At 31.4% G+C, this 68,936-nt stretch overlaps 8 protein-coding genes across 9 annotated transcripts in view; 4 read left to right on the top strand and 4 right to left on the bottom strand.

Annotated features, from left to right (window-relative positions):
- Positions 1 to 261: 261 nt before the first annotated feature.
- On the bottom strand, positions 262 to 2,267 carry LOC130820900 (plasmodesmata-located protein 7). Its single transcript, XM_057686445.1, has 3 exons — positions 1,477 to 2,267; positions 606 to 719; positions 262 to 434 (listed from the first exon to the last, which is right to left on the bottom strand). Exons 1-3 carry the CDS (start codon positions 2,198 to 2,200, stop codon positions 427 to 429), a joined length of 846 nt encoding a protein of 281 aa, XP_057542428.1. The 5' UTR covers positions 2,201 to 2,267; the 3' UTR covers positions 262 to 426.
- A 5,994-nt stretch (positions 2,268 to 8,261) lies between these two features.
- LOC130820924 (uncharacterized) lies at positions 8,262 to 10,656 on the top strand. The gene is made up of 2 exons (XM_057686478.1): positions 8,262 to 8,664; positions 8,998 to 10,656. Exons 1-2 carry the CDS (start codon positions 8,527 to 8,529, stop codon positions 9,142 to 9,144), a joined length of 285 nt encoding a protein of 94 aa, XP_057542461.1. The 5' UTR covers positions 8,262 to 8,526; the 3' UTR covers positions 9,145 to 10,656.
- A 353-nt stretch (positions 10,657 to 11,009) lies between these two features.
- Positions 11,010 to 18,394, bottom strand: LOC130816372 (uncharacterized). Its single transcript, XM_057682851.1, has 5 exons — positions 17,829 to 18,394; positions 16,159 to 16,671; positions 14,235 to 14,705; positions 12,005 to 12,601; positions 11,010 to 11,150 (listed from the first exon to the last, which is right to left on the bottom strand). Exons 1-4 carry the CDS (start codon positions 18,387 to 18,389, stop codon positions 12,083 to 12,085), a joined length of 2,064 nt encoding a protein of 687 aa, XP_057538834.1. The 5' UTR covers positions 18,390 to 18,394; the 3' UTR covers positions 11,010 to 11,150; positions 12,005 to 12,082.
- Positions 18,395 to 19,691: 1,297 nt separating this feature from the next.
- Positions 19,692 to 22,439, top strand: LOC130820882 (rop guanine nucleotide exchange factor 12-like). Its single transcript, XM_057686429.1, has 7 exons — positions 19,692 to 20,225; positions 20,301 to 20,417; positions 20,497 to 20,651; positions 20,753 to 20,827; positions 20,926 to 21,192; positions 21,284 to 21,604; positions 21,762 to 22,439. The coding sequence occupies exons 1-7, from the start codon at positions 19,919 to 19,921 to the stop codon at positions 22,173 to 22,175; spliced, it is 1,656 nt and encodes a 551-aa protein (XP_057542412.1). The 5' UTR covers positions 19,692 to 19,918; the 3' UTR covers positions 22,176 to 22,439.
- A 180-nt stretch (positions 22,440 to 22,619) lies between these two features.
- On the bottom strand, positions 22,620 to 24,517 carry LOC130820917 (photosystem I reaction center subunit VI, chloroplastic). The gene is made up of 3 exons (XM_057686468.1): positions 24,129 to 24,517; positions 23,372 to 23,498; positions 22,620 to 22,904 (listed from the first exon to the last, which is right to left on the bottom strand). The coding sequence occupies exons 1-3, from the start codon at positions 24,254 to 24,256 to the stop codon at positions 22,725 to 22,727; spliced, it is 435 nt and encodes a 144-aa protein (XP_057542451.1). The 5' UTR covers positions 24,257 to 24,517; the 3' UTR covers positions 22,620 to 22,724.
- A 2,967-nt stretch (positions 24,518 to 27,484) lies between these two features.
- LOC130820907 (30S ribosomal protein S17, chloroplastic-like) lies at positions 27,485 to 28,205 on the top strand. The gene has a single exon (XM_057686458.1). The coding sequence runs from the start codon at positions 27,517 to 27,519 to the stop codon at positions 27,994 to 27,996; it is 480 nt and encodes a 159-aa protein (XP_057542441.1). The 5' UTR covers positions 27,485 to 27,516; the 3' UTR covers positions 27,997 to 28,205.
- A 978-nt stretch (positions 28,206 to 29,183) lies between these two features.
- LOC130820873 (homeobox-leucine zipper protein GLABRA 2) lies at positions 29,184 to 45,442 on the bottom strand. Of its 2 annotated transcripts, XM_057686417.1 has the most exons (11): positions 45,105 to 45,442; positions 44,202 to 44,467; positions 35,071 to 35,188; positions 34,471 to 34,671; positions 32,895 to 33,278; positions 32,076 to 32,177; positions 31,029 to 31,238; positions 30,655 to 30,829; positions 30,305 to 30,576; positions 30,135 to 30,221; positions 29,184 to 29,845 (listed from the first exon to the last, which is right to left on the bottom strand). In XM_057686417.1, the coding sequence occupies exons 1-11, from the start codon at positions 45,186 to 45,188 to the stop codon at positions 29,465 to 29,467; spliced, it is 2,280 nt and encodes a 759-aa protein (XP_057542400.1). In that variant the 5' UTR covers positions 45,189 to 45,442; the 3' UTR covers positions 29,184 to 29,464. The 2 variants fall into 2 exon arrangements, with proteins under 2 accessions (XP_057542400.1, XP_057542405.1); XM_057686422.1 differs by lacking the exon at positions 34,471 to 34,671 and having other exon boundaries at positions 45,105 to 45,440.
- A 22,704-nt stretch (positions 45,443 to 68,146) lies between these two features.
- LOC130824102 (protein CURVATURE THYLAKOID 1C, chloroplastic) overlaps positions 68,147 to 68,936 on the top strand; it is a 4,237-nt gene continuing 3,447 nt past the window's right edge. Inside the window, exons 1-2 of the mRNA XM_057688994.1 lie at positions 68,147 to 68,305; positions 68,395 to 68,504. Of these exons, the coding sequence (XP_057544977.1) occupies positions 68,405 to 68,504 (100 nt within the window). The 5' untranslated portion in view covers positions 68,147 to 68,305; positions 68,395 to 68,404. The remainder of the gene's footprint in view (positions 68,306 to 68,394; positions 68,505 to 68,936) is intronic.

Raw genomic sequence — 68,936 nt, 5'->3', positions numbered from 1 at the left:
ACTTTAAGGAAAAGCATGTGGCATATCTTAAGATGTGGAATATCAGACATTACAACAACGTAACTTTAATGCAAAGAGCGTAACTTTCATAAAAGCTAAGTGCATGTATAAATTTGTGGATTCCTCTTCCTTTTCTTTGCATGAATATGCAGAGCCCCCTTTTGCTTTCTTAGCTGCCTTTTCAAAAGCTTAATTTGTTTCATTAAAGAATGTAAATATACTATGCATATTATATTATATACTTATTCATACAAAGTATTAACAATAATATAAATAATCTCATATTTTAATTTAAGTTATAAATACATGAATATTGGATGGAAAGTTACCATTACGAAGAGAAAAAAAAAATAAGACTAACCCTGCAGGTAGTTGGTGTGAAAAGCAATAATTTTTAGGACGAACAATCTGAAATATTTTAATCATTTATTTACCTGAAAAAAAATGAAATATAATTATTATGAATAAAGAATGTTAAATATTTACTTTGTCCGATAAAAATTGCTCTACTAAATATAGAAGCTTATGTTATGAGACAAAAGGGAGTAATATATAATATTTTATTAATAAAAAAAAAAATTAAAAATGATAATAAAAGTACTTACTACTTCTAGCAAAGACTCGGCAAATGAAAGTGAGAAATATGATGGCGATGACAATAGCAGCTAATAATCCAATTATGAGAGCAAATGTTTTCACACCTCTGTTTTTGTCGGATCCTACAAGGAAATTAACAAGTTACTATGCAAGTTATTGCACTACAATGAATCCTACTCTCTAATCACCTCTTACAACCCTAAATACTTTAATTAACATAATATTTAAATTCTTACGTTTTTATTAGCAAATTTTAAGACATGAAAGGAGTAATACTCAAATAACTAGACATGAATTCTACCAATACAAATATTAATAGGAGTATACATAGGGGAAGAATTTATAGAAGAAATAGGTTTCTATTTTAGGAAATAATATGATGTACTGATTAATATATTTTATTTTTTTTTGAATTTGCACCACAAACTCAAATGGAGTTAGAATTTTTTTAATTTTATGGTACAAACTCAAAATAAAAAGAGAATAATTAATAGTTAAAATAACACTTCATTATAATTTAGAGGTCAAACCAAATATATAATTTTACTTAAAATATTCAACATTTTTTTACTCTTTTTCTAAGAAATAGTACTTCTATAATTTATGCATGGTGGGGCAAGAGCATTGGGATAACACCTAAATACATCTACATTCATCATTGTTTTTTTGGATTATGGCTTGTGCGAAGTGATTAGGTAAGAATCGAACTTAAAATCTAATTTACCTGAAAATACTGTACTTGATTCAAATCAGATAAAAACTGTATGACATTGATTCTATTTTTCATTCGTTCATAGAATATAGAATTACTAAAAAATTAAAACCATTATATTTGAGTGATTAATGAATAATACGTATAATTAATATAATTAAACTTACCATTAGTATAGGAATTAAAATATCCACGACCACCTCCAATAGTATACCTAACATAACATTTGCCCAAAAACATGTCTCCATACGCACTCATTGGACAAACCATCTTCACTTGTGTAACTGCTTCTTGCAAACAATCTTGACATTGTCCTCCACCCAAATCTCCTACACATTGCGCAATCACCGCCACATCTTTCGAACCACCGGCCCGATAAATTCCTCCAGCACCACCAACCACCCCATCCAACACCGCATCTCGACCCGCTACCTTATCTTGATACCCCGTAGGAGGCCCACATTTCTTAAACACCTCCGTCTTATCCTCGGCTCCGATGAACGTATCATTATCAAATTTGACGTAGCACCCTTGGAGTTGGATTGCGCCGCCGCATGTTCCCGGGCAGAGGGCTCCGAGTCGACTGACGGAGTATGCTACGCAGGTGGCGCAGTCCGGCATGGAGAGGTCGCCGCGGCATTGGTAAAGGCCGTAAACGACGTCGTTGGGTGAGGTACCAGCGACGGCGAAGTGGTTGTAGGACATGTAAGTGGCGGAGTTGACTAAGGAAGTGAGGAGGGAGTTGAGGTTGGAAGTGTAGGCGGTGTCGTCGGGGGAGTAGTGAAGTTGGGAGCAGCCGCCGTAGAAGAAGGAGTGGAGTGGAGAGGAGTGAGTGACGGTGGAGAGAGAAAGGATGAATGAGAGAAAAAATGTTGGAAGTGAAGGTGCCATATGTGAAAAATGTGAGTTTGGAATACTAAGGCAAGGAAAGTGATTGAGCAAATTAGGTTGTGTTGGAAGCTTATTGCATGAGCATATATGTACGTTTTTACTTTAATATAGATATAGACTTTGCTAGTTGGAATATTAATTACAATTGAATATTCTTTATTTATTTTAATTTTTTATTGGATAAGACTCGAAAATTTTCTACAGATAAGTGGAAGAGAAATTAATTCTTTCAGTAATAGTTAGTAAGATCAATTGAACACTTATAACAAGCTAATATATGGTGATTGAAAAATCTCCAAGCTTCGACCACTAGGTTAATCAATATTGAATTCATAATATTACGATACTTCTTGATCTAATATATTAGTTGCTATATTTTATTATAAATAATCCATCTCTTTTTATTTTTTGTTACTTATAACTTTTATTAAAATACATTTGACAAGACACTTTTTAGGCTACTTATATTTCTAATTATGCATGATAATATTTTTTTTTTTGTTAAAAAAATCACTATAGAAGATTAAAGCAATTAATACTTGTAAATACGGAATGATGTAAAAGTCAAAGTGTTACAACTAAAAAGAAACTGAAAAAATACTTATCTTTTGTCCTTATGAATTTAAAACATTGTGGTAAAATAAGAGTCATATTGATAACATTTTAGAAAATTCTAAGTGAAATTCGTGAGTTAAATCAATTTATATATTTATAATATTAGTTTTTAAAGATTTTAATTATACACAACTAAAATTAATAAGAGTCAGAATAATGTATTAGGTAATGTGAAACTAAAAGGTACTCCTATATCAACTAATTTAAACCAAAAGAAATATATTTAAAAACTTATATACAATGTTTAAAATTTTTTTTATTTATGTTTGTTTATGTAGTGGTGAAACATAATATCATACTCCCTCCTATTCACCTTGGGTGCTATTTACTTTTGAGACACTATTCATCTATCACTCTTAAATTGCATTTTATTATTAATCTATAAGTTAAAACATAGTCATGTGAGATCTTATTTGATTCGTTTCGATGTAAAGATTATTAATATCAACTTTTTATAATTTTTTATTATACATAACTTGATATATTAAGGATTAAATAAGTGCATTGGATAGAGTGCATAAAGTAAATGAGACACTTATGATGAATAGGAGGGAGTAATATATATTGGAAAAGTTTAACTGTCAAATAAATTTAATAAATTAATGCCATATTATTTTGAAATTTTATTTTATTATTTTAATCGCATAGTGTATATGTAGGAAACACATCAAACATAAAAATGTAGGAAAATAATTGGTTCTAAATTAAATATAAGAAAGTCGTGATATTTAAACTATTAAACAACGAAAATAATTAGTTGTAAATTATGAAGTATAATTAAAGGTGGAGGGCACTGAAAAGGTATAATAGTTGATGAGTAGATATTGAACATTTAATTACTAACAGTATTACATCAAAAATAATTTTCTACTAATAATTCCATTGATCCTATATAACTGAACCATGTGTATTTTAATGCATTTAGTTATTTATGTTTTTGACAATTATTTTTAGAAAAAATTACCTAGAATAATTCAATATTTTTATGATTTTTTTTTACAATAAATCTAAATATAAAATTGCTAAATAATAAAAATGGTCTAAATAATAATCATTGCGAAAGTAATAAAATTATAAGAATGTATTGGGTTTAGGTGAAAGAGATTCCTTTTGTCTAAAAGCTCTTAAAACTTATACATCTCCACAAAAGAATTAAAGGCTCTTTAAAATATATTTGAATTTGGAAAAGCATAGATATTCTGTATATTCTCAAATCTCAATGGTGGAAAGTGGTAGCTGAGCAAAAAGATGCCTAAAGGGTAAAGGCTAAAGTATCATTTAAAGCCTCTTTTTATGAATTAAGTAAACTATTTATGTTCTTTAAATTCTAATAATACTCCATTTGACATGGTAATATAGAAAATCTCATGAGATTTTAACTTCACATACAAAATATAGAGTTTTAAATTAATTTAAAATTATATTAAATTTTATTAATTTAAATTTAATTTAATTGCTTATTTTTAGACTATAAAAATAAATTTTAAAAAAGATACTCTATATAATAATAAAGATAATATAAATCCACTCAAAAAAAATAAAGATAATATAAATTATTCTGTATTTTTTTTTTGTATTTTTGAGTTTATAGGATAAAAGAAACGTCATTATAATAGGTTCAAAATTAAAATTTGAGACATTCAAAAAAAAAATATTTAACTGTTCGTTTAAATGTTGGTACTAAATGGTATTAATGTGTAAATTTTTAATAAATGTACTTTGTCATTCTGATGGTGATGAAACTTTGATTAAATTATTCACAAATTCTGTTCACTACCTAATACCACATTTCTAAATGATTATACATTAAAATTATTTTTGTGAAGAAAATTAAATGACATGATTGATGTATAACAAACATAACCATTAAACTTGCTAAGATATTTTGCAATCAAGATCGCGCTAAATTTCCATTACTATCTCTATAATTTATTGCTGCAACTAAACGCACTGTTAGTATAATAGAATTTTTTGGTATTAAGTGAGAAAGAAATTAAATTGCGTGGATTATATTAAAAGATACTTAAAATGTACCAATGAAATGAAGAGAAAGTGAAAGTTTATCTTTTCAAATAAAGAAATGAGTCAAATTGAAAAGAAGGTGAATAGATGAAATTGAAAGAAAATAATAAAATTTTTTTCAAATTAAAAAGTAAGACAAAATAAGTAAAATGAAAAATTTTTAAACGAGATGGTCTCATAGTGAGATTATTTTTATTGGTTTGACCCTATATTACTTACGGTTTTAAAATGAACACATATAATCTTAAAAGTGATCACTATAGTTTGAAAGTTAAAACTTTTTATAGTTTTAGAGTGATAACTTAAAACCTTAAAGTGATCAATCAAAGATATAAACTAATTATATGAGATCGTCTTATGATGACATGGTTTCATACAAGACATGATATCATGAGCAATCTTCTCCACAATGTTGGAGAGCTGGACTAAAAGGCCCAGACTCGTATGAATATACTCCATCAATTCTTGAATCTAATTCCACATATAAAACAAAAACTAGTCCGTTGTTTTCCTTCTCCCCACAAGGTAAGAAATGGACAACCGTATGGAATAAATTAATAATATATTAATCACAAATTATTGTGAGATAGGGTTTCAATATGAGACGTGGTTTATATATAAACTGAATTAAATGGCTCAATCAATTGAATATATATGCTTATTGTTTTGATATCATCTCACAGAAAGACGATTAAGAGTACTTGTAAATTAATCGATGCTAATTTTTTGATATCATCTCAAAGAAAAACAATTAAGAGTACTAGTAAATTAATCAATGTTAAATTTTGCTCAAGAGCTTCCAAGGAAAGTGAAGTTAGCAATATGGTTGTAATAAGAGGTCTTTAAAATAGACTCGATGATTTAATATTAACTCAACCTTCTAACTAAATTCGATGCGATCTGACTTTAAAAATGGCAATAAGTCTTGTATGAGATCGCCTCACCGTGAGACGAGCCCATACAAGCAGCCCAAAGTTAAACTTACACAACAATTAACTAAATAAAAGTAGTTCTTTTCATTAAAGTTTAATAATAAAAAAATTGGATTTTTAACAATGAGACGGTCTTAATCAAGAATTTGTCTAAAAATGGATCAACAATCATGTAAAAACCTATATAGATACAAGATTTGATTTTTAACCGACTCGAAACAACCAACTCTAAATCAATCTGATAACCAAATGAGCACCTCTAGTTACAATTTTATCTTAATTAGATCATGTATTACTTTTCCATATAAGATCATTAATTTGATTATTGCGGCTACTTCCCTTCTCTCAACCTAGTATGTACTTAAAAAAATATATGGTTGTATAGATTTCCAATAAACTGAATTATTAGGAATGCATATAGCATTTGCATCTCACCATAACATCTACTCCTAATAAGTGTGGCTTTGACGAAATTGTGTAAAGCCAAAATTTCTCACTCTTCGATAATTGAGGTGGATGCTACAAGGGCAATAAATTGTAATAGTATGTTGTTTTTTTGTTAATTTTTCAGATATATACTTCTAAATACATTCTAGGAATACAAAGATATAATAGAGATTTTATTGAGAAATTTTTTAGACACAAATTAAAAATAAAATTTTAACTTGATAAGAATTTTCATTAAACACTTTAATTATGTTTTTCCTTTATTGTAAGACAATTAATATGTGGATAACAACAGACACTTCAATATGATATCAAAGCTTACGTGCCTATATATCATTGTCCATGTAGGATGCTTGACAATGATAACCTTAACAATTGATTATTGTATTTTTATTAATACTCAACTTAATTTATTCAACTTATATCTATAAATATATGCAAAAGCAGATAAAGACATTTATTCAAACATAAGATCGATATTATATTCTATTGCTATAAAGTTTAGATGTGGTTGAATAAATTGGCATGGCTAAGCGTAAGTCCTAAACTTTGCGCGTAAAAGGGATGCTTTATAATCCAACACATATACACCTCATTATACAACTACTTTTGATTGGAAAGTAAGCTTACTAACTCACTAACACCTCGAATATTTAAAATTCCATCCTCCCAACACATACAAACGCCATACATCCATTCATAGATATCCTCATAACCATAATACTTAAATAGTACTAGTAGTCCATCACTTTTAATGATTGTGGTATTTTTTATTTTAGTTAACTTTTTTTTACTTTAAATGTGAATTTTCTATTACAGTGGTTTATTTAATATTTTTAAATTTTTTTAATATCATCTACACAACAATTTAAATGATCTAATACACTCGATGCATTTTCAAAGGAACCTTGAAAGTTTTGCTCAAGAAAGGTATAAAAAAATTCCAATGAGTTCAAGGAGCATCTAATACTACTATATCCCTTTGAATTTACATTATTTGTAAATCATAAATTGCTGTATTAGACAATTTATTATCAATGATGTTCTATATATGAATTAAATAACACAATTAATACTGTAACACCCCGGCCCCTCGGATCGCTAGTGACTACTTATGGAAACTGTAGACTGGCCTCACAAACCAACACAAGTCTTTCCAGCGCACTTTGGCCTCACTCGTGCGCACCCGGAAACACTTCCCAAGAGGTCACCCATCCTAAGATTGCTCCCCACCAAGCACGCTTAACTGTGGAGTTCTTAGCAAATGGGCTCCCTAGAAAAAAAGATGCACCTTGTTGATATGTATAGTCTATCAATCCTTTTTCAAGCTAAATCTGGGATATTACAAATACAGACTACGAGAATATAAACTTTTTATTTTACAATCGTTCCTCGAGAGAAATCAATCATAAAAGTACTTGTTTGCAAATAAAAGTGTTTTTTTTTTTTTAAAGTTGAAATATGGTGACAAATGAGAAGATAAATTATATTGTATGAATTATGTAAAAAAAAAATTAAAAGAAAATATTTTTTCAAATAAGTAAAAAGAAAAATATAAAAGTCAGAAAATTAAGAAGCGGAGCCGAATTGTCTCGAATACTCAGATTGACATTAGCGGAGCAACAATCAGAAGGACCCATGATTACATCACCAATTACCATAATAATTTAGACTCACGAGTGAAACCAATTTTTTAGGAAGGCCAAACTTTGGAGGATTAAAATATAATTAGTATTAATGAAATATTAATAATTTATCTACCAAGCTTTATCTCTAAACAACATTATCCTCTACACAAGTCTCGGATTATTATTTGTTAAACAGGACAGTGTTACAAGAGAGAGAGTGAGGGTACCGAAATTATGGGAGAAAAAGACGAAAATTGAAGGAAAAGTTGGAGTATGTGCCCAGCTTTAATAATGTAACCTTACGCCAGCATATGCCAAATGGCTTCATTCTATTTGATGATTAGAGTTTATTTGGATCATCGTATTTTAGATTACATAAAATCAAATTTTATTTAAATAATTTAAAATTCATTTTTAAAATAGAATCAAATTAAATTTAAATATAAAATCAAATAAATATCAAATCATACGTGTTGGAGACTTCGAGGCTTCTAAATTTGTGCCATTTCTGTGCTTAATACTATAAATAAATGTCCTGCCTCTGCAGACTGCAAGTTTTGCCTTCTACTAAAACTAAGTAGTAGTTATTGAGAATTGAGATAATCCTTTCTGGGTTTTGAAGATAAGAACTACAACTCCTTGTGTTCAGTGTTATTTAGAGAGAGAAAAAAAGGGAGAGATAATGTTGGAAGGAAAGGCATTGATAGAAGATAGTGATATGCCAATGAAGATGCAGATCCAAGCTATGGCTTCTGCTTCGCAAGCTCTTGATCTCTTTGATGTCTTTGACTATACTTCCATTGCTGCTCACATCAAAAAGGTAACCCTCTCTTTTTCCTAAATTCTTCTTTCTCAACCTTCACTAACAAAACTAAATTTGAAAATTACAAAGTTTGAAATGTCATTCTCAAATCTTCATCTTTAATTACTTTTATAAGTAGGATGAATTTCACTCAAATCTAAATTTAAACTTTTGTTATTTATCAAATACTAAATTTAAATCAAATTTATATTTGTAAATAAAATTATCATTTACACATACAGCGTACGCAGAATTATAATCTTATCAAGTAGATAAAAACATACTAGCATGGTCATGTTGGATCCAAGTAACAAAATCAACTATTGAAGTTAAAATGATTCGATGTTGCAGGATTTTGACAAAAGATATGGAGGAGGATGGCAGTGTGTGGTTGGATACAATTTTGGTTGTTTCTTCACTCATTCTAAAGGAACTTTCATCTACTTCAGTCTTGAGACTCTCAAATTCCTCATTTTCAAAGGAGCTGTTTCTCCTTAACATCTGGAAAATACTCTTGTGTCCATTTGAATTTGTAATATTAAAAAACTAGTAAATTCAAATGGATATAAGAATAAACAAAACCTAGAAAAAAGAAAGTCTAGATGATGGAAAAAAGGGGGGAAACTGCAAATACTCCTTTTATCAAGTCATTTTCTTTGGTAGGGCTCTATTGATTGTAACCTCACTTTCATTTTCAAACATGAGTAGATGCATTGTTTTGAGTTTTTTTTGTATCTATTAAGACAATTTATCTTCCCATGTAGTACAATACTCTCATTTTAATTAAATGTCTCGTTTGACTTTATACACTTATAGATATACTCCCTCCACACCAATATAAATGTTCCATTTGCTTGGGCACGGATATTAAGAGTGGTGTGGGGTCCATTAAAAAGGTGATAGTTGGGTAAGTAGTGAAGGGTAATTAGTGAAGGGTAAGTAGTGAAGGGTAGTTGGGTAAGTAAGGTATATGGGGATATATTCGTAATTACTTGTGTGAACTAAGGATATTTAGGTAAAAAAATTGACAAAAATAGAAATGTGACAATTGATATGGTTTTGCCAAAATAAAAAAATGTGACAATTATATTGGGGTGGAGGGAGTATTATTTTATTCTAAATTGTGATCTTATAATTATGTTTTAATTTATGAATGGAGAATATGATACAAAATATTTTATTAGAATTGAAAAAATTATACTGAAAGATTTAGAATTTAGTCTCTCTATCTTATGAATCTTCGTCACAACATGTTAAATGTTTATTTCTCTGTCTCATGATCATTGCCGTCAATGTTCCAATCATGATAAGATTGACATTTTTAATTAGTTGAAAGAAAGCTAAGCGTACAGGAGTCTCCTATCGTTCATTTAAAAATTGAATCCTACCAAGTCATTTGGGATGTTGTTTTTGAGACTTTTTTGGTTTAAGTTTCTTGCTTGTTTGGAAAGATATATTTCACAATATTCATCATATTTATCTCATTTCTTTAATGGATTATGACCGTCCCACTGTCAATTGATTTTAGATGGGTCAAGTTCAACCCAGCTTCTAAACGATCGATTGGATCGACTTAGATTAGTTGGATTTGACCTAATAAATTGATGAGTTTATTATGACTTTTTTTTATGACCATAGGCCCATAAAATATCATCAAAATACTAATAATTTTAAGACTTAATATGGAATATTATTCCAAATCAATCCTAACTTGAAAATATGGATAGAAAAATAATAGGTATATTCTCTACAATTTACACCTGTTTCTGTAAAAAATCGGAGGGTTCCAACAACACCAAAAGGGCATAGTATAAAAACCACGATGAATTCATTCATTTTAAAGTCGGGTCAAGTTCGTTTGGTTTCAAGAACGAGTAAATATTGAGCCATTAGATGTATTTTGAATACCTCTAATCAACATCAACCCATAATTTTTCGTCCATATGTTATGACTTACTCTCATGTCTTAGGAAACTTGTCATACATTTTTTAATCTGTCTTATTAAATTTATCTCATTTTTATTGTTGTGACTTGTGGCCCAAAATTCTTTATTTTTATCCACTTATTCAAGGTTTTTTTCATCTTATTCACATATTTATCCCACTTTTCCATTATCTCATATATAATAATTTACTCAGTATAAAACTTATTGACATGGACATGCCCATGACTATCATGAATTTATGATATCTTATCGAATCACTGTGCCTACAGAAATGATTAAACTACGCACCAGCAAAGCAATCTACAACTTTCGGATGCAGAAGCAGATATGGCTCTATTATTTCTCATTAATAGTTTAACAAGATAAATGGATAATGTGATGAGCCACCTAATAGTTTAACAAGACTTACTGGATCAGATTAGAAACCTACCTAAAGCATACAGATTCAGTGACGCGCAAGCTGATAAGCCGGCAGGTTGCAGACGATGAGGTGCGGGGAATAGCCTTCAACTCATTACAGCACGCCGTCTTGTTACAACATTCAAAAGCAATTGCACCCTATACGTGAACATAATATATGCATTAAGACGAATCAAATAATATCGATTGATAATTAGTAGTTACATCAAAGTTGTTACAATCGGGATTCTACTTGAAATCGTTTAGACCTGTAGAATCGAATCGGTAAAATCGAATCGTAGAATTGATAGTGAATCCTAGAATCGTATGATTCTACAGTAAACTTAAATTTGCTATCTAGTCATAATTATTCACCTCAAAAGTTTAAGTTTATTAATTGAAGTTTCGTTCACTTCATTTTTAAGAATGAAATAGAAAAATATATAAATATTAGTTTAAATCTGCATACCGACGAAGAAATTTATTTTTTAAAAATTATGATGATGGATCGTTAAATTGTAAGAAAAATTAATGAAAGATAGTACATAAGAAAATTTTTTAAAAATTAAGAATAAATTTGTAGAATTGAATCGTTAAATCGTAAGATCGTAGAATCGTATTATGATTCTACCTCTACAAATTTTGTTTTAATTATTATCGTAAGATTCTACCAACTTATGATTCTACCTACAATTCGAATCGTCCGCTTAGATAGTAAAATCGTAAATCAAAATCGCAATTTTAAAAATCATGAGTTACACTGCAAGTATATCAGCTAATTCCGATCAGAGGTAGTATTTAATAATTGAAAGAACAGGCATTATCATGGTTATTAGAATCCGATTCTAATGTGCAATTCTATGATCCAAAAATAGACGAGCGATCCGAATCGTCGGTAGAATCTTATTGTTAGTAGAATTGCAATGCAAATATCAGCTAATTCCGATCAGAGGTAGTGGAAAGAACATTTGAGTAGTGATACAAAGCATATGAGTAAAAGTTAAGAGAAGTACCAATGATCTGAGGAGGTTGTGGAAGTTAATGTTGATGCGAGACGGGTTTCATGGACTCAATGATGCAAAATAATTCATTTATATAACCGGAGTCAACAATGCTTTTTTCAAGAAGTGTGCCTCTAGATTCCCGATCACAAGATCAGCCATAGCCTTGCAAGTTTCGACTGTATCACTTCCTACATGAGACATTACCACCACATTATTAAGCTCAAAAAGTTCTTCGGGGACTTGTGGCTCATCCTCAAAAACATCAAGCCCCGCACCACCTAATCTACCTTCAACTAGAGCAGACACTAGCTCAAACTCAACAACATGAGCACCTCTTCCAATGTTTATAAGAATACCGGTTGGACCAAGCGCATCAATAACCTCACGGTTGATAATATGACGGGTTTCTTCTGTCAGCGAGCACGAAACGACGAGGATTTCACAGTTAGCTGCCAAGTCAATGACATCGTCGAAGTATTTGTATGGCACATCAGGCTTCTTAGATCTGGAGCAATAACTAACATGGCACCCAAATGCTTCCACTCTCCTTGCGACAGCACAACCGATTCTCCCTAATCCAAGAATTCCCACTGACTTACCAGTGAACTGTAAAGGCAAATCAAATGACAGTCGAATCTGAGAAACATTCTAGGTATGACTTGATGAGTAAATTATAATCGTAATTATTTTCCACATCAACATCCAAGTTCACCTAGTTCATATATAACATATACTAACATGCAAATTTGAATAAGATAGGGGCACACAAAATAATTAGCAACTCATTTAGAAATTGACACTGTACTTTCTGTAGAAAATCCAAGTAACCTTCACTTGGGAAATATTATTTACAAACTAAAATTATGACCCAACAAATTCCAATTTTCACATGACCCATCAGGTTATCAGTTTGAAATACTTGCACAACAAACTCATGTATCAGAAATGCTAAAATTCATTATTGAAGATATTATGCACACTAGATATGAGCGATTGATAATGATACATTTGCAATAGGACTAATGATTCATTTATAAGATTTCGAGGTATAAGCATATACTATCCAAAGGGAAAGTGTAAAAATTAAAAACAGAGCATAGTATTATTCAACCTAACAATTTTTGGGGTTTCTGGCAGACGAAATTTAGATGATCACTGAGTCGAGTTTTTAGGTACATCACTTATGCCATGAATCTGGTCAAAAATCGGCTCAAAAGGGGCCTTTGGTAGTGCACATACTGGAAATTTGTAAGAAATGGCAACAAAATATCACGAGCGACAATGTTAGGTCTCTTTTAATCCTTTCGCACATGCCTTCAAGAGGGCGGATGGAATTGAGTTTAGGTTGGGTGTTGGAGGAAGCACTTTCGGTCAGGGGCGATTAGCAGCCACTCATCAGCATAAAACAACCATATTCTAACTTCCAATTATGCTCCAAAATCATGCTCTACAATATTTAACAGGTTAATAGACTGGTTTTGCTGTGTTTCAGTAACAAAGGAAGGACCTACACCACAACAACATTTTAAGACCCCAATGCCATTAAGTGGTTCCTATTTACGGTAGAGTTTGAGGGGTCAGATGTACGCAACCTTACCCTTGTTATACAAATTTTGAGACCCCAATGCCAATAAGTGGTTCCTATTTGAGTAGAGTTTGAGGGGTCAGATATACACAACCATACCGTTGTTATACACATTTTAAGACCCCAATGCCTTTAAGTGGCTCCTATCTAGGGTGGAGTTTTAAGGGGTCAGATGTACGCAACCTTACCTTGTTATACACTTGTTAGTAAATAGTGATAGTAAAGAGGTTGTTTCCAAATTTTGATTAACCCTTATCTAAACAAAGCCAATCAAACACTGGAACTTCCAACTCTCAATGAATAGAACCATTAGTAATCTAATAGTGAATAACATGAACAAAGCAATGCCACCAAACCACAAGCGTTTCCTATGATCATATGGCAACATGCCAACATCCATTAATTATGCTAAAAAATCAGATACTAGTGTGACAAAGAGTCATTAATAGTAATTGGTATAGTACTATAGTTGTAGCATTATCATACAAGAATAAATTCCAAAATAACCGACTAATTTCGATCATCATGACAAAATCAGAGAAAGATTAAATCTTTTCAAGTAACATTCTTCAACAGTATGCACTTCTACAAAATATCAAAATTTTTAGAAATTAAATTAAATAAAATCAATAAAAAAGCAACAAATATGAGAACCTTATTCGACAATGGGAAATTAGAATTCTTCCAAGACCCATTTCTGACAAAAGAATCAGCCGCACAAACCCTTCTAAGGGTAGCCAAAATCAGGGCAACACCCAGATCAGCAACATCATCCGTAAGAACATCAGGAGTATTAGTAACTCTAATCCCCCTTTCTTTGCACTTACCCAGATCAATTTTATCAACCCCCACACTGTAAGTGGAAACTATTTCCAAATTGGGGAGGGAATCAATCAATTGAGCATTTGCACCATGTGACGCATTGCCCACAATTGCGTGGATTGAATTGGCGTTTAGATTGAGGAATTCATGCAGTGAGGAGAAATCGCATAATTTGAAAAGGGTGAATCGAGAATTGAGTTGGTGTTCTAAGTAGGTTGACATTGGGTAAGTCATTAGTATGCCTTTCTTCTCCATTTGTGAAGATGTGAGGGGAGAAGAAGAGGGCTGCTTCATATAAATGGTTTATGGCTTATGGGAGACAATGGATGAATTCTTAGTTTCTTACTATATACTTTGTTGGGTAATGAGTTATGGTTGTTCGTCATAAATCATAAACAAAAATGAATTCATAGGTAAAGGTTAGAAGGCATTAATTCACACAGGTCAAAATGTTAGGTCTTTAATCATCAGGCTAATTTAATTCATAATTTGCTAATTTATTAGAGGCTTAGAGGCGCACCTTTAATAAAGTTTTGTATTGGACATATTGGTTGGATTTTCTTAATCATACTCCATCCTATGTTAAACAAATGTCTTATTTAATTTTTATCAATATTTACTAATTACTCTTTGTTTGACCAATTAATAAAATAAAAATTCAAATTCAACCAATAAATTGACCAAAATGTCATCTAGCAAGTAAGCCAAGATAACAAAAAGTCAATAAAAGATGTATATTGGTGAGATTATAGAATAGTACTATTAATTTTATGGAGTTAAAGAATAATTTGACAAAATTGGAGAAATTCAAAGATAAATGTGAAATTTTGAGATTTTAGAAATATGAATTTTCTTTAGCTTATAGGTTTTTTTTGGTAAATGGCTATTGCCTAAAGCTATTTGTTGATTTGACTATATGAAAGTATTAACTGACTTATTAGTTGTTTATTATGGATATATTTAGTAAAAAATATTAAGTGTTTACTAGTAATTATTTTTTAGAGAAAAAAATAAGTCAAAAAAACAAAAATATTAATGAAAAAGCTAATATGAATAACTTTTTTATTTTCAACTTGGTTTTGAGCTATTTAGTGTACATCTTTTTTGTGGGTCAAAAGATAAGAAAATGTAGAGAAAGAAAATATGACTTTTTTGGTTTATTCCATTTAGTAGCACCTTACTTTACTTAAGCATCAATGGTAACACAAAATTTTTCAAAATTCACAAATTAACATCAAAATTGAAATTTATTCAGGCTATTGAAAAAAACAACATAAAGACCATTACTTTTTTCATTTTTCAAAATCATGGTGTGAATAAAAGTAAGAGTATTTTAGTCATTTCTTACAATTATGTGAATTATATCAATTTTGATGCTATTTTGTATTTTTATTTTATAAAAAGTTATACTAGTAGTAGCGTTTCAACAAAGTTGAGTGCTGACTATCAATAATATTTTTTTTTTTTTTGGGGAAACGGGCAACCAATATTCCTCCCATTGCTGGTGTTCTAATGTGCCATTGGCTTTCAAGTGCACGTGTAAAAGTAGGAGCTCCCAAAGCAAGATCGGACATTCACTCCAACCATGCTTTGTGTTTTCCAACGTTACTTAATGGAACTGTTTTGTTGACCTTCGCATATTATAAGAACCCAAGAATGTCACTGGAACTACGAAGATGGTAATGGAGTAGTGTATTCAGTTTTCAACATTACATCTCCAAACAAATTTTCAATGGCTATCATACAATAATCAAACTACTTGAGTCAACAATGGCTTGCCATTAAAGTGAGCCTCCAAGTTCCCCAGAACAAGGTTAGCCATGTCGGTGCGGGTTTCCACGGTCCCACTAGCTACATGAGGCAAGAGTACTACATTATCAAGTTTAAACATCTCTTCAGGAACATGAGGTTCCTTTTCGAAGACATCAAGTCCAGCCCCACCTAGGCGGCCTTCAACCAGCGCTTTCACCATCTCTGGTTCATCAACATGAGGCCCTCTTCCGATGTTGATCAGGACACCTTTGGGACCCAAAGCATCCATGACTTCACGGTTGACAATATGCCGTGTTTCTTCAGTCAGGGCACAGGCAACTACCAGAATGTCACAATTGGAGGCAAGTTCAATGACACTTGGATAGTAAGTGTAATTTGTATCTAGCTTTTTTGTTCTAGAATAGTAAGAAATCGGACAGTCAAATCCTTCAGCCCTCTTTGCAATTGCAGCACCAATTCTCCCCAAACCGATAATTCCAACCTTTTTGCCGGTGAACTGGAATGACAAAGCAAAAAGAACAGTAGACGATGAGCTTAGCTCTTACTGAGGCAACATTAATAGTTGATGCATGACCGTTTAGCAGATTCGCCATTTGCATTCAAAAGCAGCACCCAACAAAGAACATGGATGATTTTAATGCATGTAATTTCAATTTGCATATTTGCTAAGAAATGCAAGTAGGTTAATGGTGAAATGCAGTTCATAGATCGAAAGTACATATGCAGTTGAAACTTAAAATGCTAGTAGATCAATGGCAAGTTGCAGACACAATCTTGGAATGAGTAACTAGGTGACTGCATCATTGTTAATTCATTGCTGGTTAATAATATAATTGCTTATTTGTGATTGACATCATTGATAATTTGATATTCAATGCTGGTAAATAACATCATAGCTTATTTGTGATTGACATCATTGATATTCATTGCTTATTAATAGGCTATGAACAGTTTCTTTTCACAAGAAAACATAGGTGCTAGATGACTTATGATTGACAATGGTGATCAGGACTTGAATTGCGTTTCGATAATAAAAATGACTAAAATGACTAAAATTCTTAACTTCCAATTGTGAGCCCTACTGAAAATCAACAGGGCGATGATACCAAACGACCCAACAAAATAAAAACCCAATCCAAATGAACCAATCTAATAGTGTTGATCATTGATCAAACATTATCAACCTTGCAATCTTACGTTTTGAGCTTCTGACAAGTAAATAACATCGAAGTTCCATGCTAGTAATCAGAGGTGGATATTTTGGACTTCACAAATCACATTCAATTGCAAGATTATTAAGTTGCAAACTAAAGCTGAAATGGAAAAAGTTCTAAACATAACAATGAAAAAGATTAGGGTCGGTTACATGAATCAATAAAACAGTCTCACTTGTATTCCGCATGAATTCCTTCTTCATTCAATCATTCATCATAACAATCACAAAAATAGCAAAATAACTTATCATGCTCAAACTACACCATAAACAATTAACACTAAAATTGACACTGGTGAACAACAATATGCAAATCAAATGACAACCCAAAATAGATAATGTTAGTAATAATTTCTACTAATCTCAAAAAAATCATTATTAATTTAACCTTCAATCAATCAAATTCAAAAAAGCAATGAAGTGTATGATTAGAAGCATACCCTAGTAGTCAATTGAAAATCCCCTTTCTTCCACAACCCATTTCTAACATAACGATCACACTGAGGAATTCTTCTCAAAACAGCAAGCATAAGCCCAATTGCTAAATCAGCAACATCATCAGTCAGAACATCTGGAGTATTTGTAACCTTAATCCCTCTCTCTTTACACTTTCCCAAATCAATCTTATCAAGTCCCACGCTAAAACTAGAGACGATCTCAAGTTTCGGAAGAGCATCAATAAGGTAAGCATCGGCGCCGGCAGAAGCGTTACCGACGACAGCACGGATTGAATTGGCGTTCTGAGAAAGGAATTGAGAACGGTCTGGAAAGTTCCAGAAACGGAAGAGATTGTAGCGTTTGTTGAGTTCTTCCTCCAAGTATGCGTTCATTGGGCATGCTAATAGCACTCCAATTGACTCCATTACAGGATTTGTTGGAGTTAATTCGGAGTTTTTGAGATGGTTTTTTCGTTTTCCTTGGTGTTTTTCTGGAGTTTGGAAGCGATGGTCTAAGTGGGATTGAATCAGTGGTTGAAAAGAAAGAAATGGTTGTTTAGTCATCTAGTGACGCCAAAAACTGCCAAGTGTTGGATTGTAATTTGTAGCTATAAAATCTACTATAGAAAATTGTAAATTGACAAATTTATTTTTAAAAACATAAAAATATAACTTTAAAGATTAATATTTGATCTAATTTAACTTTAATTAAAAAATCAAATTCTAAATTAGGTAAATATTATCATGTAATTAAAAATCATTCAATAAAATAATATCATTTTGTTAAGGCATTCTAAGGATGACATTTGTCATTTTCCAACATTTTTATTAGTATCTATATGATAATTTGTCAAGGCTTTTTAAGGATTACGTTTGTCATTTTTCAACATTTTTATTTGTATGTATGATGGTGTCGGATTAGACTGATCATGTGTCGTATCTATCATGCATTGTGTCAAGTCTTGTGATAAATTATGTTGTATATAGTGTAGCGCAGGACATGGTGCCAAAAATAAGGTGCTCAATCCCATGGCCAATCGTGTCTGCTTAATCTTGCTAGTTTGCCAAATAACAATTTACAGTTGAAAATTTTTCTTTTCACTCAGGGTATAAAATTACACCAGAAATAATTAATTTTCTTTTTCTATAGCTATAAGGATTTTCTAGCCTACCATTGAATTGAAAAAAAAAATGTTAATGAGATCATTGTATTGAATTTGGTTTGTTCCTCTTTATCAATTCGAGTGATCAAATCTTGACCCGTTATTGGCTCTTCATGCCAAGACCTTCCAAACTTGTTAAATGTTTTTTTAATTAATTTATTGTTGTTTCTATTTAGAAGTCACTAAATTTTACTGATATGACAAATTTTTTATTTTATCGGGCATTTGATTATTAGAACTAAATGGTGCTAATTGGAATAAATTTAGTATTAAGTTTTCATATTATGTCATCCCATGGTAATTAAATTCTCATCCTTAATTCATAGTTTTTAAGTGGTAATAAATGAAAATAAAATTTATGAAGAATGAAAATGAAATAATACATTTATCTATTTATAAATAAATAAATTTTACGAAGAATGAAAATGAAAATAAAGCAAAAATATCATTTTATAAGGAGGTGAAAATAATTTCAAAGATTCTCTTTATCTTTTAATGACATTAAAATTTCCTCTACTTTTTCCATTTATTCAACCCAAATATAATCAAATCATAGTTGTAAATTCCCCTTTTCATGACAACATGTGAGCCTTGTTCTTCAAACATGCACCCCACGTTCTTACCATCCCTTCTATTTCAAAAATAGTAAACAATCCCCAAACACAATCATCTTTGGACTAAACTTGAATTTTGCCTTCTCAAAACAACTCCCCCAACAATTATTTTCCTTTAGGAGAAAAGTCAACTAAGGATCTTTCTTAACAAACCTTTTCTTCCTCTCTTCCTCCTCCTATCTTGTTATGACACAAAAACCTTCCTAAAACTCATTTCCCAATCTTTTCTATTTTGTTTGTGTCATGCACAATTCTTGTTTCACATTCAAAAATTTGATTCCTAACACCCGAAAATCATAGCTAGCACAAACGTAGTATGGTACGTGCAATAGACCAAGATCACGAAACCTACAAGGCAATGCTACACCAACTTCGTGCAATGAATAAAGAAGATAGCGGAAGTTGTGTCGTCAACAATAGGCGTTCTCTATCACAAAGCATGGTTCTTGAGCGCACAAGCGATGATGAATTGGTCGAGGATCCTAGGAGCACACGAAGTTTCGTGTCCAAGTCCGAGCCACCTTTGCCTAAACAAAGGATTGGTGCGGCCTTGGACAAAGATCAACCAGCTCCGCGCTCTAGATTGGCTACTAATTATGGTGATAAAGATTCTATGCAAAGAGGTATCAAGACTAATACAAACATAAACTTATTTCATCTTACATAAATTTTCATGGTTATTAATATTATGCAATTAGATATGGACATGATGAAGGAAAAGTTCGCGAAATTGCTTCTAGGAGAAGATATGTCAGGCGGAGGAAAGGGTGTTTCATCGGCTTTGGCCTTGTCGAATGCTATTACTAATTTAGCAGGTAAAGGAGATATCGAGCTCATAACTTTTCTTAATCTTGTTTATAAATAGAAATCTCATCATGGTATTACTTTGTGCAGCATCTGTCTTTGGAGAACAGCGAAAATTAGAGCCAATGGCACCCGAAAACAGGGCAAGATGGAAGCGAGAAATCGATTGGTTGCTGTCTGTTACTGATCATATTGTCGAATTTGCTCCTTCTCAACAGAAATCTGCGAATGGTACGAGTATGGAGGCAAGTGTTTCATTTCGATCACCTCAATTTGTTGAGTTTTTTCGTGCTATTGTCGAATTAGTTCATGGTTTGTACATTCATTTCGTATTCTTATATGATAGATCATGACAACAAAACAAAGAACGGATCTTCAAATGAACATCCCCGCCCTTAAAAAACTTGATGCCATGCTATTAGTAAGTATCACATAAGATTATCGACACTTTTTCGATTCATAATCGTATACAATAAGGTTTAGAGAACAGAAATTTGACTGTTTATATGATCAATATAGGACTGCCTAGACAATTTCAAGGATCAGAACGAATTCTATTACGTAGCTAAAGATGCTGATGAATCCGAAAAGGGTTCAAAGAGAGAAGATAAATGGTGGTTACCTACAGTTAAAGTTCCTGTTAATGGTCTATCTGATGTTACAAAGAAATGGCTGCAATTTCAGAAGGATTCGGTGAACCAAGTGCTTAAGGCTGCGATGGCTATAAACGCACAAGTCTTGTCAGAAATGGAAATACCCGAAAACTATATTGAATCCTTGCCAAAGGTTAAATCCAATACTGAATCAGGGAATTGTATAAGTTGCCATAGTACATGTTTATGCTGTTTTGCTGATGCATTCGCTTATTTCTTGGTAGAACGGACGAGCTAGCCTAGGAGATGTAATCTACAAAAACATAACAGTCGAATATTTCGATCCTGAACAGTTTCTTAATGGAATGGACTTGTCATCCGAGCACAAGATATTGGATCTGAAAAACAGGATTGAAGCTTCGGTTGTGATTTGGAGGCGGAAGATGACTAACAAAGATACTAAATCTCCTTGGGGTTCGGCAGTGAGTATAGAGAAGAGGGAGCTTTTTGAAGAGAGGGCCGAGACCATTTTGCTGATTATCAAGCAACGGTTTCCTGGGATTTCTCAATCCCAACTCGATATTAGCAAGATCCAATTCAACAAGGTAATCTTACACTAAAGCAAACAGTTGTTGGCTGATTTGACAAGTTGAAAGTATTTGTTGATTCAGCTGACTTAGGTTGTTTGAATCAGTTGTTATGGAAATATTTGAACGAAATTAGTTGTTGGTTGTCGGGTGTAATGAGATGTTTAATTTGCAGGATGTGGGTCATGCAATTCTTGAAAGCTACTCGAGAATCCTAGAGAGTTTAGCTCACACAGTCTTGTCGCAGATAGAAGATGTTCTATATGCGGATTCTCTTGTGCAAAACCCGTCTCTTGCACAAAAGAAGAGGAATCCGCTAACAGATATCAAGATCACATCAACAAAGTTCCCGAATGCTGATGAAGAAATAGAGAAGCTAAACGCAGTAGGAACACCTCCATCAATGACACTTTCGGACTTCATGGGATGGACTATGGAAAATGAAGCTAAGGAGGTAGCGGAAAATGAGGACTCGAATGAAACACCTGAAATGAAGTTTGTTGAAAAGCTCGCGAATCTAGCACTTCCTAAGAAGATATCATATCTAGAGAATTTGGGCGGATTAAGAAGCCCCACAGCTCGCCATTGACAAGAAAACCGATAACACTTCCAAAATGATTGTAACTCTGAAACGAAGCTCAGTGTAGCGAGATTCATTCTCAAACCCACTTCTATATTTCTCTTAAAGATTTTCCATCCCCCTTTTTTCGTGTTCGGGGAGCTAACAATGAGTCGGGTTTGAAGCATAATTTATCTTGCTTTCATTCTAGGTTATCAGCTATTTCACAACTTAAGTTGTTGATCATTACTCCAAAATGAAACAAAGAAATATCAGCAAATTAAACATGTGGTTGAACAATATTGTTCTCTATTTTGATAGAAAATATAACAATTTCTCGGGGTTGCAAGCTTGCAACCATCAGCTTGAGTTTTTGGTTGTAGTCCCGAGATATCTTACAGTCTATGTATTTGTAAAGTTTAGTTGATTTAGAAGTTAGTTGTTGATCTTAATCCAAACATGAACAAAAAGCAATTACAAGAAAACCAAGCATATGCTCTTAAAATTGTATATTGAATTTAAGATGATATCCAATTTTACAATGAGTAATAGTACATGAGATTCGAGCATACGAGATTCTTAGATCTTGCCACGAGGGCCAAGTTTGGGAGGCAGTTGAGGACCTTTTTTGATCGGAAGAACATCCGGTGGAGCTGTGGCACTAACGTATGTGAGCAAGGAACCTCCCCCCAATATCAAAAATTTGAGCAGCAATCCTCTCTTAGTGAATGGGGCTGCAAATGTCTCAAAGAATTTGCTCTGTAACAACGTGCACAAATCATTAGAAACAGTCAAATGCAACCTGACTCTTGTTAGTGATAAATAAAGAGGCTATTTCTGATTGACCTTCAATAACTAAACAAAAACATTGCCACCGATTATAACAAAATAACTCTTAACATCATATAAACTTCTTATTTACGTAAAGTTACAAATGATATTTGCTATCGACGGTAATTAAAAACAATCGCTTTGTTATCAAACTACATAATCAAACCTTCAAGCTAGCTACAACCAGGTGGGAACCTCTTAATGACATTTCAACCGACATTCTATGAAATCTTACTCTTATTCTTAGTTAATGAAATAATTTTTATGATTCAAGATATTGCTACACAAACACCTTAACAAGGTAAGTAATCAACCTAGCTATGATAGGATTTGTATCTAATCAGCCATTAATGAGTAATAACAAATTGATGAAAATTATTGAAGAGAAAATGAACCTGGAGGCCATTGTATGGTGAAGGTGCATCTGATCCATAGATATCCCATTGACCAGTGGTGTTTGCTATGTCATCCAAGTCAAAGTAAATACTTTTGTCACCATACTTAGCAACTACTGCACCACTCCTGTTAACATAATCACCACATTACAAAGCTATAACAAATAATTTAAATCCTATATTGTTACAAGTACTTAAATTACTATCGAACAACTAATTTTTACTGCACATCTCCATAACAGCTAGCTTAAACAAATTGTGATAATATGAGTTAAATCTTCATGTACTAACACATCATTAGTGAACCACGTTAAATCTTTTTGTATTGTCAATATGTTTATTTCTTTCTTTTATATATGTTTTCGTTATAACACAAACAAACTTAGCAGCCAACAAATCATTCAATATTTTCAACCAGTCAACCAACCAAAAACTTCGGCCAAACAAACCCTTATCTCAAACACCTCTATTATCCCTATGTAATACAAACATCACACACCATACATTAGTGATGGCCATAGGCCGGATTACTGTTAGAGTATATAACATATCATAGACCTCAACCAATAACTTAAGCTTTTGGTTGACACCCATGATACATTATATTCTCTAAGAGTTACCCTCTATAGACTAAACTCTAAAGACATAAAAATAGATGGATTTATAAATTAGCCGACTCTCATACTTGGACATATACGAATTTGAGACATGATTATTACACTCGAATTTACAAACAAGAGGTGGATTTATTGGGTACCTAGCGTTGTTGAGCTTGAAGGTTTGACGGGAAGGCTTGATGTGGAGCTTAGTCCCGGAGATGGAGCTTCCAGCAAGGCCCTTAATGGTGGTGGGCTGCACAGCAGCCAAGGTTGCTAGAGATGCCATGGATAATGTATACTTTTTTTATTGTGAAAATTTCAATCTTAGAATTCTTGTCACTCAATTGGATGGGCAAAGTATATAGGCAAAATGTATATATTTTTGTGGAACAAAATGAATCTAAGTTTGCCTATGTGGGATCATTGGCTTCTTGGGATAGATTTGAACACCTACCAGGATGTGCCACTTGGATTTTCAGCTGGATAAGCCTATCTCTTCTGATTCTGTTGGTTTTGGTTGTTTTTCTTCTATTTTTTCTCTCTAAATCTTGAGATTTTATTTTTATATAAAGTCCCTACAAAAAAAAGTTGGTATATAGGGAGTGTAAACTAGAGGTTGAAAATGTGAGCAATATTATTATCCATTTCTTTTTAAATATATTTCTTAATATACGTATATAAATGCACATTTTTTACTTTTAATACATCTTTAGTGTAACAAAAATTAAAAGAATATAAATGAATTTAACAAGATTTTATATGACTATATTTATTGTTCAAGATAATTCATCAAAGAAGATCTCACAAATTATAAAAGTTCTCTTTAACTTCAAAGTATGAAAATAATATTATATTTTATTAGCCCAAACATAAAAACTTAAGAAAATTAAATTAAATGAATGTAAAATTATCCAAACAATAGTCTATTTGAAATTCAAACTACAACAACGAATATCTAATCCAAAATACATAAAGACAAATCTTGTGGCAACATTATGGATTATATATTTTTACACACCCGTTATTGTATCCCAGGTTAAAAAGATAGAGAATCAATCATTTTTTGCACACCCCTTATAGTTTGTGGATATCAAATTTCTATCATAAGAATAAAAGAAAAAAATTTCAATCATTAAAAAGCAACCCTTCTATAAGACTATCTCATGGTAAATAACTCTTTCAAACAACTAACATTGATGTTTTAATATCAAAAATATCAATTTTACATATAAAATAACATATCAACATAAACAATGACAAGCAATAATTTACATAATAAATATTCTAATTAATATAATTAAACTGTTTAATCCAATTCAAAATTATCTAACGGTGAAATCGTACTAAATGATGATTTGTAAAAGGTTTACCACTTACCCCAGAGGCCCAAACATGCTTAATCAAAGGTGTGAAATAAACTAAAAATTAAGCTTTTTAAACAAATATTTTTTGTCCCTTCTAACATTATGACATTATTCCTCTTTGTTCATTGTTAACAATAATGAACAAAATAATTGTTTTCTCTTGTTTGTTGTTAACAATGAACAAACCATAACCTTTGGCTTAGACACAAAGACGCTTATTATGGGAATTAAAATTTACGAAACTTAATATGGAGATTATTTTGAAAAAAAAAAAAAAAAAAAAAAAAAAAAAAACCAATTTTTGTATGAGACGGTCTCATTGTGAGACGTGCCTCATACTTGAGTTAAATAGCTCAATAACAGAAACTTTTAGCATAATTGGCTTTTTGTATGGACTCGTCTCATGGTGAGACGGTCTCATACAAGATTCGCTTTAAAAAAAAAAAAAAAAACACTTTATTTTTAGTTTATTCCTCAAAGGTGTTGTATTTGCTTTTGGGCTAACTAGACTCAATAGGCCAATACTAGGCCTATATGGATACATAAATTCTTCGAGAATTTGAATAAAATAAGATTATTTAACAACTTAATTTCAAAAATAAGCTTCGTGAAAACTTATTTTCCAAAATAAGCGTCCGTACATCCAAGTCTAGCCTCGGGTAAAATCGCTGTTACTAACAGCGAAAGAGGGAAAAAAAATAAATAAAAGGCCAAAGTCGCTGTTAGTAACAACGACTTTGGCCTTAAAGTTTTTTTTTTTTTTTTTTGAACTAAAGTAGCCGTTGTTAATTAGAAAAATAGCCGTTAGAATCTTGAAAATAGCCGTTGTAATGATCCTCTATAAATAGCTCCATCCTTTCCCATTATTCATTGTATCCATTCTACATCATTGTTCTTCTTTTCAATCAATTTTTAAAGGTAACATAAGGTATTATGTTAGTTTTAGTCTCAATTTATAAATGTTAATATTATTTTTGAAAGTTCACTTACGTTGCTATATTATTTTTGAAAGTTCACTTACGTTGAAAGTTCATTGAATATACCCACATTGCATCTATAGCCTCCTCATCCTCAAGCGGAAAAGCTAACAAATCTCCACTAAGATTGTACTTAAAACTTAAATTGACAGTACTTCTTGTAGTGTCAATGCCAATCCTAGAGCATATAAAATGTTTAAATTCATTCAAATCCATGTATGAATTGCATGCAAACAGTTTATGTCTTCCCCCAACATACTTAACATTGTTACTAGTTGATCGAATTGAACCATTCCAAAAGCATACGACAGTCACACGAAATGAATCCATTTCTACAACAACACAATACAAAATCAACATCACCATCATGTTCATAAATATATTACCACTATACATTTTAAATTCAACAATAGATTCTCGAACAAACTATTAATTATGAAGATCAAGGCAAATAATAACTACATTCGACATATTCGTAGAGCTTAAGTCTAAATGACCACTATACATGACATACATTTTAAAATCAACACCAAATAGAAAAGTTTAAAATTCAACAACAATTACTAAATTCGTAAATTGCAACAATTGCAACAATTCAACAACAACACCAAATAAAAACGTACCTCAATAAACTGAAGATCAATAACAATTAGTAAATTGCAAGTATATGAACCTACATTAATGTGAAAGTTGATTAAAATTCACTAAACCCTAATTTTCCGAAAATTGAAAAAAATCAGAAAAAAATACCTTAATTCGATGTAGGAAGATTATAGAACTAATTAGTGGTACCAACTTCGAATTTGATGACTTTAGTTGAAGGATTGAATGTGATTTTAATGGGGGAAAAACGAAGGAGAACTCGTGAGGTGTATTGTTAAAGCAAAATGTCGTGAACCGGAATGAAGAGGAAGAAGAAATCTGGAAATTTTAAAAGTCCTAAGTCGCTGTTACTAACAGCGACTTATCCAAAGCACTGATCTGAATGTACGGACGTTTATTTTGGAAAATAAGTTTTCACGGAGCTTATTTTGAGAAATAAGTTGTCTAATTATCTTAGTTTTTTCAAATTCTCTTAATTCTTCCCCCAATGGCCAAATATGTCCATTTAGGCCCAACCCAATTTTCAAATGACCATTTTGTTCTCCATTTACAACACAAAAAGAACTTTCTCATCATCACATTATCACTTCATCCCTTTAACAATGTCTCTCACTTTCTCTCTCCTCAAACCACCTCTTTCTCTCTCCTCATCCAAACCCACTTCTCTTTCCACCCCTTTCCTCCATGGAACCTCCTTATCAAAACCTTCATTTTGCACCCTTTCTCTTTCCTCTCTGCCTCCATCTTCTTCAACCTCGTCCTCTTTCCCCATCATCAAAGCCATGAGATCAATGCAAGGAAGAGTAGTTTGTGCTACCAATGACAAAACTGTTAATGTTGAAGTTGTTCGTCTTGCGCCCCACCCGAAATACAAGCGTCGTGTTCGTAAGAAGAAGAAGTACCAAGCCCATGACCCAGAAAACCAGTTCAAAGTTGGTGATTTTGTTCAGCTTGAGAAATGTCGACCGATTAGTAAAACTAAGACTTTTCTAGCTGTTGCTCCTGAAGGTAGAAATGCTCCTAAATCTGCTGAAATTGGTCTTCCTCTTGAATCCCAGCAACAAGAGGATAAGATTCAATGAAGAATTTAGGTAGAAGGTTTTATTTTGTTTGGTTGGATTTTGTTTTGAGGGTGTTCTTAAGTGGGATTGTTGGGTGTTTGATGAAATGCCTGACTGAAATTTGTATTTTTTGTTGTCTAAATTAATGCAAGACATAGTCACAGTTCAATTCATGTAACTAAATTCTGTTTATTTGAATCAAATTTTCATACTTAATTTTTGGGTGAGAATTCTGTATGTATTTTGTGAATTTTGAAATGGGTACACTCACTAAATTTCTAAAATTAGAATAAACGAGTATCGGATATTTTAAGGTGGTTTAAAGTGATGTAATTTGATGCCTTCATAGAGTTTCATTTGTTAGTTTGTATGTAATCCAATTATTTTGATTGATTAATACTCTTAGGCTATTATTAGCGAAGCCAAATTTTTTAGTTCAATGGTGATAATGGTTTTAGTTTCACAAATTCTATGCACTAGAGTTTGGTAAACGGCTGATAGCCGGTTATAGTGGCTGATATAACTTATTTTATTAGCCGATTTGACAAACTGATTTTGAATTCGCTGCTATGAGCAGCATGTTCAAAAACCACTTATTTATAGCAATAAATTGTTTTAATCGGCTAATTTACCAAACATTGACATTGCTGATTTGTCATTCAACCCTCTAATTGCATCAACATAAGCTAAAAATGCTCAATAACTACCTTCCCAAACACCCCATATGTCTAGTGGTTCATGATAGAATACTTGTAAACTCTATGGATGAAGGCACCTTCATTACTCTGAACGGAAACATAATTCGCTGGAAAATTTGCTTTTTGATTTGTTCAAAATAGTCCAAAAACAACCATAATTTATTTTTTGATTCGCAATCAAGAAGGAGCTAGTGAATCTGTAGCACTAGGCTCTGTTCAATCTGAACCTGAACAAATCTGTTATTCACAGCATCCAGGATAATTGTCTTTGGTATTAAGAACATTTTTGGAAGCTTGGGAACTATCTCTAACGTGATCGAAATTTGTCCATAACGATATCGATATGATATTATTTAATGGCACTGGTTAAGTATAGTAAATAAGGTTAAGGTTGCATACATCGTACCCCTTCAGATTAAGATAATGAATCGCACATTTGCAAAACAAATACTTTGAGTGCTGGTTAATCAAACATTCAGAATGAAAGGTTGAAACTGAAAGTGTGACAAATTGAGGCAAGTGTCTAGATATTCTAATAATCCTCTTTCAGTAGATTATACATTGTTGCTGATATGATGCCTCATTCAATTCTCCCTTGTACCTTATAAAACAGGTACACTTACAAATTACAGTTAAGGTTTTAAGACCCCATAACTTGGGAGATCAGATAGGTTAAACAAAAACGACCCGATCAAAGAATATATGCCGAAAGCAGAGGCATCAGAGGAATATCTATGATCTTTACAGTTATAGTTCTCTCTACCTAATTACAGGAAGTTATGAGTTATAATTCATCCATCTTCGCATTGCAAGCTTGTCTTAATATTTCCGAGTATGCATGATATAACTGAGCTGAAAGGCTCTACCGATTCCACAGTGAGCTTTGCTGCAGAAGAGCTATTCGAGACTACTTGTAAAGCTATTGTCAGCAACGACCCTCCTTCCGAGCTCTTCTCTTCTTTCCTTGAACTGAGAACAAGTGGTCTAGACTCCATTCCGTCTGGAAGGATTGAGAACCCGGAAGGCAAAACCGGGACGTTACTGGAGTCGCAGCCTGTCATGACTGATTGCATATCAGATATTTCCACAGGGGCGTAGACCACCATGGATTCGTACGTGTTTATGCTGCTATCTTGTAGTACCCAGGTCATGTTATCTTTGGATTTCATGGTCTGAGATCAAAGTGAAGATGTTAGTGAGTCACTAGAAACTCTACCAAAACTCTCTTGAATTCTTAAATGCTCATAAAATTTGATATTGACTTCGACATCATCAACATACCCACTGTATCCCATTCATAGAAGCTGTGATCAGGGTGTGCAGGGGGTTGGATGATGGTAGACCATACCCTCATCAAAAGAAATAAGGAGGTTGCGGCCAGTGAGACTATCCAAATCTAATCTATCAGAAAAGGCACAAATTATGGCTAGTTTTGTAATTTTCAGTTAGAGAAAACCTCACTTGGATGCTAACTGTGTTGCCCCGATCCTGCCCTTTTGCTAAACTTGCGATAGACTGTACTTGACTTCCATTCGCCATTACATCCCACTGCATTCAAATCGCAATACATATCAGAATGTCAAAACTCAAGCTCATGGATCGAACTTACATGTCATATACTTGGGTATAACCTCGTGGCGATGTGCATCATCTCTTAAGAAATCAAATAGGACATTTGGAGATACAGGGAGCCACACAGAAGAAACAGCACACAGGATAACTCCAATGGGTTCACTCGGATCATTCAGGTTCTTTCGTGTTCCCACCCTTACATCTTCGCCTGTTTTAGTCGCAATCTTTGTCCACATCTTGCAGGTGGATGCTCCTAGTGCTCGGCAGAAGCTCAATGTCATTCTATGTGCCAACTTTAGGATACTCTTTCTCCCAGCTAATGTGCCAACACCTACAGTCATGGAATGATCGCTTCTTTAAGGAAATTTATTCGAAATTCTCAAAAATTTAGACAATTTTCAGCAATTACCACTTGAATCCTTTGTGGGAACATTGGTAGCCATGAAGAAAACTAGGCGTTCGCACTGGAGCTGCAGAGTCGACATCCAATGCTTTGCACCAAAGGCTAGACCACTGTTAACTATGGTTCTGTACAAGGAATGGACTGTGCTTTTTTGGCATTCCATATGTTCAACCCAAGTCACCTAATAATGAAACGAAGACTTCGTAAAAACTTGTCGTTATCATCATCATCATCCCAATGAATCCCGTCCAAGGCAGGGTTTAAGGAGGGTGGTAAAGAAGGCAGACCAATACCCTCATCACGAGGAGGTCGCGATCAAAGGGAGCCTCTCAACTCGAGAAAATTCCAATCACAAAAGTTGAGCATATTGTGTTTGTTACCCTGCAATGGCCATTCGATTTATCTTCAATGATGCAACCAGAAGGCCGTATTCTGCATTTTATCAACGAAGCGTCAATGCTGTCTTCTAAACTGTCTACAGACACATCGACAATCGCCCACTGCTCGTTACTCAACTGTTTACAGTATCTCACAAAGTACACCTCCCTTGTGGGAACCATTGGTGTCAGCATTTGCAACTCAGCGTACATCTGCAAAGTATATAGTCATATAACCTTATATAATCTTTTCCCCGAATATCATGGCTACATTGTATCATGTTGGTCAAGTTGTAAATGTTTTCAAATCTACCGCTCTAATACTATACACAAACGTGTAATCTTATTACTGCAATTACGACTGAACTACATTTTTGCAATACTTTATAGCACCTATTATCAACTTAGGATATTATGCCATTTGCAGCACATAGCTTCAAGAACATGAAAAGTTTAATGGGTGTTTGACAAACGACGGATAGCTGATTACAATAGTTTTTTGACTAACTGATTTTATTAACTGGCTTGATAAGTTGATTTTTAACTCGCTAGTGTGAGCAACTTGTTCAAAAATAGTTATTCAAAGCAAGATAAAATTTCCCAAACATTAGCATTAGATGGTTCAATCAACTCTCTATTTATATCAAAATAAGATAAAATTTCGCCTCATCAAAATAAATAAAGAAATAAACAAAATTTCCCAATAATCTATTTTGCAAATACCCCTAAAGTCTAAAAGCTTGAAAAATGTTCTTGACTTCTTGGCTAACATCAATTACAGCTGAAATGTCAGAAATAAAGGACCAATTATCAGCAATTAGGTTTGGTAGTGATGAAGAGAATTTAGTCTGTTAAATAAGAGATTATTCTATATGAACAATGATTATGTTTTTGTAACACCCCACTTTTAGAAAAAGGAGCACCCAAAAATTGCCAATGACAATGATGTAGTGCCAAAATCTTACAGGCTAATCATTTAAATTACAATGCAAATTACAGTCAATAGTCAGTAATGATGATTAAATTTGTCTAATCAGTTTACTTACTTACCAACTGAACTGCACCATCTTTGTTTGGACCTTCACCATTGCAGATGACATCCACCACAGCTGCCTTGGAAATCAAACATGGGAACATTTCCTTCCATTGATTCTACAAAAGAATTTCACAAATCCATTTTAAGAAAATAATAGAACCATTGCTTATTTACTCTGAATTAGTTCAATTAAAAGCTTAAGCTGATAGTTAAAGTCCCGAAAATATGTAATACACTCGATTACACCAGGCCCCTTCTCATGAGAACCCATTAGGCTAAAAGTGTGGATACTAAACATGTCCTACACATGATGCCAAAGATATAGAAATGAGTGATAAAACCCTTCTTTCACATTGCTCTAATACCATATCAAAAAACCAACTCATCTAAAAGATTAAGACGATGCTTGAATTCTAATAATATGTTATACTCTCTTATTCATTATTATTGTCCATTTAGTTTTGGCACGTTTGCCAATACACGATTTGAATCATAAATATCTCTAATTGCGCTTAAGTAAAAATTATGATAAGTTGACATTAATAGTATTTACATCAGACTAACCAAACAAAATCTCACTTTATTATATTTTAACCTATATATTACGAATAAAACACAAAATAAGATTAATCAATGAATAGTGTCAAAAAGTAAAATGGACAATAATAGTGAATAGAAGGGCGTAGACTTTATCACCCCATTTGTCCCTTTGAATTTGTTATAAAATAAAAACCGAAGTGAGTGATCTTCGATGTTTCCCAGCAAATTCAAAAGGACAACGAGAGTATATCAAAGTTAGTTAATCATAGTCCAAGTAAATGCTACAAATTTACCACATCCATGAAGCATTGAACTAATCTAGGAAGATCCATGAAAACAACTCTACTTTCTCTTGAGGCTTCTATTGATCTCTTAAGCTTGCCACTAACATTGGACGTTTCAACAGGGAACTCTTTGCTATACTCATCGTAGTTAAGTATTTCTCGGCCAGTCTCAACACTTCTAATCCACATTGGCTCCCCTAAAGTTGCCATCTTTTTAAGCTCTTCCAATGCTTTATCAATAACTTCCATAATCTTTGTTCTCTCAATGCCAAAAGGTCCAGAGTATAAATCTAAAGATGTTCTATTATCTTGATCATTTGAAGTAGAACATGAAGCTGTTGGAGATACTCTTCCTGGTGGGTATTTACCCACCACTGCTCTTAGCTTCTCCACCTACCAAAAAATAAAAGGATATTAACTTATATTTGGCTCAAAATGCAGGAAAATCTTTGCTAGGTTATATTAGATGATGAAAACAAACTTTTTTTTGTTAGGATAAAGTTACATATATCTTACCCCAAATCGTATTTAGGTGGTGCCCTCTAGCGTCCACAAGTGAGAGTATTAGGTCTAAAAAATATAATTTTTTGAACTCCCTACGTTCTTTAAAGTTTTCCTATATATAGTTCATTTTTGGAAAGAAAATTAAACAAAATTTATTAGTGAAATATGGAAGGTAAAATATATTTATGTGTTATGTTGTTAGATTTGTCTTAATATATAGGTTTTTTTTTTATATTATATTAATAATCTTTTATGATGCATATTTTGAGATATTGAGATTTTAAAATGACTTTGAAAATTATATGAAAAGTAAATGAGAAAAACGAAAAAAACTGAGAGAGTCACTACAACAAATTTGGCTTTTTGCGACATTGGATTTAGTGGCATTAAAAAAATGCCACTGATTTATATTTTTAATGTAATAATTATTGGTTTTTATTTTAAGCTCCACTATAAATGATTTAGCGACACTTTATTTGGTCTTTAGTGGCATATGTAATATTATAGTTTATAGTGGCATTTATGAGAAATGTCACTAGAGCCTATTTCGCGAAAAGCTTTAGTGTGATTTTTTATTATACTGTTAAAGAGTCTAATAAATGTCACTAGGTCCTCTATATTCTACTATATTGTTAAAGAAATTTGAAATAGTGACATTTAAATTAAATGTCGCTAAATATATTCTACTAAAAGCAAATTATGTTGTAGTGAGTGGGGGTGTTTGACAATTGGTTGTTGGTTGTTGAATGTTGGCTATTAACATTTTTAGTTGGCTTGTTTGACCAGCGGACAATATTTGCTGTTTTTGTTGGCTTTTAAGTATTTTTCTGTAAATAAGTATTTTCTATAAATAGTATAGAAAATAGTAATTGCTTTAAAATTATCTAATGATAAAGAAGTCACATTATTTTAGGACGCAAATAGTAACTTATTTTATGTTGTAATAGACATTTTTCTGGGTTCGCCACTATCTACATGACATTGGACAATAAAATGTTGGTTAGAGATCTATTAATCTTCTTTCAAATCCTAATATGATCAGTTTTATATTGATATAAAAAAATGAGTGAGAATATGATACCTCAGCTTTTAGTTTAGCATTTTCGAGTTTGAGTTGTTGGTGATCATCAGAAGTTAGAGCAGTGTCTCTACTACCAATTGTAGCAAATCCACAATTAGGGCAAGAAGTTTTGTTTGTGTTTTCTCTCAAGTATTTGTTCTCCTCTTTAAGCTTTTCTAACTCTGCCTTCAATAAAGCATTTTCATGCCGCTCTTGTATAGCCTGATCGTAACATTCCAAGTAAGAGACATAGCCCGTTACGTGCATGTTTGTGTTGCACTACAATTGACAACTATAAAAGTGATTTCATTTAAAATCACCATAAATCAACTATGTCGAATAATGAACCCAATCAAAAGTTTAAACTAATAATTATATTTATAGCCTCAAGTGTTGTTATATATTACATCAGAAACTCTTAGTTTAAACAGATTGTTGAAATCAATGAGAAAGTCACTTAAATAAAAATCTTGATAATGAATGTTGCTACTATCTATGTTGCTCGTGTTTTATTTTGTTGAAGCAAAAGTTGTCATAAAAAGTTGAATATAGGAAAATATAAAAGAGACATGTAGTACATAATATTTGATATCAAATACTCAGATAAAGAGAAAAGATTACTTTAATTTGGGTTCGACGATTTTGAAACCAGAATTTGACTTGTCTAGGATGAAGGCCTAGTTGTTTGCTAAGTTGTTGCCTTTGTTTTTCATCTGGGTGTGGTGAATCTTTAAATAATCTGCAATTTTAATAATAATAATAATAATAATAATGGGTAAAATAAACCGTTAGATAAATATTCAAACATTGTACATATAGTAATAATATTCCACATTGAAACTACACAAAGAATAAAACTCTTACCATTTTTTTTAATTTCAAAATAAAATCAATCTCTTAGACAAGAGAGGAAAAAAGATATATTGATCAGAATTTTAAACTCTTAAAATAAGGATAAAAGCAATAACCTTCAATCACTAGCCACTCATAATTTTCGATATATATAATGTATATTTGACAAAATTGAAATCCACTCTATATTTTTATCCTTACTGGTGACTCAATTAAAATTTTCATTATTTGTAATCAGAACTAAGAAATCTATTTGGCATAACAACAAAAATGTATGATTAAGAATTTAGTTAGTATGCAATGATGATTGATGATACGTATTTTTTTGTTATATATTTCATTAAATCATAAGTACCACTAATTACATGTTTTTATTTCATTAATTAGTGTTTTAGCTTTTGATTATAATAACAAAACATCTACAAATAAGTTTAAAGTTTAGTGGACTTTGAAACATTATTTCAGTGTTGGAACTTGAAAGGGCCTATGCAATCATATTAAGATAAAAAGATTTGTGGGACTGCCTTAACTTGAGTTATAATCACTACACTAATTAAATCAATTAGGTTTACATGAAAAGGTCATATGTAGTACACTCTTTCACTTATTTTTCTTTTTCCTTATGAATTTTCAAAATTTTGATTTGGAATTCTTAGCAATCAATCTATATGAAAAATTACACTTAGATGAAAATTCATCTTGATATATATTTTCTAAATTTTAATTTTTTTTATAATTAACTTTTATAAACTCACTATTAAAATTATTTGACTATTAAAATTGGATTGAAATTGCGAAAAAAATAAATAAAAATAACAAAAGAAAACGCAAAGAGAACAAGTTAAAAATTTGAAAAAAAGTTTATATGAATTAAGATTAAAAAACATATAAAAATTACTTCCTTTGTCCCAAAACATGCATTTGCTACAAATGCATATTGCGGGAATACCGAGAAAATAAAAAAAATAATATTCTATAAAAAATTGAGAAAAATGACTTAATGAAATTAAAATAAATTAAATTTGTAGATGAGAATTTTAAAAAATTCATATGATCAAACCATAAAAATGTAATAAATTCATAAAACATGAGTATAAAAATGAAATAGTGGGAATTGGGAAATATATTGGAAATTTAAAAGTTTGAACTGTTTTGTGCAGTTTGTATACTTGATTTCATCAATATAATTGATCAAATGATATTGATGTTTAATAGATTAGACATTAGATTGGTAAAGGGAACACATTATCATTTTCAAACTATACTAAGTAAAAGTAAAAACTTTTTCTCAAGAATTTGAACATGTTTAATATGTTTGATTGCATAGAAATTCGAATAGTTAAGAGTCTCAATATTAAACTATATAGTGGGAATATATGTTAAGTGTTTAATGATACAATATATCAGAAAATTATCATAATTTTTAAAATTATTTAGAATCTACAAAAAATTTATCAATTTTTACTTCGCCCTTGAACTTTGTCGTCCTTGAACTTTGTAAATAACATGATGGATAATCTTATGTACAATATAAGCCTGTACTTAATGCTAATTACTCAAACTAATTGGATATGTTTTGCCCGGCCGTACAAAACTACTAATTTCAAAAGATTTTATTTGAATTTGCTATAATATGCAAATTTAAGTGTGAATTTTTTAAATATAATGTAACATATTTAAAAAGATGATGAAGAAATATTCAATAACATAAATAAATATAGTTGATAAGTATAATTATTTGCACTTATTCATGTTATTTTTATGCTCCTTATGTGATGTTTTAGTGGGTTAGGAGTGTTTAAAACCAGGTACCGAATCGACCCGAATCCGAAAATCCGGATACCCGCTTTTTAGGTATCTAAAAATGTGACCCAATTTTGTTTATTTCCTAAAAATTATGTTTTTTTCCTTATTTCTTAAAACATAAAATTAAAAACAACTTTTAAATAATTCAAAATATTAAACATAAAATTAAAAATAACTTTTAAATAATTAAAGAACAAATGTATCTAACTTTCTTTTACTTATACACACTGGATGAATTATACTCCTATAATTTTGTAGCACCTTTTGATACATAACTTAGTAAAAAATCCCTTGATGATAAGCACAAAACACATTTGGAGCAACAACTTTAAAAATGAACCCTGAGGGTGCATATAGAAAGCTAAAAGAAAAGTTCAAGCAACAAAATTTAATTTTCATGTATATGACAATGAAGACTTGCACTTGTTTAATCAAGAAAGATGAAGAACATTACCAATTATTAGAGTAAAACAATGATTGATACAGATATGCTATCAAACGTAATGAAATGGAGGCCTAATTATACCAAACCATAGAAACAAATTACAAGAATTTCACCATTCAAATCATCAGTTCAAATTTCATAACCTGTGGGAGTATATTCAAAACTCCAATAACCAAAATCTAAATTTTAAGAAAAATGTGTTTGAGACGGATTTGTAGTTGAGATTGGTTTGCTTCTATAACCAAAATCATCAGTCCGTTATGAATACGAGACGCATGTTGACTAGTATGGAGATTAAGGCGATGAAGGCGACTGTCGACTGTCCACTTGAACCGGTGACGATGATGATGGAGTGATGGTGATGAAGGAGAAGAATCGAAGAGAGGAAGAAGATGAAGTGAGAGTCAGATATGGTGATGGAGTGAAGATACGGCGCTGATGGAGTGAAGATACGGCGCTGATGGATTGGAAAAAGAGTGAAAAGTTAGGTTAAATGAGTGATTTAAATACTAGGGTTAGCCGGAAGCATTTTAAAATTTTTAAAAAAAAAAAAAAAAAAAACCGGATACCGGGTACCTGGTTTTACTAAAATTGATATTCGGATCCGACCATAATACCCGGTTTATAAACCGGGTACCCGGTCCAAAATACCAGTTTTTGACAAATCGGGTTAATTATCCAGTTTTTTAAACCGAATACCGGATAATCCGGGTCGGGTTTTGCAAATCGGATTTTTTTGAACACCCCTAGTTTTAGTTAGTGTTGTTAAGGATATTTGATATTTTTGTTTCATGTGCTTAATAATGTATTTTATGTAATTTTTGAGGCAAAATCGGAGTTTTATTAGGTCCTGGGGGTGATAAGAGGGTGAAGGCCTGGAGAAATGGCCTAAGACCCCTAAAAGAAGTGAAGAGATCGAGCCAAACAAGCCCCAAGAGGAATAAACGAGTCGTAGCTAAGCCATGCCAAAAAGCCACGACTCGTCGCTCAGCATTACAATCCAGAACAAAAGCGACGAGTCGTCCCACGAAATGCCACGACTCGTCGCACATCTACTGATCTTAGCATAATAATTCCAAAGCCAAAGCCACGAGTCGTCTCACATATGCCACGACTCATCGCATACTTACTAATCTATGCATATCAATTCTGAGGCTAAGCGACGAGTCATCTCCAGCTTGCCACGACTCGTCGCACATTCACTGAACTTACATACCCCAGGCAAAACAAAAGCGACGACTCGTCGCCCCTGATGTCACGAGTCGTCGCCAGCACTTCAGGTGCCTTTTTAGTGCGTTTTGACGGTTACTTTTTGGAGCCACTATAAATAGTGATAGTTAATTTTGTCAAAAGTTAGTTTTTAGTTTTAATTTTTAATTTTTCAGAATTTTTCTTTTTGTTCTTCTTCTTTGAGCACTTTGTTGTTTAACTCTATTGTTACGTTAAATTTCCTTGCATTTTACATTTACGTCCTTCTCAATTAGTAATTTTTCTTTGTTTATTACTTTATTATTTATCTTTATGCATTGAAATTATTCATCATTTTCATGTTCAATGTTTCAATTAAGTCATCAATCATTATGAATTGCATTTTCATTACCATGTCTAGTGAGTAGTTTGCTTCTCTAGGGTTAGGGTAAAAATCCTAATTCGAAGCATGGGATGATATTTTATCGATTAATTGTGTCAAATTTGGGTCTATGATTAAACCTATGCTTAATAAATCTTAGTTTAAATATCTTTATTAATCTTTTCAATAAAACGGAAGTTTGAGATTAGGATTAATTTAGGATTGAGATATATTTAAGTTAAATTTCTATTAGTTTAGCCAATAAAACGGAAATTTGAGGATTAACACTAGTAAGGTCTTAAACCGATATTAATCAACAGAGCGGAAGCTTGGCATTAATTAGATTACGTTTAATTATGCCGATGACTCAAATTCATACAATTATGAGGGTAATTGACTCCCATGTTAATATTAGGCGATTTTCGACGCCCTAGATTTGTCATATTATTATTATCTTCATATTAATCATTGTCTTAGCTTTAATTATTAGTTTTATTTGCATTGTAGTATTAGTTTCTCAACCCAGCTACTTGTTGATCCGTGTCTCGTAGTCATAAATCGAACAAATTGGTTAACTCGCCTTCTTGTGTTCGACTCGTTTAGCTACACGTAGACCATGCGCTTGCGGTTATTAAAATTTGCAATATCAAGTTTTTGGCGCCGTTGCCGGGGAGGAACAATGTTTGCAACTGATGAACACTCACTCTCCTCTTGCCTAGACCTCCTTCACAGGTTATTGGCTAGCATCTTTTTTTTTATTAGTTTTTTTTTAGATGGTACTAAAAGCTACAATCCTAATAAATTGGACAATTGAATGATCAAATGTCAATAATTAGGATAGAGGGATAAAAAGATTGGTAATTAGAGAGAAACAAAATAAAAAATCCTATCCGATCAAAAAAGACTGTTGAGCAGCAAAAAACGTAGTTTAGAGACGTCGTCCCATTTTAAAGAGCCCTACTGTGCTTTGTTGGCTGCCTGTTAGTGGTAACGAGAGGCGATAACTTGAGCATATTGAGTCTTGAGGGTGATGCGGCTAGAAAAACTAAGTGGCGGCATAGTCCAGTAACTTCCAGAGCGGAAATTCTCTGGATTCAGAGCAGTCAGGTTGTTCTGAGCTGTCAAAAGTGTCCCAGGCTATGTTAATGTGCGACAGGATCGTATACTGTTCAGCCTGTTCCTCTATTTCGTGATCCGCATGGTAGAAGACAACGGTGAGGTCGTCTGGGATGGCATGACGAGGGGCAAAGCGGTTGGAGCCAAAAGGCTCGATGGCGGCATCGGCAGGGTAGATGAAGTTGCAAGCAGATGTGAAATTGGTGGGCTTTCCAGTGATGACAACGGCACCTATATCTACGGGGAGGACAGATTTGAGGGGAACAGATCCATTGAAGTATTGAGCATACTTCTGCATCACCGTGACAACATGTTGGAACCGAGTGGTTTGTGGTGCACCAGCTTGATTGATGAAGCCAAAGAATTGGAGCACGTCAGTGAGCCGAGGTTGGTCTGCAGCGTTCAAAATACGAGTGAAGCCCTGGAGGGCAGGATTCCAAAAGTCACGAGCAGAATCAAACTGAGCTTGGGAGGTGAAAAGTGATCCGCAAGATTGGGGTTAATGCGGTGGAGAGCATTCTGGACGGCTAAGTTGATACCAAAGATGTTGCGGTACCACTGAAAGTCAGTGTAGGCAACCACGTTGGCAGTGATAAAGCGGCTAGAAAAGTGGTAAAGTTGGTCGAGTAGTATGACTAGAAAAGGAGTCGTTCGAGCAGAGTTAGGAGAAGGGTGAAAGTTTTCACTGTTCCACAGAATGTTTATATTTATGTCTATCACTTTTAAAATTACTTATGTGTCACTCTCTTAATAAAAATTTTCCCTCTAAAACTCAATGATGATGTCATTATTATAATGACTAATGTTTATATTTTTAACTTTACTACTTTCTAAATATGACTATAACATTATTTATATTGATTGATTTTTTACTTTTTAAGTCACATCATTTAATGTGTTAGAAAATCATAGAAGTATATTTTATTTTACTTTTTTCAATATTTTATAAAATCTTGTTAATGTTATATATTAGATGAATATAGAATATTTTGAGACGGTTAAAACATAAAAGCATAAATTATTAATTTTTTTGTTTATACAAATATGTTAGAAATTTTAATAAATCCGTGCATCGCACATGCATTATCTAGTTGTAATAATATATAATATAAATTTTAGATAGTGTTTTCATCATTTTTTAATTCTTATCTATATATTTTCTCACAATTTCAATTATACCGCATAATTTAATAATCTCTACTAATTTTTAATTGTTTATCTCAATTAGTGTTGTAATGTCCAAGAAATTTTCCCTAATAGTAGTTGCAACTTCAATTAAGCCACTTATCGATCTAAAGCTTTTTAGCTTGCAATTTGCAACCTACTGTGTTCTTTTGAGTCATCAACATGTTAGTATTCTACAGTATTATTCTATATTTGCGTATTCGTATATTTCAAAGTTAAATGTATTTATTTATTTATTTATTTTCTTAGTCCTGATAGGTAAGAAAGAAAAAGGCTAAGAGAGAAAATTGTGAGAATCAAATTCAATACATTTTTAAAATAATACATATACTTGTCATCGGAGAAATTTTCTTTTCTGAAACATAATAGTTTTATGTTATTACTAACTATTAATAAATCTTAATGATGATCACTAATTGACATAATACATCTATATTATTATGATCTTTGACATGAAGGATATGTAAATTAGTCAACACAAATTTACTCGAGAGGTTTTCAATTATATGTTGCTTGAATTATTCCTTTTATAATAATATTAATAAAACTTAGAATTTTTGGGCAATATAAAAACTTCTATAATAATACCCTTATTTAGCATAAACATCTTATTTGACTATTGACACTATTTAGTATTATATTTTTAATCTATAAGTTATAACATAGTCATGCGAGATCTTATTTAATTCCTCTAAATCATGTGGGATTTTTTTTAATTCCCCTCAATATAAAGATTATTAATATCTTATTCTAATTTTTAATTATGCATATTTACGATATTAATTATAGAATAATACATTGACAAATATGCCCACTCTGCTAAGATATTTAGGCTATATAGAAGTGAGTATTAAAATCAATATACACATGTAGTTTTTATACTAAATTAAATTGAAGAGTAGGAGAATCAAACTATAGTATATGTATATATATCATTAATATTCAATGCAATGTATCCGATCATGCTATGCTATCACCTACCAAGATTAGGTATAGAAATTTTTGTCTTCTACAAGGGACATAGCCCACAAAAGTATATAGTAAATGAAATTAATGTCATTTTATTTTTAATCAATTAATATCATTAAAAAAATCAAAAAAAAAAAAGAAAAAATAAAGTTAAAGGGTGTAATATTTGAAACGTGGAAAATAATTAGGCGCATCTATATCTATATATATAAATATAAATATAAATATAAATATAAATATAAATAATAATAGCATTTAATATGATGAAGACTAGAAACTTAAAAAGGCCATGAAGTGGGCGAGGTAGAGACTAGAGTAGAGACAATACTTAATTTTAAGGCAACGGAAAATACTAACTACTTACTTTTAGTAGCAATTAATAATAGCACATTACCAAATCACCATTTAACCTTCCCTTATTATAGGTATACCATTATTTGTTACTTCAATTTAATTTCCTTCTATTATTAGTTATTTCATAATAATTGTACCCTATAATAATTCAAACTTTTTAGAGGAGAAAATTAATATTTGAGATATCGAGATTTTTTTCATCCCTATTTAATAATTGGTAATTATTATGGTGTCTAGATTTTTTTATATCTATTTAATAATTGGTGACTATTATGATATTGGACACGTATAAGATATCTAATAGAATTACAAATATTAATTTAATTATTTATTTTGATTTTTTTGTTATAGAATCCTAAATATTAATTTATTTTGATTTTAATTTAATTTAATTATTTATTTTTTAGCCACAAATTGTTGAAAATAAAAAAAAATCTATAATTTATTATCTTATTTATTCACCATGCACGCATTACCATATAAATCAATTTACGTCTCTTTCCCAAAACCCCATTTAAGAGACTAAGACTCAAAAGTAATTACATATATTTACATAATAAATGTTTTTAGAAGATAGAACTTTCTCATAACTTTAGGCGTATTTTTTTGTCATTTATAAATATATTTGTGGCCATGTTTGGTATAAATATTTAGTTAATTGTCAAATATGTATAAAAAATAAGTAGTTGATGAAAAGAGAAGAAAAGGTATTATTTTGATAGTAAGAGAAAGAAAAAGGTGATGTGATAGGAAAGAAAAAGAAGAACGTTTTTAGAATTGTTTTTTTCTTCATCAAAATTAAAAAGTTTTAATAATCTTAGAGACATACATGAACTAGAAAGAAATTATAAAAAAATAAAAATAAAAATTAGCCATTATAAATTGGGGCCTATATTTTGGCACTTTTGTGAACTTTTTTCTTAAGAGTAAGTAAAAATATTAAAATTATTAGTGTAGAACATGTTATATTAAAAAAACTTGTTGATGCATTGATAATTAAATAAAAATAATGAGTAATATTTGAATTTTTAAAAGCTCATTAAAGTCAACTCAAACCAACTTAAAAAGGGTAAATTTTAATTTATGAGTAAAAAAATACAAATATGGTAGACCACTTAACCACAAAACCAAGTAGTAATATACAACTATACAAGTAAAAATTATTTTACTTATTATATAATAATCACATATAATCATACTATTATTAAGATCATGCTAGTTAATTTTAAATAGTAAATTAGCTTAATATTGTATAAAACTGTCTTATTATAAAATGAATTTATATAAATAATTTATTTTTTTAATCAATTACTTTAAAAATATAAATAATTACTCTAACATACTAAATTTATATAATCAATCCAATAAAAATAATATCACAATAAAAACCGTTTCATTTAAAAAAATTTTAATGAACAATAAGAATGGATAAAAGACAAGAAAAAGAGAACATACGCTTCCATTTCACGAATTTGTTCCAGAGTATGGCGATGATATTTCTTTCTCTTTTTGTTTTTAGCTTTATTATCAGCACCACCATCATCATCGTCGTCATCATCTGCATTCATCATGAACTCATCTTCAGACCTTGATCGTGCCGGTCCTGAATTCTCACTGCTTATATCAACTGTTTCATCTCTTCTTCCTCCACTCCCTTCCTCTCCTTCCTCCACGTCTACAATCCTCGCCGCCGCCGCTTCCGCTCCTCGAAATATCCCAGCCTTTTTAACACAACAATATATCAACTCAGTATTTATTTGCATTGACAAAGAAAGTCATATTTTTTTTAATCAACTCAACCAAAAGCTCAAATTGATGGTTAAGGCACTAAAACATATTTTATATTCTAATACATATTTCATACGAGAGCCCTTTAGGCTAGAAATATGGATGCACCATATATCCTCCTTATATTTGGCGTGAAATATATTTCACCTAAATTTAAAAGGAGATTGAGATTCAAACTTGTGACCTCTTATCTAATTAGCTCTGATATCATATTAAAAAATCAACTTAACTAAAAATTTAATTAAGCTGATGATTAAATCCTAAGATACTAATAGCCTCTAACCCAAAACTTAAGTTATAAATTAATGTTTTAGACTATTTTGAGAGGCTCTTGGGCATTTACACATTTTGCTTATGCCCAGAACCATCTCATAACATATGATCTTGTTGGTTTTGAAAGCCGACCATCACAATTATACAATCTTTAAACTATAAATTAGCCTTTAATTTATTATTGCTTTCTTGACATGATAGTATAAGCCAATTGGGTTGCAATATGATAAAATTAATCATAAAAGTAAAACAAAATAAATTAAGAAGGAAATTAATAAAAATAATAAGAAATAATACCAGGGAAAGGGAGAGAGCAGGAGAAGAGAAGAAGTCTTTAGAAAATTGAGAATTAGGAGGGTTGTTAGACATGTCGACGCCCATTGGTGAGAGAAGAAGAGAAATAGTTTAAGAAGAGGGTAGCGAGGTCTTATTAATTAGTATATGGAATGCAGAGAGAGAAGTTAGCTAACTATAAGAGGACGTGCAGAAGAGATAGAGAGAGAAAAAAGTAGGACCCAGAAGAGTAAAGGATATAAAAACAAAAAAAGAAGAAGGTTTAAGAGAGAGAATAATGTGGGCTGGTAGAGATTGACTGGTAGCAATAGAGGGAGCAAACCAAAAGAAGAGAGAAGAAGAAGCCAACTAACATGAAAAGAGGGGGGTGAATAAATAAATGAGATTTGATAGTAGTGATACTCTTATCATGTATCTTGTACTAAGTATTATGTAATTATTATGTATTCTTTGTACGTATGCATATTATTTTTTATTTTTTTACCTTTTTTCTCAACTGTCGGCTTCTCCTTCCACTTTCTCCGTCTCCACTCTATCGACTTCTTGTGCCGGTTTCCACTTTTACGTATTATTCTGATAGAGACGGTCTCTTCAAAAAATATATTAAATATTTAGACTAAATAGCTCAATTAATCAAATTAAAAATAAAAAGAGAACGTAAACTTCTTGTTTTGAGGTCGTCTATTTGAGAGACACTCTTTATAAGAGTAGCTGTTAATTCGACTTTTATTTTGTTTAGGTATAGACTAATGAGAATCGCAATTGATACCTAGTTGATCTGATTTTATGAAAAAAGAAATTAATGTTTTAATGGTTAATTAATTTAGTGAAAGAAGAATCGAAATATTTAAATTATCACAATCGTCATAAGGTGAAGATAGATATGTATGATATGTGTACGTGAAATTATTTTACAAATGAGTATATTAAATGACATAACGAATGTTTAAATTATACCGAATCATACGTGGCCACTACTCATCATAAAAGAGAAACGAAAAGTGTCAATATTATTATTTAAAATAAGATGTTAAATAAACAAGTAAAAATGAGTATTTTAAATATAAAAATAATTATTTTAATTAATTTAATTTGATTATTTAACCTAATTTTAATTTTCTCAAGATGATACCATATTAGATGAGAATTTATGAAAATAAACAAGTGAAGCTCAATCGAATGTTAGCCGAGCCAAGCTGATAAAGCAGTTAGCCAAAGGCGCCACAAAAGGGCAGGGGCCAAAAAAACATCATGTCAAAGGAAAAATAATAGAAAAAGTAGTAAGTCTAATAAATGCAAAAAACAGGCATCCTCCAATACCAAAAAAATTGATAAAACAATTGAGACACAGTGTCTTTATGTCATTAATTAGCCTGAATAATTCTAATTTTGTTTATGTATTTGCCTCCAAAACCCTTTCGTTCCAGAAGCCTGCTTATTCCTAAACCCCATCTCCGTTTTCAAGTCCATCTATTAGCAGAAGTTGACACAAATATTAAGAAATTAGTTCGAATTATTAAATTATATTGATATAATTAAAAGTAAGAGAAAATATTAGATATTAGATAAGAAGTAAAAAAAGTCATTAAAACGTACACTTACCTAAAATAGAAAAATTGCAAAATTAAAAGATAAATTCATTTCAAAAAACAAAATTAAAAAAAATGCAACACTTTCATAGGCTTATTTTTATAAGTGAAATATGATGATAATAATGGATAAATAAAATGAAACAAAGGAAATACAATTAATTTACTCAAATTAATTTGTTTTTGTATGTAATCTAACCATAGTGCTTTGATATTCTTGTTGTTGTATACATGTATTATGATGATTAATAATTGCAAGTAGCAAATGGATAATACAAATGATTGAATCATATATATATATATATATATATATATATATATATATATATATATTAATTATGTTTATTTAAATGGGGTCATTAAAATGTTTATGTGTGCCTTAGCTTGACAAACATGTTTGGTTTAATTTATTTTTATGTAGATGCTTGAAATAAGCTAAGTATGTAATATGTTGTATACTAATTGTTTGATAAATGATAAGGACATGTTCATTCAGTTTGAGACATGCCATTTCAATAACATGGTATTTGACTTGATTGTTTGAATACATATAATAATAAGTAGGGTTATGGGCATCCTTAACCAATTTTTGAGCTTAGAGGTGATGGAAAATCATGTTGTTTTTCTTAGTGATATGTTGCACGAAATCTCCATTTTGGTGTATTGACTTGTGAGAAATTATATATTTCTATCTAATTTCTTATTGATTATATTATATAAAATCCATACATAATATGTTTGATCTCACAATAAAGACCAAAAAAATATGAGTTCATAAATATTAAATAATACGTAATACATTGTAAGTATATTAATAAAAAAAATGGTAGAAGATTTTCATATGAAATAGTTTGGAGCCTTGTATATTAATAGCACAAGGGGTTTAAAATATTTGTCAATTTTTATCTCTAAAAAAAAGTCAAATAATATTTTAACTATAAGGAGAAAAATGGTGTATATATAACTACTACTACCCTTTGTATATATACTTCTCGATGAGAATAAGGAATACTTTGACCGGTCAATTGTGGACTTTTTATTGTGCATGGTAAATCAACGTATTTTCACATCTTATGCTGTTTTCGGAACATAGTAGGAAGTTGAATATTTTTAGCTCATCTAGTATGAGACTATTACACATATAAAAGGAGTACGTAATTAGTTTAATATTTAAATTAATTAATCACTTTAAAATTTTAAGTGAATATTTTAGCACGTTAAATATCTATGAATATTTCTGTTGAACAGAAATCGAGAAAGAGTAACCTTAGGAAGTGGTTGAATTTTTTCCACTTTTATTTTGACCTTGTTTTAATTAAATACGATTAAAATTAATAAAAGTGTGAATTAAATATGCAATATATATTTATCCAAAGTTAAATAAACATGTTCACCATATTAAACCTTAACATTTATTAAAACTGTAAATCCGCAATATAATTTTAAAAGGAGTATAAAACACATACAAAAAAAACATTTTTTATTTAGAAAAACATTTTTTATACTGAAACATCGATGTTCATTAAATAAAATGTTGATTTACTTATTGATGTTTATATTGATTAAACATATAGTCTTTACTTATTGGAGTATCTTTTTACAAAATTAATCATTATAACTTTTTGGTTTTCAATTAAAAATCAATTTTCCAGCTATATTTTTTTTGAAATAATGAAAATTCATAAATCCAGATAAAATAATACAATGTACAAAACTGATTATCAAACCAAGAAGAAGGAGCCCACTTACTAAAAAGAGTAAATAAACTTAACAAATAATATTTTGGATAACCCTTAAAAATCTAAACCCAAAAATCAATAAAAAATTATTTACCAAAAACACTAATTATTGATCTCTCTACTTATACAATTCATATTTAAGGGCGAAGGCCCCAACAAGAATCTTCTTCCATAATTATGATTAGTATACATAGTAATAAGAGTAAGAATAAATTCCCATATTTGGGTTATGAAATTAATGGCTATGAATGGTAGATTATAAGATGCAATAATGAGTAATAAGTTATTATTATTACTTCTATTATAATTTATATATAAAAAATATGTTAAAAGAGGAAAATTCAATATGATCCTACATATTGACCATCCTCTTGTTCATTTGGATGCCTTTGTTACTTTTTTCTCACATTTTTATGCAACTTGTCTTCTTTTACATTTATTATTAAGCAAATAAAAGCAAAACAAGAGAAATGGAAGGAGCACTCTTTAATTGTGGGGGTGATGCATAAATTCTTCATTCATTAAAAATACATAATTTAATAAATTAATCCAAATTTAATGTATATTTTGCCATCCAATCAAGATTGTAAATTCTTATTCCATTTTAAGAGTGATCACAATAATCATTACATCAATCATCGGTAATATACTGAGAATTATGAGTTGATTTATTTTTTTCTTATATTTTTATAATAGAAGTTCAATCTTTACCACTTATTGGAAGATAAATATAAGTTCTCATCCCTTCTTATTTGTTGGAAATTATCTTTACCCATGAATAAAAAAGGTATAAGATATTCTCTTTCTTGATTTTTTGATTTTCAAGTAGTAATTATGCAATTTGATTATTTTTCATTTATAATAAATTAAATAAAAATATCATAGAATTAAAAACCACCAACTTCTTCCATTCTTTTAAATTTGTAACTAATGATGCATCTAGCGAGGAAAAATGATATAATCAGCAGTGAATTTACAAGACAAAATGATTATTTTTTTTAAAAAGAATAAAATATGTCCGTATTTTTCTCATATATGGTTTTAAATTGGATTCTCGATGTCTTTTCACTTTTTCCTTTCTCAGGCCAACCTTATACTAAAAATAGGTTATGGTGAGTTTTCTTCTAAAACAAGCTTTGATACCTTTGACCTATGCAAGTAAAAGGAAGAGGGAGTAGTTAAGGTAGAAAAGGAGCAAAGAAGCATCAAACAAAGAGAGATAAGTTTACAAACAAAACAAAGCCAAAAAAAAAAAAAAGAGAAAGAAAGAAGAAGAGGCAACTAAAGAAAAACAAGAGAAATAGCTTTCATAAAATTGGTGTTTTGCGTATAAAGCAGAAGTGATGAGAAGTGCATATGATCCCCATTTTAGTAATAATGAAACAACAAGTTACAACTCAGATACAAAGTTAATAGTACAAAATCTATCAGCCTTTTTTTTATGTCGTCAACTTGCCAAAGGAATCATTATGGACGTCTCTCTATAGGGCAAAACAAAAATGTAAATTTTTTTTTTTTTTTTATTTTTTTTTATTTTTAAGATTAAGACTAATTAAGAGCTACTCAATCTAATCCGTCGCATTTGATATACAGATATGTAAATTAAAAAATAAATAAATAAATAGATGAAAAGGTTATGAGTAAGTGAACAAATTTTGAGCATACAATACAATTTCGTAACAACTAACTAAACATTTAACAAATTAAAGTAGTGAAACTTCCTGCTAGTTATATTATTAAAAAAAAAAAACTTCCAACTAGTTATATAGATAACAACACCAAATAACAACCTAACAGTTCAAATATTTAGTCATTTTCGAATAGACTCTATGTTAGTGTTTGCTAACTTTACTTATGTTTTTATCCCACTACTAACGTTATTAATGTATTTGCCATGTTGCTTTGAAATTTCGGTGATTATGAACTTAAATATGAAACTTTAAACAAAATATACATTTTATAATTAATTTTAATAATGTTGACATTTTATAATTAATTTTAATAATGTTGAGTGATTTTCACTGAGTGTTGTTTCTGGTAATTAAAGGCCCTAAGCAAAATGAGACAAATGGGCCCAATATATGCATAATTGATTTTGCTCTTTAATAAGTGCTTTTAAAAATTTTAAAGGTTTATTTTAAGAATTTTGAGGGATATATGGAAGTTAAACTTTTCTTAGACTAATAAGTAAGTTAAAATTTACACCTAATTAAATATGTTAATTATATTACCTTTTTTTTCATATCTTTTTTAATTTTTGGTCTTGTGCTAGATTTGTTTAAGAAATCTAAAGTTCTCTTTAATTCTAAGCATATTGCAATAAGTCAATAACCCAAATTATATATTTTATGGAAACTATTATCTAATGCGAGAAGCAATTGGATTGAATTGAGCGCAATCAAATTGCACTAAAATTTAAATTAGTCTGTGTTGTATGAGGTTGTCACACCGTGAAATTGATTCATATAAAAGACAAATTAGTAAAAAGAAAATAAAAAAGTAAAAAAAACAACGAAAATTGAATTTTCAAAAGCAGTTTTTTAGATAGTTTGGGTTAACTAATTGAAATCGTCTCATATTGAGACGGTCTTAATAGAAAACTAGTGAATTTAAATCAAATATCTCACAACTTAATTTGACAATTCGAATAACAAGTTAGTAGTGTTAGAAAAAAAAACAATAATATACTTTTGTTCTACATTGTGTGATAATAAAGGGTAAGACAAATTAATTAACTAGTTTTTTGTGATTAGTACATTAACTAAATATATAATATACGTTTACGGTGAAAATTAAAATTACAGGTATCAGTCTATCAGTGGATCAAATTTGAGTTAAGCGTAATGAATAATACATGAGAACACAAATACTATTATTCACAAAGTTGTACATTGTGTTATGAAGTAGTATGCATTTTCGATCCTTTTCAAGAAAATAGTGTACCCTAGTCATCTAGTATATATATATATATGTTGACTTGAGATGCTAATGCACCATCATGATTAGTGACCTTACATCGTGATCGTGTCATAATGCAACCCTTGTTATATTGCAAATTTACACGTTACTTATAGGTGTTTAAATTTATTTCTTTTTGATAATTACTTAGAACGCATTTAATATGGACCATTCATGATATTTAATTAAAAATTTAAATATTATAATTTTAAAGATACATAAAGATAAATGATGAAGTATAAATTATTCTTTGTTATTACATTTGAATATATATTTGTTTAAAAACTCTTTAAATTTAATAAGAAAACATATTAAGAAATGTTATTTAATTAACACCTTAATATATATTCACACAAATGAGCATTTTAATTAGATATAAAATAACCAATAGAAGTATATAAATGTATTTTTTTATGCTTATAATTAATATATATTTATTAATATTATTTTATGTAGGGTCAAAAGCAGAAGGAAATTTAGGTTCAAATCTTGCTAGGACACGACCTAAATTATTCAATAAAAAGTCCTATTAATTATTGAAATTTGTAATATAAAACAAAAATGAATGATAGTTTGTAAGAGCTCGACCAACCTTATAGTAGTTACCTGAATTCAAAACAATTATCGGTGGAGATATAATTTTGTAATAAAGTTGCACTGATCATTCATAAACAGAAATCATAGACGTTAACGTATTATGTACCATATATATTCAAGCACTGATGTACATATTGAAATCATACTTTCCACGAGGAGATATAAGTAGATCAATAGGTGGTTGTAATTTAAGAGAGGATACAAGAAAGCAGACAAATTGTGACCCACTTCATATTTTCATTGAAAAATTATAGTTGCATTTATAAGATTATTAATGAATTGACTGTTAGTAAATTATTTGTTAAAAACCTTTCTTGATTAAATACTAGGTCAAATTTTGTTCATTAATATTAATAATTTATAAAAGTTCACAAATTAAATAATGTTTAGTAATTGAGTTTTAAGTTTTCATGACCATTTTTTATGTTGTACACTTATACTGCATGGAAAATATTAGGAATACATCATCCATAATCATAAATTTTGTTGAATAATTTTCTTAGTTGAATTACATTCAATTCTTATAATTACGACCATTTATTTCTGATAACTAAAGATGCTGGATGAAAGATGGTCAATCTTCTTCAAATATCATGTTGATTCATTTTGATTCTTTAATAAACAACCAATAATCAATTTTTTAAACTTCAACATTATCATATGATATATAGACAATAGACATAGCTTATCAATAAATGTTATAGAAAGAATCAATACTATCCATAAGTCAACATGCCAATTAAATTAGCTAATTCCAAATGCCACTAATCAACAACCAACGGTTAACCAATTTTCAAACACTCCTGGGTTTTGGGATACACCAATTACAGGGGAGAAATGAACAAAAATAAAAGTTACTAAAAATAGAAAGTAGACTTAGTAATAAAACCGAAAAAATTAATTAGACAAAGAGAAAGATTATAATGAATAGTAACAAGCAAGATAGATGAATTAAGGTAATGGAAAAGGAGGCAGTTGGTGCTCATAATATTTCTTTCTTTCCTGCTTTCCAACTGTCACTGCTTGCTTTCACAACCTTCCTCCTTAGTCTCCCATATAATGATCAACCTAACAGATTGAACCATCATTTACCAAACATTACAAAAGAACAATTAGCATCTCATAAAGTTAACAATTTTCAATTAAATATAAATTTAATTAACCTAGCTCTAATTAAAAAGTTGTTAAAGAATAACTTAGTGATCATGGGCTATAATAGTACCACCAATCAACTATCAGCTCTAACTTCTAAGTTGGTTTTTTGATATGATATCGAAAGTCAACGAGACAAAAAGGATCACAAGATCTCATCTACTCCTCACTTAATGTGATATATTTAGCATTGGTATGATGACGATGTCATGTGTTGCATCTACATTTCTTGGACAAGGGGCTTTTGCGTGAAAAAAGTTTTAAATTTTTAGTTGAGTTGGTTCAGTTACACTTAGGTAACCAATCTTGTAATGGAAACCCACGTCAAATCCTTGACATCTTCATGCCAAGTGAAACTCTTGAACACGTACCTAAGTATAAGTAACATAACCCGAGACGAGATATCGGGAAAATAAATCAATGATGATAGTACTTGTTTGCTTTCTGTCTTGTTTAATAAGAAGAATCCAAATCAGGTTCAACAGACAGTCATTAGTAAAGGTCTTGAAAATAAGAGGAGTTGGTTGTGTTTAGACAAAGAGATGGAAAACTAACCACGTACCAAACTTAATTATATCCCTTGAAATGATGAAATTAATGATTATAAATGTGGAATAAAAGTAAGTAAAAAAGAGTGATAATGAGATCACAATTTACAGAGCAGTAAGAAAAAAGAACAAAGGCCAAGAAGATTGTCCGTACAAAATATGTGAATCTCATTCATGAATGCCTGCACAAGCCAGAATCGTTCAAGCTTCAGAAGAAATAAATTCTTCAACCTCCATTTGTCCCTTCATATTTATTGAAACTAGCAAGTAACAGCCCCTCTTACCCAAAAGATCCCCTTTCGCTTGAAAATTTATTAAATGGACCTGAACAAAACCGTCTTGGATCATTCATAAAATGACATGTAACAGTGTTAGGCCTAACAATCAGCCCGTCTTATATGAGACAGTCTCACAGTGAAACGACCTTAAAACAAGAAGCTCATTAGCTAAAAGTTTCAATTATTGGTTATTTAACCTAAGTATAAGGCATGTCTCACGGTGAGACTGTCTCATACAACAATCTGTGACAATTTTTTGGGGATTTTGAGGTACGAATGATCCCCAACAGGCAAAAAAGAAAGGGGTATTGATCTTCACGTAGCTTGTAGAAGGTAGTGAGAATCAAATGTCTATCACAAAGGGTGGAAAAGGATTCTCGTGTTAAGTCTCACAATTCAAATTTTTTTAAAAAAATAATGAGTGTTGGGTCTTGGGTATCAAACTAACTAGGGTTATCTTGCATTAACACGGTGTTTAAAAGGAGGGCGAATTAGGGATTCATTTTTCTCGGTTTGGATATGGGAATGAAGAGGGGAAGAAGCTGGTAAGGAAAAGAAACAAAAGAGTGATTACCATTGCCTCAAACAGATAATATTCTAATACCATCTTGTAAAACATGGATGTGGTTGTGATCGCGATAACAGTCATAGAACTACTTTCAGGGTCATGGTTTTGCAACTGTTAAGACTTATAAAGAAGTGATGCGACTGATATTTTGCACTATGGCTGTACTTGGAAAGATTTGGATAGAAATCGCAAACCTGCTTAGCAGCAACTTTCCTCCCCATGATTAAAACCAACCACCTTATAGGTATGATGCAATCCCCAGTCCTTCAATGAATAGAGAAAAATAAAGAACAAAGAGTCAACTTACAAATGTTGTGTTTATCTACATGATGAAAAAGGAATATGGTGGGAGATATATGGAGCCTAAGTCAATTATCTGCATCATAGCAGTTACCTAAAAAAAAGCAATAGCTTAATATCACATATCCATTTTCGTAATCTACGAACCTTATTGTCAAGTATGTATACGCAGTGACACAGACCAAACATCAGTTAACAGCTCAGATCAACATAGGCCTATAGCAGGACAGAAGTTGTTTAGGGTGCATGAATCCAAACGGGTGAAAATAAATGTAAAATCATCCAAAAGTATAACACCAGAAAGGGCAAAACGTACCATAATGAAAGAAACAACAATTTAAGCAAAATATTGATGCATGATCAATGGTTGAGTAAGCTAATTAAGGTATCAAAGCTGACATCAACATCTATTAAAATTAAGCTTAAACTGCATATTACGTCTTCATAGTAATACAAGAAAAAGGTTTCGGACAAGATACTCTCTTTTATCATTTACTAATTTCATATTCAATTTTGCTTTCCATTGTGGGAAATATAATTACCACAGAAGATCATACTTTTAGTTTCTACAATGCTCATAATTGATGAAGTGAAAATAGGCAAAGAGATCATCTACCGGTCCCAACTAACAGTCCTTTCTAGTCAATATTTCAATGAATCCTCCCAAACACCATCCAATTCCATACCAGAACTCATTATATGTTATCCAGCATTAAATACTAAACAAACACGTAAACTCTATGTTACAAGCATTAAATAGAATAAAAACATGTAAATTGCCGTATTTTGTAAGCTGGTAAAAAATTGAGTAATATAGTGGACCAAATTCAGTTTTGGACCTTCAATTCACAGCATTCAGCAGGTAAGCAGCATTAGAGGGTGGACCTCTAGAGGCCAGTGACCAAAGCCCCATTTCCCATATGCAATTCTCTCCACAGGCATACTTCTATATACTAGTCAACTAGTCAAGACAACAAAGGTTAAAGATCAGATGTAGTAACAAGAACATCTTGCATTACAGGGGAGACATCCATTTCCTTAGATACATTTACTCGAATGAATGACAGTTAGTATAGGATAGATGAGAAAAGTCGAGATGCAAACCCTTTCAACTTAAAGAAAGACCAATTTGGAGGCCTAGCCATTAGCCATCCCTATAACTCCACAAAACATATATTCATAATCACATTCAACATAGGTTGTGCGAAGACCAAACATGTTAAGGAAGATTTGGTGCCGAAATAAACCATGGCAGCCTGTTTAAATATGCATGAAATTTTTTATCATGATGTCAATGAATAAAAGATGATGCAAATCCGACGTCCAATTAAGAGTATGAGAAAGACAAACTTTGTACAACCATGGGAATGTAATATCTGATGTCCCATTCGAGCCCTTATCTGTCACATCATAACAGAATAGCATGATAAGCATAAATCGTCACAAATGATCGAGAATTAGATCTTGCAAGCTATCAGTAGGTGTAGATGCTCACCAGCTTTTTCGCCTGTTTCCCTGAGTTTGACAACCATAAACATCCTCTACTATTAAGGAAACCAGCATGTCTTGCATAGTTGCAGCTTGCAGCCAGACTGTCACACCAGTAAGACCAATATTTCCAGATGCACTACAAATTGTAAAATATAACTGAAATCAAGCCATTGCATTTTACTTTTTTTTTCAGAAGTGGGAGATTAGCTATCAAGCAATTTATAACAAGCCACACCTGAACCTAAAATTTGCATAAAAAAAATTTCGAAAAAAGGCATGGGGTAGCTTGAAAACCCATATGATATCTACAAGCTGATGCCCAAACATACATAGTGTTAACATATCCTATGTGTGTATATGAAGATGACCAGTTATATCGTTCAATAATCTACGGCTATTTCCTATGAAGAGCCTCTTACTCTCACATAATTGTTCAACGTCAGATAATTCCTACTAAATAACTGTTCAACGTCAAAAAAATAATTTTTTGTTTTGATTGTGCGTCACTTAAATCCCCAACTTGCTTTATCCAGACTCCAGAGTCTCATTTAATCTCCATTACACTGTTATTGCCCTATCCACAACGCTAGAAGAAACATGGACTCCTGAGCTTGAAATCTCACTACCTTGTTACAAAATATGAGAAAATTTTCAACAGCACAATCGTGTACACACATGCCTAACCACCATCCTATTATGATTGCTCTTCTCACCCATGAGTTCAATTGTGATTGACACTGTTCTTAAGGAGTACTTCTAATTAATAAACTACTTTAACAAGTTTTAGCTATAGTCCAAATAGGTTCGTTCTATTTACTAAAGCACCATTACAATTTTTTCAAGTTAATAAAAGAAAAATATTTGAAAGTCTAGTTCTTTTCAGCAAAAAACTTGTGCACTTAGATAACGAGGTTTCTTCTATGAACCTTTTTTTCCTGTTTGATTATTAACCTGCTATATGCCTATATCTTCTTCAAAGATATTGCTGGAACTTAGAGATACACAGAGAGGAAAGTGGCGAAATTTTTTGTGATTATTTTGTGACCTCAAAAAACTTGACTTTCTACATAAAATGTTCTTTTAGCAAAGTTAAATCACGGATATCAGTATATCACTAAAACAACAGGCAAACACAAAAGACTTGCGTGAGTCATTCAAGTAATTGCAAATAACGATATAAGTGAATATGAACTAAAGGCCAAGATAAATCCAGCAGTATCAATAGAACAGGGTTACAGCTCACAGGTATTCCGTCTAATGTCAGTGAAAAGTTATATTCAAAGCTAAATCTGTTCATTGATGCTGAAAATTCTCAAATTATCAGGTAGGCAAGGATATGTACACTTGACAAGTCACAGGCCTTTTAGTCTTTTTAATCCAAAACAGATGAAGCACCTACAAATTATAGCTGTTTCTCCATATGAAGTTTTTTCAAGTTTAAGTAGCTAGCACCACCGTACTGGTGACTACTGATTATTGAGAGTGCATATTCACAAATCCAGGTAAATAACAAAAAAGATGGCTGCAAACAATTTAAAATTGAAATTTCAAAGAGCAGCTTTTATCTACTAAAGCCTCCAATAAAATGTCTCCTATATCAACAGAAATACTGATTGCCAATCATCTTAGTATTTAAAAACTTCACCTGATGTCCGAAGCACTAGGATAGAGTAACTGCTTCTGGCAGGTTTGTTGATACATTGTTTTTACAAGAAAACTTTCAACCATTGTACTTGTGTCTTGAGAGGCATAAGATGAATGGACAGACAGCATATTCCATCCCTGCATCTTATGAGCACAATAATCAACGAAAGAACATAGGAAATCATGAAAAACATTCCCCTCAAATATGTGCTTAGTATTAGCTAGATGACTATTGTCAAGGACCAAATCCTCTGAAGAGAAGGTTGTTGATGCCTTGGTGTGTGGAGGGCTAAGAGATGGTTGCTTGGCTCAAAGTTTGAAGCTAAAAGGAATCTTATGATAGAAAAGGAAATTTGTATGCATGAGGATCGACATGAGGTCACTGGGCAAGGAAATCGGCAAAAGCTGAGCAGGAACGAGCATGAAGGAGACTAGGAAAGAATGCTGGTTGAAAGGGTACGTGAATGAGAAAGCATATGCTTGAATGAGCAGTGTGCAGACAGAAGACACCAGGCTAGTGCTGCTGTAACGGGCAGCCCCGTTCTCGAACAAGCAGTCTACCCAGCAATGTTCAGGAAGATAAGGCAGGGGCTATAGAGCGACAAAAAAAATGGATGATGCTCGAACGAGCCACGAGGATGTTCAGATGAGCACAGATTGTCAAACTTCTTATTTTGTGTCTTGCACGCATGAGGGCTTCGAAGACTTTGGGGGTCATAAGGAAAGCATGAGAACAAAAGAAAGCATTAATCTAAGGGCTGTTGAAACAAGAGAGAATTAGAGTTTTATGTAAGTGAACACTAGTGTTGTATTTAAGAGTTGAAAGCAAACACTTCAGAATTTTTAGGGGAGTTTGTATTGTAAATTTGTTGAGATTACTTTAATGGTATAATTAGTTGTTAATACTAAATATTGGTAACGAGAATGAATTATACTGTAAATTTTTTTGAAATATATCATGTCATTCTCATGATGATGATCATACAGAAGTTTTTTTGTTCACAATTTTCCATTACGACCTAAATCCTAATACAATATCTCTAAATGGTAAAACATTAGAATGATTTTGTGAACAAAATAAGATGATTGACATAGAACAAGCATGACCATCAAGCTTGTCATGAAATTTTCAGACCAAAATTATACAAAATAGACAACTAAACAGGTCATAAGAGATATGAAAATCTTTTGATTGTGAAGTGGGGTACTTATTGCACTCATAAACACTTGTGTGCGTGTATTCTTGCATTGTTTGTTCTTGTATCCTTGATAATTTGTTTATGTGCATTAACCTCTCTACTTTACTTTTTGTGGCCAATTTCACAAAAAAGACAAATCGAAAACTACCCTTTATGAATGAGGCCTTGGAAAACAAGTATTGACTCATATTATTATAATTAACCCTTTGGCAATGTTGTTTATTGACTGAAAGTCACTTGAAGCACCGTCTTACCCGCAAAAGCCCTCCCCGTAAATTTACTTATCAAGAGGACTCATATCAGCAATTCAATGTAACAGCATGAGACAATTGACCATTTATCTCTACTCTGTAAGGTATTAGTACAATGTATGATAATTGCGGATTGATGTAGAAGTGCACCCATTTATTTCATAACATAAACCTAATAGAGAATAAAACAGACCCAGTTCTCAATTAAGATTAATAGAGAACATTACAGACTACAGTATCTTCAGGGTCTCATGACATCAAACTACCAATGAGTTTGAAAACGCTAATACAACTCTGAAATTCTCTAAATTTAGATAATTTACACAATGATAAATGTTCTTCAAAACAAAAATGACCTTAATTTCTAAATTAAACCAAATCAGTTTGCCAAATTGAAATTACAATATAGAAGTATTGAAGAGGAAAAATAGGGTTCCAGTTCTGCAAAATGATTTATAGCAACAGTAATGAAAGAACAAGAAGAGGAAAACGCTTACAAGAACTATAGAACAGCACTAGCCCAATCGCATCGGTCATGAATTGACATCGCCCATCCACGAAGTCGTGCTTCATGTGTTTGCAAACATGTTATTCCGTACCAAATCGGATTGTGTTGTAGAAATTTTGGAGAGTAGTTTTGATTTTAGCGGTTTTTTTTAACAAAGAAAATTGTCAAACATAAATTTGGCTTTTATTAGCCAAAATAAACTTACAATAGTTTATTTTTAAATAAATTTACTTATTTAATATAATTGCTGAAAAAAATAAATATTTTGTTTATTTTTAATTTTTAACATACAAAGATAGTACGTGGATTCATTTTTAGCAAATATACCTAATAGTTGAGTTTACTTGAAAATAAATAATGTATGGGTTTATTTTGAGCAGATCAATTAATTTATTTTTGACGGTTTTCCTTTTAACAAGTGGCGTTTAAGAGCAAATGGAAGCCATGAATTGCACTTGAGAGATTTCAAATTAACTAAAGATTGCGTTTAGAAATAAATATTTTATTTCAAATTGTAGATTTCAATTATGAAATCATCAATGGAAGATTTTGAGAATGACAAAGTTTTGGAAATCATTCTCAAATCCTCATCTTTAACTACTTTTATAACGATGGTGGATTTGACTCAAATTTAAATTTAAATTCTTTTTTATTTATCAAACTATAAATTTGAGTCAAATTCATATTTTTAAATGAAATCATCATTTCCAAAGGTACGATTTTTTTTATTCTTGCCAATGAAATGATGTTTGCTTTGTATCTCTTAAAGAGTGACAAGTAAAATCTCCGGTCCTTTAAGGGACTCTTAAGTTCAATGCTTGAATATCTTAAAAATCTATCTAGTTGCAAAAAAATTCCTTTTGTTCGTAATTTTACATTTTATCTTTAAACTTTACCGTCGAACTTCATATCTATTAGAGAGTTTCAGGTGCAGATTGTCATTGAATGAAAAAATGCAAGACAATTATTTTAAGTAAATTGTAAGACAATATTAATTATAAGTTATAAATATCAACTGAATTACATCATTAAGACGAAAACAATACTCCATAATTTTAAACAATAAATAAATTAGAAGGAAAAACAAAAAATAAGTAAAATTTGAGAGGGAGAGAATTATCAAATAAGCAAATAGTTGAAAGATTTCTTTTCACTTTCTGTAAATTCACTAGTGGAAAAAATCTTATTTGCTGAGGTTTTTGGCAATAATATGCTGCGGTTTTGGCCCCAAGCATTGGTCATAGTAGCAGATGGCCTATTTTAAATGCTGCGGTTTAAAACTGCAGCAGAAAAGTGAAAAATATGTTGCAGGCCACCCTAAAACCGCAGCATATAGTGTAAGACCATATGTTGCGGGCCTCCCTAAAACCGCAGCATATAGTCTTAAACTATATGCTACGGTTTTAGGGAGGCCCGCAACATATATATATATATATATATATATATATATATATATATATATATATATATATATATATATATATATATGTATATATATATACATTTTGCCTTTTCGTTTAATACTAATAAATAATCCAATAATGTATAATGTAATAAACAATGATTATAATCCAATAATCCAATGATAATCACCAATTATCACCAATAATCTCTTTGTAAACTCTCGATCGTATATATAATAATATGTACATATACAAATTAAAGTCCTAAATCTAAACTAATTACATTATTTACCAAGAACAAAAATTAGCAAGATATGCAGCAATCTTGTCTTTCAATTCGCGCATTTCCCCATCTCTCAAAGGGGTTGTTTCCCTTGGAATGTCGTATAAAACCTATAATATAATATAAAATTAAAAGATACATAAACATTAGATTTTACCAATAATAGTAAATATAATATATATATATATATATATATATATATATATATATATATATATATATATATATATATATATATATATATATATATATATATTATAATTTAGAACGTAACAAATACTTATTCACTAGTGGAAAAAACCTTATTTGCTGCGGTTTTTGGGCTATAATATGCTGTGGTTTTGGCCCGCAGCAATAGTGAAAACAGCAAATAACCTATTTTAAATGCTACGGTTTTGAACCGCAGCAAAAAAACTAATTATTTGTTGCGGGCTTCTTAAAAAACCGCAGCAAAAAAGCCTTATTTGCTGCGGTTTAAAGAAGCCCGCAGCAAATAAGTGTGTATTAAACGAAAAAAAAAAAATTTTTTTTTTTTTTTTTGCTTTTTTCGTTTAATAGTATTAAATAATCCAATAATGTACAATGTAATAAACAATAATTAATCCAATGATAATCACCAATAATCTCTTTGAAAACTCTCGATCGTATATATAATATAATATAATAATATCTACATATACAAATTAAAGTTCTAATAAATCAAAAGTGAATAGTGAATTCGAGTTGAGAATTTTTGTCCTTCAAATAAACATCGACATGGCAAACTATCAATTTGCAAATCCAGTGAAACACAAATAAGCATTAAACCATTCCAAAAACATAATTAATTAACATCCTAGAAGTACATTAGAATACCAACTTAATCCTAAAAATAGAAAATGAATAATACATTATAAAGAAACTGTAAAATATTTTCTGGAATTGAATATTGCAGCAAAAGCACACCAACAATATAGATAGTGTGACAAGATAAACAGGTGAAATTCTAAATAATCTAAGTATAACTCCTTTTTCCTCGTAAAAGTACACTGTCAACAACACATGAATTTGAAGAAGTTAAACAAAGTCGTGGGGTTTGGAAGAAATGAAGAGAAAACACAGTGGAGTCGTATGATTTGAAAAACTTGAAGAACTTGAAGAGATTTTTCTTGGATTTTTGAAGTAATTTTCTGAAATTCATAAGCTTGAAGAAGAAGACAGTCATCGTTGTAGGATTTTGAAGAAAGTTATTTTAGGGTTTTAAGAAATTGAACGTCAAAACGCGTTTTTATATTTTTTGAACTGGCTATTTGCTGCGGGCTTCTTAAAAAACCGCAGTAAATAAGCATTATTTGCTGCGGTTCTAAGAAGCCCGCAGCAAATAACTATATATAAAAAAAATTAAAAAAAATATATTATTTTTTTTATAACTTATTTGCTGCGGTTTAACTAAAACCGCAGCAAATAATGTTATTTTTTTATTTTTATTTTTTTTCGTGTGATAAGCACTTATTTGCTGCGGTTTCATTAAAACCGCAGCAAATAATGCTTACTTTTTTTTTTCGTTTGATAAGCACTTATTTGCTGCGGGCTTAATAAAACCGCAGCATTTGTATTATATATTGTTTTTTCTTTTTTTTTTTGCTATTTAATGCTGCGTATAAGGAAAACCGCAGCAAATGACACGCAGCAAATGATGTTTTTCACTAGTGTTACGGCATCTATGTTTTTGACTCCAACCTCCTTCACGGATTGTAAGATATCGTCCATGTATTTGAGAGTGTAGTAGCCGCAATAAACGGTATTATAAGCTTGTTGAAAGCACTAAGAGAAAATGGATGTTAGTGCCAAAAAAGCTTAAAAACCCATAAAAGCGTAACTTAATTAGCACGTAATTTCTAGCATATGACTATGATTTTCGATTCTAATCACTTCGACACAATAATATATACCAAATAGTGTTGTGTGCCAAGTTTCGTGCAAAACAAACCAAGTTTGAGCTACTTTATGAGCGAAAGTGCAAAAAAAAGCTTAAAAACTCTTAAAATCGCAACTTAGCACGTAATTTTTAGTATATGACTATGATTTTCAATTCTAACCACTTCAACTTAACAAGTTCTTCACTTATTATTCGATTATGAAACCAATCAATAAACGTCTCGTTATGCAACTGCATCAATTCCCTATCCCCTTTACAAGGATATTTTGCGTGCAATATATCTAAATGCTCACTCAAAAAAGGATGGACTTCCGGAATATGATGCAACACATACAAGTGTGCTTGTAGAAGACTGTCTCGAGGAGGTGTGATCGATTTGGAGCCAATTGTTCCTTTTCCCTCAAGCCTTCTTTCATGTCGAGAGGTGGGAAGTCCAATAGGCTCTGTCGTTGCCAAATACTCGGCTATAAAGTTACTAATCTCATCGCTCACATTGCCTTGAATCATACTCCCCTCAGGTTGTGCTGGATTTCTCACCTTGTTTTGTAAAACACCCATGTGTCTTTCAAAAGGATAACACCACCTTAAAAAAACTGGACCCAAAAACTTGATCTCACGAACGAGATGGACAATAAGATGAACCATTATGTCAAAGAAAGAAGGTGGAAAATACATCTCAAACTTGCATAAAGTTACAATCACGTCGACTTGAAGAGCATCAAGTTTAAAGGGATCAAGAACTTTAGTACAAATTATGTTGAAGAACGAACATAGCTCGGTAATAGCATATTTCACATGTTTTGGCAGTATTTCACGGATTGCAATTGGTAAGAACACTTGCATCATTACATGGCAATCGTGAGATTTCATGCTTTCCAATTTCAACTCACCATTTAGGGTCACAAGTCTCTTCATGTTGGATGAGTACCCAGACGGAACCTTAATGCCATACAAAGACTCACAAAATGCCCGCTTCTCTGCTTTGGACAATATGTAGCGAGCTGGAGGCAAATAAACTTTGTCATTACTCATCTTCTTCTTACTGCCCTTTCTCTTGTTACTGCCACCAACTTCATCAGCTCTATTTCTTTTCTTACTCACCTTAACATGTGCCCACAACTTCGGACGAAGACCCTTACATTCAAACCAATCTCGCATGGTCTTAACATCCTTTGTCTTACCCGGAATGTTCATGAGAGTCCCGAGTATGGAAGCTTCAAAAAGATTGATTCTTTTTTCATAATCGGTCTTCACCCCCTTGCACTTGCCCTGTTTTACCAAATACAGTCTCAACTCCCTTAACCTGTTCATAAACCTCATAATCGGTCAACGGTCGACGAGTTACACGGTCCTCAACCTCCCCGTTGAACATCTTCTTCTTCTTGCGATATTGGTGATCTCGTGGGAGGAACTTTCGATGGTGCATGAATACGTGTTTGCACTTAGGAATCCACGTGGATTCCATGTCATCGATACATATTGGGCATGCTTTCTTCCCTTTGTTCTTATACCCCGATAAGTTGCCATATGCCGGAAAATCATCAACGGTGCATAAAAGCATTGCACGCAACGTGAACACCTCATAAGCATATGCATCAAACACGGAAACGCCTTCATCCCACATCTTTTCTCAAATCCTCAACGAGAAGTGCAAGATATACATCTATGTCATTGCCAGGTTGTTTAAGACCCGAGATAAGAAGCGAAAGCATAATGTACTTACGCTTCATACACAACCAAGGTGGCAAATTATAGATCACTAACAGTACTGGTCAAGTACTATGTTGAGAACTAAGATTGCCGAATGGGTTCATTCCATCCGTACACAGTCCGAGCGTTAAATTACGAACCTCATCCCCAAAAGTCTTATGCAACCTATCAATACTCTTCCACTTCGGAGAATCAGATGGATGTGTGAGCAAGTGACCTTTCTTCACCCTATCTGCATGCCACCTCAAATTTAACTCATCTTTCTTTATAGAAAACAAGCGTTTGAATCTAGGTATTATTGGAAGATACCACAATACCTTAGCCGGGGGCCCTTTAGCATCCCGAGCCCCTTTGCGCTTGTAGCGCGATAACCCACACCTAGGACACTCTTCTAAGTTCTTGTTTTCATTCCGATACAATACACAATCATTCGGACACGCATGAATCCTCTAGTACTCTAAGCCGAAAAGACACATGAGCTTTTTGGCATAGTATGTTGACTTTGAAAGTTTATTTCCCTCGAGAAGCATCTCACCTAACGCTTTTAATAACATTGTGAAACTAACATAACTCCAATTGCACTTTGACTTAATGTTGAAAATTGTCAACACTGCTGTTAGTTTGGTGAACTTTGTACATTCAGGGGTACAAAGGCTTTTGAGAAGCCTCTGTCAACAAGTCAAAAACACGATGACGTTTTCCTAACTCATCCTCGACTCCCTCCATCATCTCATCAGCACGACCCACATCCTCATCGACATTCTCTTCATCTGTCTCATACCCATCAACATGATCTACTACATCCTCATTGACATCAGCCACATTATTGACGTCCTCAACAACACTTTTCTCTTTGTAAACTCCTTTCTCACCATGCCAAATCCAAAAATAATATTGAGGCCTAAACCCACGTCGAAGTATGTGCTCCCTAAGAATATGAACACTATCTACCTGATACATTGCCACATGGGCAATAAAAACCAACTCCCCCGTCCTATCTTTATGTTTAACCGCAATACTACAAAATTATAATACGCCAACAATAAATTCTGACGATTCAATGCTTCCATATATCCAAGAATGATCTTTTATCATCCTAATTAGTGTAATTAATTAATTCAAAACAAAATTAATAACAACTTTTAACATATATACTTAACGAACTCCAATTAACCACAAAATTAAGCATTCATTTAACCCTAATTTACAATATAATAATAAACCATCATAATCTATAAATTGTTCAAAAAATATGTATATTCTAATGAGAATATTGTTTTAACTATAATAATAATAAATTTAACCATAAACAACCCTAATTAAACCTAATTTACAAACTATAAAAAAATTATGATAAATCTAAAACATAAAAACCACAACTACATACACATTCATAAATAAAATGAAGAAATTACTTAAAAATATAACAAAACATGAAATGTATGATAAATTCAAAACTTAAAAATAACAACTACATACACATTCATAAATTATGATAAATTTAAACCTAATTTACAAAATCAAAATGAAAATTATACCTTGAATTTTCGTGGGTTTTGGGTTGTGTATAACCTATACAATGAAAAAAAAATTAGTGTAAAAAAAACTAAGTCCTAAAACACAATTAATGATGCTTGAACAACAATGGGTTTGAAAACTAAGCTTTTAAAAATTATACCTTGAAGATGAGCAAGAACTAAGCCCAAATTTCGTGGGCTTTTCGTGGGTTTAAGAAGAGCAACAACAATGTACAGAGTGCGTTTGAAGCAGCAAATGATGAAGAAGAGCAAGAAGTGCAAGAATGATGAAGAAAAGCAAGAACTAAGATGATGAAGAAGGGGGTTTGAAAAGAAGAAACTGTTGTCGGTTTTTGAAGAACTGGGTTTTTGAAGAAGATGAAAACGTATGTTTAATGAAACAGAAGAGGGCTTTGCATTTTAACGTTATAAGGCGCGTTTTTGAAAGTGTAAAATGCTGCGGGCATGCCAAAAACCGGAAAAAATTAAGTTGTCCAAGTGCTTATATGCTGCAGGCAAGCTTAAAACCGCAGCATTTGAATGTTTATTTTTTTTTCTAATTCTTTTTCCTATTTATTGCTGCGTATATAAAAAACCGCAGCAAATGATTAACAGCATATACGTTTTTTTCCACTAGTGATTTGACTGTTTGATTATCAAAATAAATTATCTCAAACCATATTTATATGGATTCTTGGCCTCCTTGAATCAATCCTCCTATTCTATTTAAATGTCTCATTTAAAGTCACCTTATTTGTTGTATTTTTATTTAAAGTAAAAGTTATTTTTACAAATTTGTTTTTATAAGTTATAGTTTATTACAAAAACACTACCTATTAACTTTACCGTTGTTGTGATCCTTTCCTTTATGATTTTATTTTATTACAAAAATACCCCTAATAACTTTATAATTTGTCTTAAGATATCTCAACTACCTCATGGGTATCAATAATCATTGTGGTTCTCTTATTTTGCAAGGAAAATTATCAATGGTTCTCTTATTTTGCAGGGAAAATTATCAATGGTACATTAGAGTTTTGACACTTTATTAATAATAGTCGTAAGTTTTTTTTCATTACTAATGGTTCCCTTTTTGAACGGTTTTATGTTTTGTGTTTTAAATTGAAAAATAAAAGAAAAAGAAAAAAAGTTAACGGTTTTGGACGATTTTGAACGGAAAAAGTTAAAAAAAAGTTAAAAAAAAGTTACGATTGTAAGACGCTCAATTATACGAGGCTATCATTAATCATTGATTTAATAAAAAAAAATTAAAAATATCATTAATAAAGTGCCAAAACTCAGAATACCATTGATAATTACCTTATTTTTTAATAATTCAAACGAGACATTTAAAAATTAGACGATTTCGTGGATCGTAAACCGCGACCGCGAGTGTATATGTGGATCTTCGCTCTTAGTAAGTGGTGAATATGAGCCACTCACAAGTCACACCCTTTGAAGTTGTTGTTAGCGTGCTTCCTTTGTCTGCTGTCACCCTTTTTCGCGCTTCGTCTCTCTCACACACATTCATTTCGCTTAAGAATAATCAAGGTAACTTCCTAACTTCCTAATCTCTTTTCATTTTTATGACTCAAATTTGTAGGAATTACATCTAAAAGTTTGTCAATTTGTTGTTCCAGGATTCTTGGGATGGCTTCGATTATTGCAAGTTTGCCTCTTCCCTTGTTGATAAATGGGGTTAAAACCTCTTTGAAGCCCACTTCAACTTTCCCAGTTTGTGCCTTCCGAGGTTAATTTTATCTTGTTTATTTTCTGTTATTAGCTTTTTTTAAGTTTTCAGTTTTCTCTTTATATGTGAATACGTTGGAGAATTGTGTGTGGGCATGTTAGAATTAGAGGCTAATGACTTAGGATTTTGTATACAAATAAAACAATGTTTATTACCTGGTAGAATTCAGAAAATGGGTTTGGGCAACTTAAACAATAGTAAAAGAGTTAAACTAATTAAAAACTCAAAGGAGTTCACTAGTAAAATCAATTGGCAGTAGTTTAGTTAGTCCTATCATGTATAAAGTGATGTATTGATGTTTGATGACTTGCACTAAGTCTAGAACAGGGGAAGAAACAAGTGTAGTGGTTGAAGGGCTTAATCTCTGTCGAGACTGACATTAGTCTCAGTCGTGATTAGTACGTGGAAAAGCTAGAAATTTTGAGGCATTGG

The sequence above is a fragment of the Amaranthus tricolor genome, chromosome 1, assembly GCF_026212465.1.
Source record: "Amaranthus tricolor cultivar Red isolate AtriRed21 chromosome 1, ASM2621246v1, whole genome shotgun sequence".
Taxonomy (NCBI): Eukaryota; Viridiplantae; Streptophyta; class Magnoliopsida; order Caryophyllales; family Amaranthaceae; genus Amaranthus; species Amaranthus tricolor.
The sequence above is the reverse complement of the archived record's forward strand: the minus strand, read 5'-3'. Positions and strand labels throughout refer to the sequence as shown.

Excerpts from the sequence above, each read along its gene's own strand:
- LOC130820900 (XM_057686445.1), bottom strand. The coding sequence starts at position 2,200 with ATGGCACCTTCACTTCCAACATTTTTTCTCTCATTCATCCTTTCTCTC. Across the intron at positions 720-1,476 it reads TTTTAATTCCTATACTAATG|GATCCGACAAAAACAGAGGT; the intron begins GTAAGTTTAATT and ends ATTTCCTTGTAG.
- LOC130820873 (XM_057686417.1), bottom strand. The coding sequence starts at position 45,188 with ATGGGCGTCGACATGTCTAACAACCCTCCTAATTCTCAATTTTCTAAA. Across the intron at positions 32,178-32,894 it reads TTCAATGCTTCATGGATGTG|AATCAATGGAAGGAAATGTT; the intron begins GTAAATTTGTAG and ends ATTCTTTTGTAG. Across the intron at positions 30,222-30,304 it reads ATGATGCACATCGCCACGAG|TGGGATGTAATGGCGAATGG; the intron begins GTTATACCCAAG and ends ATTTGAATGCAG.
- LOC130816372 (XM_057682851.1), bottom strand. The coding sequence starts at position 18,389 with ATGACTAAACAACCATTTCTTTCTTTTCAACCACTGATTCAATCCCAC. Across the intron at positions 16,672-17,828 it reads ATTTTCAATTGACTACTAGG|TTCACCGGCAAAAAGGTTGG; the intron begins GTATGCTTCTAA and ends TTGTCATTCCAG. Across the intron at positions 12,602-14,234 it reads ATTTCCCATTGTCGAATAAG|TTCACTGGTAAGTCAGTGGG; the intron begins GTTCTCATATTT and ends TTGCCTTTACAG.
- LOC130820907 (XM_057686458.1), top strand. The coding sequence starts at position 27,517 with ATGTCTCTCACTTTCTCTCTCCTCAAACCACCTCTTTCTCTCTCCTCA.
- LOC130820924 (XM_057686478.1), top strand. The coding sequence starts at position 8,527 with ATGTTGGAAGGAAAGGCATTGATAGAAGATAGTGATATGCCAATGAAG. Across the intron at positions 8,665-8,997 it reads TTGCTGCTCACATCAAAAAG|GATTTTGACAAAAGATATGG; the intron begins GTAACCCTCTCT and ends TCGATGTTGCAG.
- LOC130820882 (XM_057686429.1), top strand. The coding sequence starts at position 19,919 with ATGGTACGTGCAATAGACCAAGATCACGAAACCTACAAGGCAATGCTA. Across the intron at positions 20,418-20,496 it reads TGCTATTACTAATTTAGCAG|CATCTGTCTTTGGAGAACAG; the intron begins GTAAAGGAGATA and ends TACTTTGTGCAG. Across the intron at positions 20,828-20,925 it reads AACTTGATGCCATGCTATTA|GACTGCCTAGACAATTTCAA; the intron begins GTAAGTATCACA and ends TGATCAATATAG.
- LOC130820917 (XM_057686468.1), bottom strand. The coding sequence starts at position 24,256 with ATGGCATCTCTAGCAACCTTGGCTGCTGTGCAGCCCACCACCATTAAG. Across the intron at positions 23,499-24,128 it reads TTCAAGCTCAACAACGCTAG|GAGTGGTGCAGTAGTTGCTA; the intron begins GTACCCAATAAA and ends TTATGTTAACAG. Across the intron at positions 22,905-23,371 it reads CACCATACAATGGCCTCCAG|AGCAAATTCTTTGAGACATT; the intron begins GTTCATTTTCTC and ends ACGTTGTTACAG.